The following is a 61,074-nucleotide window of genomic DNA, read 5'->3' on the forward strand; positions in this document are numbered from 1 at the left end:
GAAAAACCAAAAAAAAAAAAAAAAAAAAAAAAAAAAAAAAAAAAAAAAAAAAAGAGTTGGAAGTCTCACACTACCCAATTATAAGATTTATTACATTAAATCAGGCAGTAGAGGCAAAGAAAAAAAACCATCAAAACCCCACAGTAATACCTATTTCAGGCAAGAGCCATGGAAGAATGCTGAATTACTGAACAAATCTGTAACTAGAAACGTGTATCTGTGGTAACTCAAAGTATCTCTCCCAAAGTCGACTAGTTGTGATAGTGCTTTTATCACAGAGTACATGGTTTGAAACGCCTTTCTCCAGAAGCAAAAATGCCATAACCTCTCCCCAATGAACCCAGAACCTCTGATGTTATAAAAGCTCAGATTCACTTCTAATAATGCAAAACAGTAAGAGTGCAGTAATAAGAACCTAGCAGACACTGATTACTACTTGTTACAATGCAAGGGCAGGCACACTACTATTATGGTATTCTCCAAAATTCCTAACTGCAGACTAGTCACCAGAAAACAGACAGACTGAAACTGAGGAAACCGAACAGTTTCTACCATTCAGTTCTGAAGGTGTCAAGATCATGAAAACCAAAAAGACCTAAACTTTAAAAAAAAAAAAAAAGTGTGTGTATGTGTGTGTATGTATGTATGTATAGAAAGATAGATATACACACACACACACATGCCACCTAGTGGTTTCTGAGATAAACATGACCAGCTACATACACCACACACACACACACAAAAGAGAGAGAGAGAGAGAGAGAGAGAGAGAGAGAGAGAGAGAGAGAGAGAGAGAGAGAGAGAGAGAGAGAAGGAATTGAAGGTATCTACTTTCTCATGAGAAAGACTTAACTGGGAGAAAACATGCCAATAACTTCTAATATTACACATAATTTACAATAAAGGTATGTAGAGGCATTAAACTATAATACTCCAGTAAAATCAGTTCAGAAAATTAAGGAAGACTTAATTTTCAGAGGCTAGAGCAATGTCTATGAATGAAAAAAGCCATAATGAAACCCATAATGAAAAAGTTTTTATGTTAACTTTAAAAAGGTTAAAAGAAAAAGGAGATTGGCTTACAGGCTGTATGAGAAGATGATGTTCACCACCTTTAAAATCCTGATTCTATACCACAGCAAGCACCATATTACATCCATTAAGTCATTATCTTCATTATGGATTTTTCTTTTAAATAAGATTTATATGACTATTTAAAAAACTAAAAAAAAAAAAAAGACATTAAAGGTAAGATTCCAATTTCCTTTACAGTTGAGTAAAATCCATGTCCATTTCTCATCCATTCCTCAGCTGGACAAGATTGATTCCACTTCCTAGTGATCATCAACAGAGCAACAGTGAACCTGGATGTGCAAGTATCTCTGCTACAGGATATAAAATCCGCTGATTTCCTTACCAAGGAGTGGTATAACTGGGTGACAGTTTAGTTTTTTTAGTTTTTTTAGTTTTTTTAGTTTTTCGAGAAACCTCCAAGCTGATTTTTGTACTAGTCTGATGCTCCCAACAACATATCAGAGTGCTACTTTCCCCATACCAATGCCAATACTCGCTGTCACTTGGATTCCTGATCAAGGCCATTCTGACTGGTGAGATGGAACTGTAAAGTAATTTTAATTTCCCCGAAGCCTAGGATGTTGAACACTAAGTGTTTACAAGCCATTTGTATTTGAGAACTTACCTTTAAGAGAAAAAAAGGTTTTATGTGCACGTATGTATGTGTGCACACATTTACATGTGTGCTCATAATGATCAGAAGATGGTGTCAGATCCTCTGGAGCTAAAATCACGGAAGACGGTAAGCATCCAAATATGTGTGCTGGGAACTGAACTTGGGTCTTTCACGAGAGCACCACTCATCCTAGCCTGAGCCATCTATCCAACCCCGCAAAGCTCACTTTTTAATTGGGTTGTTTCTTCCTGTTTAGTTCTTTGTATATTCCACAGACACTAACATTCTGTTGGATGTAGTCGACAACTTTTCTCCCATTTCGTGTGCTGTGTCTTCACTCCAGGACAGTTTCTTTTGTTGTACAGAAGCCTTCTAAGTATATGAGATCCCTTGTCAACTGCTGACCTTACTTCCTATGTTATGGGAGTCCTATTAAGAAATCCTGTACCTCTACCTACAAGTTGAAGTGTCCTCCCTGCTTTATCCTCTTAAGAGTTTCAGAGTAAACAAAATTGTCAAACTTGCAGGTAAATGGGTTAAACTGGAAAAAAATCAGACTGAAGCCAACCAGGATCAAAAAGGTAGATGCTGCATGTTCTCTCTCTTATTTGGATTCCAGCTTTGAATCATCTTTATGTTTAACTTGGGGTATATGTGAAAGCCAAGTAATTATCAACAGACCATTGGGAGTAGAAATTGAGTACGATACTAAAATACAGAGAGAATCCAAGCAGAGTGAGAATGCTGAGGGTGGAAAGGTTCAAACATGGAGGGGGTGGGGGAAGACTTAGCTAAAATGTGCTATGAAAAAGCTCTATGGAAACCTATGATCTTGCATACCAAGTTCATAAAGTAGAGGGGATAGAACGCTGATAGCATAAAAGAATGGGAGTTGGGGATACTGAGTTAAAGGTTTAAGTGAGGATGGGAGCAGGGGATAGGAGAAACCGGAGGGTAAGGAATGGGCTCATCAAAGTTAAGGGTGTATAAAGAAGCCTTATGGAAACACACTAGTTAATAAGCTCATTAAAAAATAGAAAAAAAAGGAGAAGTTTGGGCAGAGGTACCCTGCAAGGATAACAATACTGCTCTCAGAAGATATGCACTGATGAAGAAAATCTAAATGCCAGGCACAGAATACCTCCCTTACAAGTTATTGGTGACAGAAGACTTGAAGCACCCAGAATAACTTGTTACTGCCATTGTTCTTGGTTGCCCACCATAACTAAATATCAAGCCATATTTCTGATAACACTGCCCACTTTGGTTTCCATCCATTGAGAAATCAATCCCAGACTGACCAGGAAACCTTCTCCCTGCTAGCTAGCTTTCACAGTGCTGGAAGGTGCTCACACAGGCTACTGCAGGAGAATAGACATGAATGGACCTCCTACAGTCCTCACCTGCCAGGAGGGTTGTACCCACTGATACTACAGTGGCAATTAGGGGATAAACAACTGTTCTGATTGGATTGGAGGTCTGACACAGTGACCAAAAAAGAGAAAAAAAAAAAAAAAAAAAAAGAAGACTGAGGAGAGAGATCATAGGTCTTAAGGGGAGGATAGTTTACTGGTGGTGTGTCAAGTGGCCAAGCCTTAGTATTTATATCTTAGTATTTATATCTATGCCCATAGATTTATGCTGCTCTCAATCTTGGTCAGAGAATTTTCTTTTTATATTGGGCAACAGTAAGTCATCTATACCAACCTCCCCATCCAAGGTTCAGGGAAATCATGGAAGAGTGAACAAAAGGACGAGCTGCAAGATGCTAAGTAGAGTGTGGAATGCTACTGTCATCTAGACTTGACATGCTGATACACACATCACATCACAACAGCTACGGCTGCCTACACAAGACCAGCATAAGATCAAGCCAGTCAAAACTCCAGCCAGAATAGGGAGGGGCTCCCAAGTCTCCACTCCTTAGAGTTATTCAGTTACTGGCTGGTGAGGGACGGTCACTTTTCTCTGGGTATATGGCCGATGAGAGGTTGCCCATGCCCCAGAGGGTGGTCCCACATCATTTAAATATGGTCAGGACTAATTGGACTTGAGATTATTAATAAAAAAGATAATGAAGACATAAATTTGGGATGAAGATAGGTTGATGGGTCCTGGAAGATGGGCGGGAAGTTGAAGGGTGGTATTGGAGAGTGGTCAGATCAAAATTTCATGTACACTGTATATGTGCATGAAATTTTCATAAAAGCTTTTAAAGTTAAGGAGGATATTCTTGAATAATGAAAACAAAACGGGAGTTAAGGTAAGCCACTCCACTTTATACAAACTGAGACAGAGACTGAGAGGCAATGCAGAAGTTTGGGTAGAATGTTAAAAAAACAAAAACAAAGAAGCCAAAGGTCTGGGTTCTCCTCCACAGCTTAAAGTATGCTATTCCAGAAAAATCTGCTTTTTAAACTCCTATGCCCAGATCTATAAACTGACACAATACAACTAAAGATTCCCTTCAAATCCCACTATGCTACTGGCAATTGACTTAAGAAAAATATTCCTAAATCCTTAATAAAAAGTGATCTGGGTGATGTCAATAAATCAGGAAACAAATAACCATTCTCAGCATGTTTCTTGGCATATAATTAGACTTCATAAACATGAACTACGAGCACAAAGCAGATTTGGGGAGACAGCAAGCAAGGGAAAGGAGTAAGAATGAAAAGGAAGAACACACACAGCCTGGTATGGAATACTTTCTAAAACAAATTCTGACACAGTTATATGTTCAATACCATCCTGACTCTGCAATCATCCTCTGACGGGAAATCCTACTACAAAACGTTTTGACAGAAAATGAAAACAGTATTTCTTCACACTCATTTTTATTAAACAAATAAGGCTGGTAGTGGAACAGTTTTTATTTAATGCATAAACATATAAGTCCCTTTATTAGAGAAATTACACTTATTGGTAAATATGGTCAATGGTCACATCTATGTATTAATTCTTTAAAAATCAGAAGCAGTAATTAGGATACACTCTATGTCCTCTTCACTACATTGTAAAGTGTCTTGTGTAGTCATATTCTATTGTTGGAATGACAGCTTGTACAAATTTCAAAAAAATTAGAAGATACCTGAAGATCTTTAGCTAAGGAAAATAAGATTTGTAGATAGTATTGTTCTAAATCCATAGTAATTATCTATCTCTTTTATTAATTTGTGAGAAAAATGTATGATTAAAATCTTATATTGCATCTATTAAAGTCATGAAAATTTATATCTACTTAACACAGGTTTTCTACAACTGACTGCTTAGCCACCTACTCCAACATCTGAGTTTAAAATTTCTTAACAAGAAGTTCATACATGTCGAATTACTTCAGTATTTATAAGGACAATGTTGTCTGTGTTTAAAACTCATGTATATTAAAACTCATTCACTTACTTTGCACCTTTACTGCTTGCAAATTTTCTAGAATTTATACAAACTTAAAATGAAACAAGTATACAAACACTGCAGCAAATGAAAAACAAACCAAAGACAAATACTTCATAAGGGACTATGTAGGACACACAACCAACAACCACAGAATGAGCTATATTTGTATTATTTTCATTTAATAAAATGTTGAAGTGATTTTCTTCTGTTGGACTTAGAAACATTATGAGTTTACTAACTTTCAATAGGAAACAAAATTACTCTATCATGGATCACCTGTAGTATTCTAAGCTGCCACCTAGCCTTCAACATAGAGATAAATGTGAAAGATAATGTACAGCAAGATTCCAGAAATAAATCTTGTTGGACTGAAAGCTCCTGGTATTAGTTGCAGTATCAAATCAACCCGAAGTTCTCCTACAGAACACGGTAATAATACAGAGGTTACCACACCTTTAATTCATGAACAACCTTTGTCTCTCACTGAATGGAAAAATCATAAAATTCAATACAAACCTATGTTCAAATCAATTCAGGCTACCTGGCATGTTGATGACTGATTATGAGTGCTCTAATGACCCCTATATGGACACACACATCTCGGGATATGAGTTGTTTAGACATTAATATTAATTTACTCCTCCTATCCACCCCAGAGAACTGTGTAGGAAAGCTAGAATAAGATGCTTTTCCATAGGAGAAAATTTTTAATGTTGTATTACTTTTAACTAGCCTGTTTAATGTGAATTCTTTACTTCAGGGAGGCCTCAGGTTGACACAACCTTAACCTTACCGTCACCTGATGGGATCACAGTTGTGTGTTAACCTTAACTACCTGACGGAAACACACATTCATGCTAAACATTATGTCTTTAACAAGGCAGAGCTAACTGGCATATAGATACAGTGTCTAGCTATTGAGCATGGCCTACTTTTCATAGTATGACACAACCCAGATAAATTAGACTTTCACTAGGACTTTCATGAATGAGGAGCTAAAACAAATGATAGGTTCTGTCATGAAGGTTACACTAAATTTCCACAACGAACAAACAAAACTCCACAGGAGCCACTTGCCACCAATCACATACACAGGTAAGGATACATATGAACGCCAAGCTCTCCCCCACCTTCTGCAACTGTCTCAATAATTTTCTTCATCACTTCAGCATGCCTGAAAGCAAACAATAAACCTTATTAGCATGGGGGAATTCTATCAAAATAGGTTTTATTTATAAACAAGCCAAAAAAAATCCTATGGTAATTGCTCATGGATTAATTTTTAATATAAAATAACTGTACTATAAAACACTCTTCCTCCATTGCTGAGCCACAAAGACTCTTTCATTGGAGTAAGTATCCATTTCTAAAAGGTATAATCATCACAATAAACACAATGGCATCAGTCGGCTTTCTAATAATGGAGGCCGAAAATCACATGGGAAAACTCTGCCAATGGTAAATGTGAAGCTATGGTTGTTTGCTCTGGAAACATAAATATCAGGTTATACAAATCAACAAAAGAAAAAAGCTAAGAGAGCTCCAGTCTTGTGATTGTAAATGTTTGTTGTTATTACTACTGTGTAAGTGTGTGTGAGTTTGAATGTGGGCATGTGCATGTGAGGTCATAGGACTCTAGTCTCTCCTTCCCTAATGGGTTTCAGGCTTGTGTAGCAAGAGCTTTTACCCACACTAAGTCATCTTACCAGCCTCTTATATGTTTAAATATTTATTTAGCTTAGGAAAAAACTGTAACTGGAAGGTTCAATAAAAGCTAAAATTCAAAGCCAAGCTTGTACCTTCTCTTTGTACTAATGGATGTTATCTAATTCTACTTAAAGAAAAAATTTTGGATTTACAAGACAGTATCATCTCAAGATTTTTGTCCAATGCACACATGACAGACAAAAAAACCTCTCCTATGCTGCAAATTGAGTGACATCAAATTAATCTGATATATAAACTAAGAAACATCAAAAGACAAAACAAACAGCTTTTCATATATTTCCTAGCTTATTCAATGCTATTTCAGGTCTTACAAAGAACCCTTCAGAAACAGAGGAAGTTCTTCGGAAAACAAGAATATATGACTTGCACAGTCTAAGGCAGCCCTTGGAGAAGCCTAAAAATGATTTCTTGCATAGGGCCTCAGATTTTTAAATTTTATCTCATCCTCCTTTAATTTAATTATTTGTTTTATTAAAATGTTTAATGTAATTATCAAGTACTTATCTGTTCTCAACAGAGTAAAACTCATGCCAGACAGACATATTCCCTTCAATTAGCACCTATTAAAACATCAAACTGTGAGAACAAACAGACTGACTCTTAAAAATGAAAGCCTTTAGATAATTTAAAATTAAATGTAGGCCACTTGGTGCTTATTATAGGCTGTGTTCTCACTACACAGAAAGGGAAGGCAGAGTAAATCTACCTAACACATTAGCCCAAGACCTGTGCACGGGCATATAAATGGAGAACCAGAAGAAAAACAAACACAAAACAACAACAATGAATTCCCATGATCAATGAATCCTAATGAATTACTTTTCATAGAAATAGTAAAATTCTTGATATAAATAAGGGGGAAAAGTGAAGCAGGCCTTCCATGAGGAAAAACGTTCAGCAAATAAAGAGGCTGTGTAAAGTAGTGGACACCATCAACAGTTTCTGGCTTTGGTGGTTTCTGAGGCAGGGTCATGCTATGCAGCCCAAGATGGGCTAGAATTTGCAATCCTCCTCCCCAGCCTCCTAAATACGAGTGCTGGAATTACAAGTGTAAACCACCATGCTCGCCTAAATAAATTTTCTCTTGAAAAGTTATCTAATTTTTCAATGGATTATTAGCATTCTCATGAATTTTTCAGTGAATCAAGAATATTACTTGTTATAAATTATCAATCCAAAGAAACAAGCATGTTGTTTTTTTGTAAGGGAAATTCAAAACAAATCATGTATCTAGGCTCAGCTTCACTTTACTCGGCCTCATGAAAACACACTGACAGAGAGAATGCTAAAGCACAACATTCACTTGACGTGGGAAGGCTAAAGAAAAGATTTGCTAAGCGAAGAATAAAGGGGTGTAGAGACTCATCTCCTCCCACTAACCAACAAGAGGAGATAAGGAGGTCACCCAGAAAAAGCAGTAAGTTAACCTCACAGCCCACACCATGAAAAGATGCACTCACAACATGTACAGCATGTCTAAAAGATGAGTGCTGAGTCCACAGCAGAACTGCCCAAGCTACTGTCTAAAAGGAGATCAATAGATCTATAACTAAACACAGAAACTAAAATTAAGTTCTGAATACTACATTTTAAATAAGTCAGTAATGTTTATCTTCCTTTCTCGTGGATATTACACTAATCATAAAAAGAATATTTCTAAAGATGAAAGAGACTTTGCTTATAAAGTAAGTTTTCTGGTACTGATGTTTACACACCCCCAAAAATCTCATGAAGTTTACACATACAAACAACACGTGTTCTCTCTCTTTCCCCACACACATGCACACACCCAGACCTGCATGGGTGAACTGAACACATAGGAGGTGGTGGGAGATGAGGATGGTTTTCAATGGTCACTGTTTTCTTCACATGATCTTGACTGATGTCTTCATACATGTGCTCAACTGTTAAAGGCTGCCGTTGCTGAAAGCAGAAAAAAATGCTATGAAACCACTATTTAAGCTTTTCGCCTACACCTGTTTATCACCTTATATCACTTGTAATTTACAATTTCAGATTATTTAGAATGACCAGATCATTTGAGAAAGGATTCAGAATACTCAGGCTCTATAACAGGAGCCATCACATAATGTTACAAAGATGCCACAAGCAGGTAAGTTATAGACATCGGTTTTATAATCTTAAGAATTTATCCCTTAGCTTAGGCCCATTTCTTTTTTCTTTTCTTTCTTTTTTTCCTTCCCTTTGACAGTCATAAAACAACAAGTTAAATGAGTTGGTCTTATTTCAATTATACTTTAATTTAATATTAGCAGAATAAAAGTGGTCAGGGAAATTTACATATTCCACAAATGTAATCCTGGCAAAATACATGGAACTCTACAGAGTTCAACTTCTTACACTTTAAAGGGATAAGCTCAGAAGAAAAGAGTCAGGAGTCAATATGCAACATATTGTTTGTGTTCAATACTTAGCAGAGTCATACTGAATAGTTTATTCTAAATGTGAATCAAGTTCACTATCATAAAACTGTAAAACAATGACTTCAAAAATTTGAAAGACCATATATACTCATGGATCTAATAAAGAAACTGGATTAGATTCACCAGTTTAAAGCATTTACTTTACATTTCTTTTCTATTTTTACCTCATCATAGCCAAACAACCATAGCCGTGGTGTCTGGTAATATTTGTCATAAGTGATGTACAGATCATAAGTTCTTGTTTGCAAAATAGCATCTTCACCTCCAGCATCAGCTTTAGTTTTACAAGCTTCCACTATTTTCCTCGTGTCTAGGGTAGCCTGTTACACAACAATGGGAAAAAATTCAGAGTCATTAAAAATTATTTTGAAAGACCATTATTAATATTAAAAACACTAACTCCAAGTTCACTCATAAAATCATCTTAAAAATTTACAAACCTCATCTGTTTCCAACAATCCACTCTCTTCATATTCTTATATGAAAAAGAAAAAGGAAGAAAAAACGTTAACTGAGTTAAACTTAATGTTTCAAGACTTAATCTTTTCAGTGTGATGTATTATCAGCAAAGTAGTACAGTTTTTCTTCTTCTTGAAACTGAATAGACAGATTTACTACAGCCTGTAAGTAATTCTAATAAATCCCCTTAGATAGATAGATAGATAGATAGATAGATAGATAGATAGATAGATAGATAGATAGATAGATAGACAGACGATAGGTAGCACTGTGACACCATGACAATGGCCATGATAACTGAGATGCTTACAAGTGACAGCCATATAGCCTACAGCATGAATATGCTGGACAAAGGGATGATTCATATATCATGGATGAAAGACACTGGACAGCATAAAATGTCATCATTTTACTCAGAAAGCATGCAATTTAAAACTTACACCTGTCATTTTTCTGGAATTATCTTTCCATTTAATATTTTCAAGCCTCAGTTGATGGCAGGAAACTGAAACCACTGAAGTTAAGTTATAAGGTAATGACTACAGCTAGCTGCCTACAGTGTTCTTCCAAGTTATGCATGATTTCAGTTCCACTGTGCCCAGGGGTTCCACCTCGGTGAACTCACAGGCCACTAATGAACCATTGTGACTTTTTGCTGCACCCTTGGAACACTTTCTTTCCTTGACTTCCACATGACCTTTTTCTGCCTGTCTCCCAACTCGGCTGCTGCTTCTTCAGTGTTCCCTACTCTGCTTCTCTCACCAGATCTACTTAAAGAAAAAGAAGCAACATTCTGAATACTTTAGTAACCTAAGGAAGAAAGAATTCAAGCCTGGGACTTCATCTTTTCTCTAACACACTGCCTCTAACGACAAGGTCATCAGATTCAAAGATTTCCCGGAATTGATTCCCTGTGTTCGGACATGGATACCTAACTTTATTTTGCAACTCCACTGGATGACTAATGGGCACTGTAAATCATATATCTAAAACTGACCTGACTCCTTTAATGCAAATTACTCTCAGTTAATGGCATTTCTCCAAACATTCAGTCAAAATTGATTTAGTCACATTTGACTACCCTGCCTTCACATTTCATATCTAATCCAGCATCAAGTCTCTTTGATCCTACCCTCAAAATATTCCCAGAATTTTGTTCTCACTGCTACCAATATTAAGATCCTAGATTAACTTACCATTATTTATTTTTTTATTTTATTTTAGTTTGGCAATGTTATCAAAAAGAGCTTCCTGCTGTCTTTTCCCTTTCACTACATGCCTATTCTTGGTTGTCAATTTGACTACATCTGGAGTTAACGAAAACCCAAATGGCTGGGCACACTTGTGAGGGATTTTTTTTTCTTAATTAAATCATTTGAAGTGAAAAGACTCACTTCTTCTAACCCAGATCTTTGAGGTGAGAGGATGCACCTCTAATCTGGGCCTCGCCCTCTGCTGGCAGACTATATAAAGACAGGAAGAAGGAAGCTCCTTCCCTGCCTTCTTGCTCTCACCTTGACAGCAAGTCCATTCCTTCACTGGCATTACAGTCTACTTGTTCAGGATTCTGGTGTATACTGAAAACCAGCTGAGACGTCCAGCCTCATGGAATGAACAACTACTGGATTCTCAGATCTTCCACTCATAGGCAACCACTGTTGGACTAGCTGAACTACAGCCTGTAAGTCATTCTAATAAATCCCCTTTAGATAGATAGATAGATAGATAGATAGATAGACAGACAGACAGACAGATGATAGGTAAGTAGGTAGATAGATAGGCAGGCAGGCAGACAGACAGACAGATTCTATAAGTTCTGTTACTCTAGAAAACCTTGACCAATACCACCCCCAATTCTCCAGTCACAGTGATTCTGTTAAAATGTTATCTCGCCATTTTATTTAGAAAATGGCTTTAGTTGCTTCTTCCACACTGCATCATCTAGCTCCCTTTCTTTGCGAACTCCACTCTACCTTCTTCTACTACTTCCTCTAGCTATGGAATACTTTATATAAGCCACACATTTCCACCTCAGGACCTTTATACTCTTCTCCAACATAAACAGCCTGTCCACTCCCTTCATTACAGGTATATTCTCAAAGTATTTCCCTTAACCAACTTAGTAAAATATTGAAATAGTCCTCCCCAAGATATCCTACTCTCTTGTCTCATCTTTCTCTTTTAACACTGAAAAACATCTAACACATTATATATTTTATCTATTTTCTGTATTCTTATCTAGTGAAAATAAGAATTCCAAAAGATAGTATCTGTTTTATCTCTAGCACTAAACTGTATCTCAACACATATTTATTTAAAAAAAAAATAACTGGGAGGGAGCCTGACAATGATAAAGTAATATTTAACGGCTGTGCAGAAGAATAAAAACCTTAGCAGAAGGCATAAAGTTTGCTAAAGGGGAAGAAAAATCGGTGTCATAAAAATCAAGGGAGAAAAATACAAGGATGTGTTCAACAAAATCAAATAATATGGAGACACTAAATACAGTAAGTCTGTATTTAACAAGGAGGTCATACACGGTGATAGCAACTCCTCCATCAATTTTTAAATAGCTAAGATTTCATTTCTATGAAAGATCTCGTAAGAATGAAACAGAGGGGGCTAGAGAGGTAGCTTAATGGTTCAAAGCACTGGCTGCTCTTGTAGAGGACCAGGGCTTGGTTCCCTACACCTACATGGTGCCTCACAATTATCTACAACTCTAGTTCCACAAGATCCAACACCCTTTTCTGATTTCTGTGGGCACTTCATAAACATAATGTACATTCATACATGCAAGCAAAAACATTCAAACACATAAAATAAATGTAAAAAAAGAAATAGAAATTTTGAATATTCATGTGTTTAGAAAGAATTCTATTACTGTTGTGCTATGAATCTGAAACATCATCCACTACAGGTTTGTGTTTTGAGTGTTTCCCTTCTGATAGCACTGTTTTGGGAGGTTGTGAAACCTTGAGGTGGCAGGGTCTGATCTGTAGAACAAGTCAGTAAGGGTGGGCTTTTGAAGGCTATTGTCTAGCCTTGGTTTTAGCTGCTCTGTTTCCTAGTCTGCTACTATGTCAACAGACATTTACCATATGCTCCTCACATCATCAACAGGGTCAACTCCACCATGTCCTTCCCCTTAATGACGAACTAAAAGTTCTTAAAACTGAACCAAAATAGGTCTTTCCTCCCTTGATTGTCATGTATCATGGTGATATGAAAGGAACTAATAGAATGTTTTGTTAGAATGATTCGGTTTGATCCTTTGTAGTAATGACTAACCAAAATACCTCCTTCCTGCTCTTGCAAATTCATGGTATCTTTTCTCATTAACTGTTGTTACATGCATATATATGTGTGTGTATATACACACACACACACACACACACACACACACACACACATTGCTTCATCCATATAATGTTACTTATAAAGTATGTTTTCAAGGCTATTTGTAATGGATAATCAAATGGAGTGCTCTTCCCTAAAAAAGACTATTTCTCCCATTATCAGCATTCCTTAGTTGTCTTTGTGTAGGGTTGAGCCTCATGATCTCCCCCCTCCCGTTCACTTCAGTAGGTCTATTGTCCTTGTTCAGCTCACATTTGGGCAGTCACGATGGTGAGACTTTAACGGATGGAGCTTCTGATATTACTAGAAGACACAATCTCACAGCAAACTCCCTAATCCTTTGGTTCTTACAATCTTCCCACCCTCTTTGGCAATGTTTCCTGAATATTAGATGTGGGAGCTGTTTTGTAGATGATGGTACTTACGTGGTAACCTGGAGGTTATTTCACAATGGAAAGAACAAAAGGTGATTCTACATAGCTCCAAAGTCCTCACTGAGATTCACTCTCTTACCCAGGCATGATACACCCTGTAATCCCAGCAGCACTCACGAGGCTGAGGCAGCAGAATCATAAATCTTAGGCCAGCCTGAACTATATAAGGAGATTCTGCTTAAAAACAAAACTACGGGAGCTGGAGAGATGGCTCAGAGGTTAAGAACATCGACTGCTCTTCCAGAGGTCCTGAGTTCAATTCCCAGCACCCACATGGTGGCTCATGACCCTCTGTAATGAGATCTGGCGCCCTCTTCTGTATACATAATAAATAAATAAATTTAAAAAAAAAAAAAAAAAAAAAACTACTATCTTTCCAAGTCTAAAAGCGCAGGACTGCAGTCCTAACACTTAGAAGACTAAGGTGAGAAGAATTTCTGGAGCTCAGATGTTTTAAACCCTACCAAGTCAATATAATGAAACGCTATCTACTGTATCCTCCAGAATTAGATTTATGACCAACGGTCCTAGTAGAAATAATGCTCTCAAAATCATATTCTAAGTAAAATAGAAGAACCCAAAATCAAAGTGCCCTGATCTGATAAAATTTAAAATAAAACAAAATGTTCACTAAGCTCTTAACTGTTAAACCAACAGAAGAGAAGTCTTAATCCATGTGAATTAACACTATGCCAGAATCAACAGTCTAACGGAAAGAAGGCCAATCTAAAATAGTAATACCTTCCATGTCTGCAGCTTCCCCTTCATCTTCCTCTTCTTCCTCATCACACAGTGCTGAGCAATCTTGAAGTTTTATACTGTCCTTTGAGATTAATTACATTTAAGTTATGCAAGTGTATAGGAATTAGTTCAAACATTAAACACACTTAACATAAAATTTTTATCAGCAATATTTATTTATTTCCTTCACAAACCTTGTGAAGACTAGAAAGCACATGAAATGCACAGTCTTGTTCTTGGCACTAGTGATACAAAAGAAAGAAAAGAGACTCAGTCTCCTCCCTCTGACTATCTGACTATGTTTTTTCTGTGAATAGTTTTACAACTGGGGGTCACTTAGTGATGAGAACACATTCTGGGAATGCACTGCTAGGGGATTTCACCATGTAGGACCACAGAGTGTAACTAAGGTGGCCTTGACATTACTAGAAGATACCATCGTACAGAACCTCCAGCATTAGTGTAGTCATCTCATAAACATTCACAATGAACACAAAGCACAAAGGTAAGTAATGTAAAATTAAGTGTCATCTAATCAGACAGTTTATGGCCCCTAGAAATTCACATACCAATGACAATGACAAACTCATAAATAAATCACTGGAAGTAACATACTAAGTAGTGTGGTTGAGAAGCATCAGAGGACATTATAATAAGCAGTAAAATCACCTTAGGTAACCATTTAAGTTATTTGAGCCAATTGAACTCTCACTACAATAGTACATACATTTGTAAACATTTATTTTGTGTCCACACGGGTATGGAAGTCAGAGGACAAATTTTAGGAGTTGGTCCTCCCTCCCACCATGTGAGTTCTGGGGATTAAATTCAGGTCATCACATCTAGCAGTAAGCATTTTTACCCACTGAGTCATTTCACAAGTCCAAAACAGTACGTTTATGGGTAACTAGTCCATCAGCATTACAAAACTAGTTCAAAGTTATATTAACCTGCCTGCTTACAATTTAGGGAACAACTATACATTTATAAACTAAATACATTTGTAAATTAAAATGAAGTATAAACCACTATTATATTCTAACTTACTAACAATATATGAATTAATCAAAAGTTATCAAACCTTACAATTATAACATTATTTTCAATCAATTTATTAATAATATTGTCTAAGAAAGAATAATGCTAATAAGAGCCTACTTAGGGTTTATTTACCACTAGATAAATAAAATCAAATAGCATACATCTAGTCAAAAATTAGTACACTGCTTCCTCCTTTAGAACAAGAAAGTTAAGCACCAAAATAACCATTACTGTATTTGTTTAAAAATTGTCTTTAGGCAGGCCTGCTGGCTTCAAACAGGTAATTCCAGCTACTTGGGAAGCTATAGCAGGCAGAATTCAAGTTCAAAGTTTCGCTGGGCTACATGGAAAGCTGTAGGCCAACATGGTTGACACACTGAAACCCTGTCTCAACTCAGAGAGTAAAAACAGAATGTTAAGATGTTATTACCAGTAATTTTACAAAAACCAGAATAAAATTGCTTAGAATAAACTTCAAAATGTAATACTAATACAACATCTGCACCTTCTAATCAGAAAACGTACCCCTCACAAATGCTCCACTTACCGATCTACTATTTCATGTACTTAAACTAGTAGCTTATTGCAATTTGTAATAGTTACAAGCCTGATGACCTGAGTTCCATCCCTGGGACTCACATGATAGAAGAAGAGAACCAACTACCCAAAGTTATCCATCATACTTCTACATGTTTGCTGTTACACACACACACACACACACACACACACACACATACACACAAATAATAATAATAATAAAAAGTAAATAAATAAACAAATATAATTTAAAATTCATATGTATGAAAAACTAGGTCATTGACTTTAGAAATGTTAAGCAATACCTTGCTTTCCAGTGTAATCTCCTTAACTGTTTCAGTAATTCCTGTAATGCCTGTTTAAAATTCAGCAGGAAAAAAATTAACTAAAATTAAGCTACAAACATTCCATTTACTTGAATAAAACAATATAAAACATTTTATTAAAATTCTCACAACTCTGAAATAGTGATACATTAACAGAATCTTTACAAATGAATTTTTACAAGAAATCCCAAAGATACCTCAAAAACAAGCCAAAAGAATTCTAATTTAATGGTTTACCTGTATTACCATAACTTGTCCTATTCAATAACCCATTTACAATTGTTCATTTGAATGTTTTTCACAATACACACTAAAATCGAGAGATGATATGACTTATATTTACATTTTAATTAGACCTTCACCAAAATCAGGTTTTAGTTATATTGACATACTATTTATTTGCTTCAAATATCTTGGACATCTCAATGTAGTAAGACCACTCCACACTCTTATGGACCTTTTTACTTTACCAAGTATTTCCATGTCTTATTAATCCTTACAAAATCCACCTATAAAACAGAGTAACAATTCCTCCCTATGAAGAAATGAAGTTGACAGACAGGTCAAATGAGCTGCTTGAGGCTCACAGCACTTAGGAGGAAGTTGGGATTCAAATCCATACAAAGAGACCTTGGTTACTTATTCTCACTGCATTCACTAGGCACATCCTCAGAACCTGTTGTCATAGGAGGGTACAATGCAGATAAACAGCAACCACACCACACCATGGCCCTGCATAACATTCTTGTCCCAAGAACCTATCAGAGTTCTTAAATGGACAGTTTAAGCAGATGGGAAACTCAGTAAAATGAGAGTACCAAAGTTACTACAGACCAGAAGATCCTAAATTCAAAACGTATTTCGCTTCTAATAAGTACAGCATATTTTCTTACTTTAAGCTGGCATGCCTTTAACATTCCTCAACCAAAGGATGACAAGTTCACCTTCACAAATGGAAGATAGCATTACTCCAAAGACCAGCACTACAAATCTTTATTTTGTAACACTTTGGCTACAATCCTACAATAGATATGGTCAATCAAGATGATAAAACCCAAATCTTAGCCAATCAAACCAATAATACAAGAGTATTTACTGAACCCAGAACATAAAAAGAAACCTCATCCACCTGCCAAAATACAGTAATGCAACAGTATACCATTAAACCCAACCCCAGGCACCAGCTGGAGAAGTTTCTTTCTGCAATAGGAAGCAGTCCTACAGATTCATGATGGTCAAAGTGCAAAGACTACGTGACTATTAAGTGCTCAGTCCTGAACAGGACGTCTTTATCAACACATTCAGGGTTCAAGGAACATCAAGGAAGATGTGGGGAAAAGAAAGGAAAAGCTGGTGGACAGGAAGGAATGCTGAGAGATGCTGCTCTCTGGACATGAAATGGACAACGCACTCATGAACTCACAGAATCTGTGGTTTTCTGCACCAGGCCTACGTAACATTAAGCCAGCCAATCTTAAAGCATGGAGGGTGCTCATGGGGTTCCACCCACAGTCAGTACTACTGTATGATGACTGCTTAGGGAGGTCGAGTAAAGCTGTGTGTCTGTTATGGAGGGAGGTGCCAGTGGTGAGTTCCCCAAGCTCTGGTGGATGGTCCCACATCCATGCATATGTGGTCTACACTAACTCAACTCAGTGAGTCATTTAAAAAGAAATGGGGGTGGGAGGAAAGATGGCTTAGAGGTTAAGAGCACTGGTTGCTCTCCCAGAGGACCCAGGTTCTGCTCCCAGCACCCACATGGTAACTAACAACTGTTTGAAACTCTTGTTCTAGGGAATCCAATATCCTTTCTTCTGGTCTCCCCAGATACTCCACTGCCTGCACATAGTACAGACATACATGCAGACAAGACACACACACACACAAAATGAATAAATAAAAATGACAAGGACATGTGAATTTTCAAAAAGGACATGAAGATGAAAGGGAAACATGTTGGGAGAAACTGAGGGAGTGGGGGCAGGGAATAGATATGAACGAGATATAGTATACACATGTATGAAATTGTCAAAAAGATAATTTTTAAAATATCCTTAATTTTAAAAGTATGGCACAACTGACAAAGGAAAAGAAAGCTCATAATTCTAAACACAGTCACACTCTAGCATTGTGATGTTTTATTCTGTCAACCTATTGTAACAACCAGATGTCTGGTTGTTAATGTTGTAATAGCCAGATGTCTGGTCAAAACCTAGTCCAGAGGTTGTGGTAGAGGTACTTTTTAAGAGATGAAGAATAAATATTAAAACCAGTTTTAAATAAAGCAGATCATCCTTCAAAAAGTAGGTTGATTGTATCCAATCAACTCAAGGAAGGCCTGGAGACTGCCTGTAACATCAACCCTTCTATTCTGGTGGAAGCTCCACCTCAACTCCTCCTCCATCTCTTTCCCTAACCCCTCCCCCAAAGCCCACCAAACACAGCTCCTCGCCCAGAGAAGCTCAAGAACACTCCCACAGGGTATTTAAACTGCGTCCCAGAAGGGGGCGGGGCAGAGAATCACCCAGGAACGATTTATCCATTAAGCCAGGGCTTTTTCTAATTTGGTCTGATCTGGATTGCTGCATGGGGGGAGAGGCCTATCAATCAGGGTGCAAAAACCCTGTCACCTTCCTTGTTTCTCAAACCTGCTGGAGCATACAAAATTCATTTGTCATCTAAGCCAATTCCTTAAAATAAATCTACTTATACTACAGTGTAGCGGTGGTCCTGGAAGGATAGGCACTAGCGATTTAAAATTTCCCCAAGACATCCCATCCAGGGAAAGAACAGTCTTAAAGTCCTGGCTATGGAGAAAGAGTTCACTCAGGCCTGACAATTTATATCACAGCTAAATCTATATTATATTAAATTTCCTGGGCTTTGTTTCATTCTTTTCTATAAAATTGTAGCATCACTGAAGAGAAGGTAAAAAGACATGTTCTCTCCCAGGTCTAGTAAAAACTGTAAATGAGCCCATTCCTATATCCCATGGTTTTCCTCTAATACGCCAGAAAACTCCAGTGTCTCCTGGCATCCCTATTCTTACAGCAATGTCAGTATACACCCTCTATCAGTTCTATCCCTCTAAAGAACTGACAAATTCAGGGGCCAATAATAGAAAAAAGCAATAATGAAACCCCAACGAGGTGCAACAAGGAAAACTGGCTTCAGTTGGGAGCACTGCCTTATCCTAAGATACAGCTTAAAGTTATAATTGTACAAGTATCTCTAATGAACATCAGAATTTATACATTAAATCAACTGAAGGACAATACTGTTATTTTCCATAAAAAACAAACAAACAAACAAAAAACAAAGCTACTTGTTCTGTATCCTTAAGCAAACATTTTTAGATGTCAGATTTTTGTAGACTTTTGCCAATCTAAGCATACTAATACCTACTCAGCTCTGTGCACTATGATCCTATAAGTACATTCTTGAAGTTTAGGATAGTGCTTCTGAAATAAAATACAACTAGAAATTTCTCCAGCTTTTTAGAGGAAACCACACTAAAAATAATCATTCCAGTCAGTCAACAACTACCAATGTGTGTATCTTCCAGCCATGAGAAAAACTAATGAAGAGCACTGAAAATTCTTTGAAAGATGAGGGGAGGGGCTAACAGCATCAATCAGTCAGGGGATAATGACTGAAGGAACTGATTTAAGATGATGCTGAACCTACCACTTCTGCTAGGCTTTAACACAAGAGATTCGGGGCAAACTCATATGCACAGGCAGTGCTTTTTATTGTACTTACTTTCTCCTCTATATCGCAATAATGAAAATAAATGAATATTTCAAACTGCAACTGAAGCAGCAGATACTACTTTTTCAGTGTGAAGTCTTTGGGGACAAACTTACATCTTATGTATCCTTTTTAAAATTTTAAATCAAGCCTATTATAAAAAATGATGAAAAACTTTAAAATAATTTATATTAAATACCTGTCATTCTGTATACTTCTCACCTGTGTTGTGGTATGTATCTACCCATCCCCCATCACCATCATCTTCTTCAATGATAGCTTCCAATTCATCTGAATATTCCATCTGTTTACATCGTTTGTAGCATGGAACTATTAAAAAAAAGTCAAATACACTAATAATAAATACATCAGAAAAGAGAACTTCTATCATAAAAAAAAAATTACCAAGTAAACCCTTCCCTTCCAATGACACATCATGATCTCACCCAATTAATCCTTCCCCAGTCTGCTTTATCAGAAGACAAATAAAAAGGGGTCTGATTTAAGCATCTCTGTCTTCCTTTATCAAGATGATTTGTGAGGAACAGCTGGCGAAAGCCAGATGACAGTGCTCAGTTCCAAACTAATGAATAATATTTCACACTAACAGTTCTGGTCTCAAAATATGCAAACACCACCTGTCATACCAAGAGGTGGTAGAGGTGACCTCTGGAATACAAAGCTAAATTAATTGTCAATATGGATTTCATAATTCATATTTAAGTTCTGGTTATTCACAAAGGATAAACAGATTGAAATTCAACAAACTGCTAAATTTTACTTCCTAATACAACACAGGTGCCAAAATTTTCATATAGGTGTATCAATTAACAAGTACTATTATTTCATGAACCTATAATTGATATTATAAGGTATAAACATGATGCTCAAGACACTTTTAATTTCCTGATTAAATAAACAGGATATAAATTATCAATCTTAAAAATAAATACACTGTTAAAAGGAAATAACTGCTGGGATTTTTTTGTTTGTTTGCTTTCTAGCACTGTATATCAAACACGGGGCTTTGAGCTGAGCAATGAGCAAGCCCTCCACCACAGAGCTGGATCCCCAACACTTGGCATTTTTGTTTCTCAACAGGTGAAAACATGGTCTCCTTACATAGCTCAGGCTGACCCTGCACTCACTACGCAGCCCAGCTAGCTCTCTTCCACCATATGTGGACCCTATGTGCAGGACAATGCCCACAGGCACCACGCCTGAAAAACCTGCTATTATTACATACGAGCTCCCTTCCCAGGTTGAGTTAAATTAGAACAGAAGCCAATGAATTATTACACGACTATTTTAAGACTATCACAATCTTCTGATGTTTTGAAAATCAACTTCAGATGACATCTATTTTAAGAGTTTTGTGCCTGTGGGTAAACCTGCGATGGCGCAATGAATGATAAAAACTTTAATTTTGATCTTTTCTATGTCAAAGGTGGGATCAATTTAATTTACATAAAACACAAACATTAAAATCAAACAGCTAAATAAATTTTGATTATGAAATCAACTTTAAAAAGCTAAGAGGAATCTAAGTTTCCATGGGGACCTCTTCTTCACTATTTCGACAATTAGATCCTTTTGGTAAAAAGAACTAAAAACGAAGGGATAAAATCAACTGGAAAATATTCCTGAGACAGAAAACCCAAAGCTTCATGGAATTTTCGTATTTCCATCTATAAGAAGCTTCAAGCATAACTTCAGGCATAAATTAGGATAAATAACTGTAAATGGGATTTTGTTGTTTCAATATACTGTGCAAATTTTATTAATATATACAATGATATAATGCTTACCATTTTTGGTTACCAAAAATTGTTTCCCTGTTGGTAGATATGCCTTCACTTTCAATTCTTCCCCTGTAGCCCTTTAAAAACAGTGAAAAGCACCAAAATACAAAATATTTTAAAAGTCAATATATAAGAGAAGATATCACATGTAAATCTCAAGACTACAAAATCTGCATATCTGTGGAAATTGTTTTAGGACTTTTTAGGGAAGTCTGCCATTAAGTAAAGGCATAGAAAAGCATATATTAGCATGAGTGAAATATATTAGGAAATGCAGACTGAGGGGATTTGTATTTAATATTAGGCAAAAAAAAATGGTAGAATAATAGAACTAGGAAACTATTGTACTTGCCTCTAAACAAAAAGAAAATGCAGCTCTTGCATAATCTATTCCATCATACAATCTATCAGACAGTTAATATCAAAGTACTGTTCATTTTGACATTAGAGCAAGGAATGGAAAAAGCTGTATGATACTACATACAAAGTAGACAATTAGCAAGATCCCTCATGCCCTAGAAGGGGGAAGGGATGAAGAGGGTAACAGGTGGTGGCTGAATATGGTCTATGTAAAAGGAAATTTCTTTATGAAAACTACTGCTTTGTACAATGACCATACTCTAAACTTTTAAATCCCTCCTCCTACCAGTGTTTAAAATTGGAACTAAAAGATAAAAGATGCTTGAATCAAAGATAGTAATACTGAGAATAATAATGCTTAAAAGCAAACAACAACAACAACAACAAAAATCCAGTTGCAAAGTGTAATAGCAGGACTTCCAGCTCTAATATGAGCCACTAATTATCAAGAAATTCTTCTAACACTAAAAGGCAAGGAAGACTTTTCCTACTTTATAGATAAGAAAACTAAAGTTTAGCGGGGAGAACAAGGGAATCCATGACTGATATGTAGAACTGAATGGTATTGTAAAATACAATAAAGGGGGGGGGGAGAAAACTAAAGTTTGAAGGGAGTCAGAGTGCTCACAGTCAGGAAAACACAGGCTGGAGGAGCTAGGATCAAGTCAAGTGACTCTGGAACTTGTCTTCAACTACTCTGTCTTTGAGTCAGGACCAACTGCTAGCAATTCTGAGCTCTTCTGCCATCTCTCACTAAGAATTTATTCAGTCTTCTGTGCACCATCTACTAGACCTGGCGAGGACAGAGCTGGCATATGGTGCCTTCACAAGTATCAACACATAAACTTGAATTTCTGCTGCCTTTTCAAGCTTTTTAAATTTGAACTCTATAGATTTGAGAACAAGGTAAAGCCAGGAATATCATGTGACAGCCTTATAATCTTCTTTCACTAAGTTCAACTATCAGACTCAACATCAATGCCTCAAATCCTGAGGAAAGAAGTTGGCACTTGTAAACACAAACATATTAGCATGGAAATATTTGCCTCCAGTACTAATTTAAAATTAATTTTTCCTTGGCCTTAGCAATTCAGACAAAAGTGAGGGCACTGGCATGGGGTGTGACTGAGTTCTCAGTTACAGTACAATTATATCAATAATCATAATCCATAAAAAATAAAGCTGGCGAGCTAGCTCAGCAGCTATAGGCACTTGCCACTAAACCTGAGTGAGCACCTGAGTTTGATCTCTGGCACCCACAGGGAGGAAGGAAAGAACTGACTCCCACACATTGTCCCATGACCTTCACAACATGCTCTGGCAAGCTCTGCTCAAACACACACTCACATGCACAGTAATTTTTTTAATCTATAAACATAGCAATCTTAGCTACTGATACCCGTTAAAAGATAGTGTCTATATATACCACTCTTCCACATTGTACTCTATGTACGACACCTAAACTACATGAATAATTTAAGGCACCATGAAAGAACTCTCAATTAAAAAAAAAAATGTAGGTCTACCATAGTAAAGTCTAAAAAAGTTCCTCTAACCAAATAAGTGTTAGCTTTTTTCTATACTGATTTGACTTGAAAAACATGGAGAACCTAATTGCAGCAAAATATTTAGAACACATACATGAACATGTTAAATCAGAAATCTCTTATGGCAAGAACTTGATTTTTTAAATTTAGAGCAGAAATACACACACATGCACACACGAATAAATGAAGCTGACAATCTGGCATTTCTTGATACATAAAAATTAATAACCTATGAGATACATAGCAACTGATAAAAGCCAATGATGAAAGGAACTAAAACAGGTCACAAATGAAGAATTTTCTAACTACGGTTTAAAAATATTTTAGGTAATTAAATTCTTTAACCAAACAGGAAACTGGCAACTACAACTTTGTCATTCTAGAACCCAATAATCAGAACTATATCTTTCTAGTACAATTAAAAAACATCACTAACAAGAAAGATACATATTAACGCATATGCATGAAGACAATTGATTAATTACAGATAACCGTGACCTAAATAAAAAGTTCAGCCACTACTGAGATAACATTTGAGAGCCCCCTCCCCTACCATTAGTACTTAAAAGTAATAAAATTGCATTTATTTGAAAGCATATCTGTATTAATTACTTTAGTACTTAAAAGTAATGTTAATGAAAAAAATTAGTTATAATTCATTATGGGCCTATTCCCAGGCAGGACTTGACTGGTACCACAAGGCTTTGGTTTTAATTGATTTCTAAAGGAGGAACATAACATTCACCCATGATTGTTATAGTTTAGGCATTATATCTTAAAGAACGTAAACTCCACAAAATATCTTCATTTGTCATTAAAATGTCCAAAAGCTGTTCACAATTATAAACGCCTAAACATATTTTTAAAAGAATCACAAGATCAGACCTAGAGAGAACAAAGGAAACACAAGCAAAGGACGTAAATGGATTTGAGTATGCCCATACATGGTTCTAGCAGAACGAAGTAAAATACGTGACACCTATTGCCCCCTTTAAGCTCCTTAGAGTACCACTGTAGTACTGTTTAGTAGAAGAACCTAGTGAAGACGGTTATGTTCGTCACTCTACTTTTAATGTGCTAACCTAGTTTACAAACTGCTGTAATCTAAAGCTAAACACCTTTCAGTAGTCAACTTTTCACTCAACATCACTTACCATTGCCATGTCGGACAGTGGTGGACTAAGTGATCTCCAGCTGCCACAAACTAGTCAGGGTTCACAAAGAATATGGAAAAAGCAGAAAAGAAACATTGAACATCACTGAGTACAGAGTAGCCAAATACCAAACTCATCACCCTGGGGAACTCTGATACTTAATAATCAATTAAAATGCACATAGCACAAAACCTGTTTTATCAACCTGAAGAGTCATTTCAATTAGTAAACTTAAAGTTTTAGTGTCTATAAAAACTCAAGTTAACTTTGGAAGAAAGAAGAACGTTGTTATCTTTTTGTTTTGCTTTTCAAGACCTGCTTCCTCTGTGTAGTCCTGGCTGTTCCCGAACTCACTTTGTAGACCAGGCTGGCCTATCATCTGCCTCTGCCTCCCAGTGCTGTGCCACCACACTGAGCAAACACTGTTATCCTTAATTCAATTACATCATCAAATCATGCTTCAAACCTGATATGAAATCACTAAAGGGAAGGCAATGAAGTTCAAGTGTCAAGATCTATCGGGCAGTTCAATAAATACTCTTGTTAAGGACTGGAAACTCAAGGAAAACATTTAAATAAATACATACATATGTCAACCTATTTCATTAAATCATAGTGGAGGTTTCTTCTTCCTCTTTTAATTACTTAATTTTTTTAGAATTATTTTCTAAATGTTTTGCCTGGATGTATGTCTTTGTACTGCATGCATTTCTGGTGTCCACAGAGGTCAGAAAAGGCATCATAGCCCCTGGAACTAGAGTTAGAGATGGTTGTGAGCCACCATGTGGTTGCTGGAAATGGAACTCAGGTTTTCTGCAATACAAGTGAACTTATTAACTGAGGTATCTCTTCAGCACTCTATTATATTTTTAAGAAACATTTTGTGGTTGTTTTTGGTGGTTCTGGGGGGGCGGGTGGTCAAACATGGTACACAAAACTAAGCAAGCATTCTGTGGAACCAGCTATACGGCCCAGCACTAGACCAATATTGAAAGTTTTATTACACTCTTAAAAGAATTAAGGAGAGCCAGGCGGTGGTGGCACACACCTTTAACCCCAGCACTCGGGAGGCAGAGGCAGGCGGATCTTTGTGAGTTCGAGGCCAGCCTGGGCTACCAAGTGAGTTCCAGGAAAGGCGCCAAGCTACACAGAGAAACCCTGTCTCAAAAAAACAAAAAACAAACAAAAAAGAATTAAGGAGAAAAAGCAATTATAGTAACAAACAATGGGGGAAAAGTTAAGTTCTGGACTAACTATGAAAACATCTACAAAATCAGGCTTGGGTTCCAGGCTGGACCCCCAGCACCTCATCCCACCAAGTTGGATGGCACAGGCCTGTTATCCCAGCATTCTGAGGTCGAAGTAGGAGGAGCAAAGAGTTCAAGGTCCTCTTCAGCTACCTAGTGAATTCCAGATTAGCCTGGGATATATGAGACCTATCCAAAAACTGCTGAGAGGGAGATATATAGAGGAGAAAGAGAGAAAAGATCTACTTTCTGAGCAGGGTGAACATTATTATAAGCTTTCATTTTTCTTCACAAATAAAAATTAGACCCAGGGAAAAAGAATTTAATATTTGAAGAATTTTCAGTTCTCATAAATATAAGGCAATCTCACTGAAGGATACAAATCTGACTTTTAAAAGCAGAAAACAAGAGTCTGCTAAGCAGAGCTACAGTATAACAACTGCAACGATTTTTACATGCTTTCCCAATTGCTATTTCACAACAGCTCTAATTTAGAAATCTGTATCATTTATGGGCTTGTTATACAGTAAAAAATTAGGATACATTTCATATTCTCAATATCCTTTGAAAAAGTATATCTATCCAAAAGTCTACTTTCATTTGAGAGTAAAATTCAAGCATTAAGCATTCTGAGAATAGTCTACTTTAAGATAATATATCACCAAGGTTAAGATGTGGCAACTTTATTCCCAACATAAACTTTTTTCTTCTTTCATTTAACACATTTTTTTAAATTACTTAAACTAGTTATGTAATGACAGAAGCCAAAATAAAAACAATAGCTTCTCTCTGCCTTTAGTTTTGAGCATTTGAGGGTTACCACAACCAATTATTACTTTTAGCCCTGTGGTTGCCAGGAATTTATCACCACCAAAGTAACAAAGTTAAAAAAATGCAAGCATATATATATATATAAAATGGAAATTCTCTGAGTATGTTGCCTTCAAGTCATTAGACGTTAATTTTATTTCATGGTCTTTTGGTAGTAACTATTTAAAAATAACAAAAACATTATGAAATAAAACCAAAAACTGAAACCCACAGAACTGCACCAAATAATTAGCACATGTGGATATCCATGCTCATTAGCAATAGCCATTATTACTTGCTTCAAAGAGTCAAGTGAAATAACATGTTAGAGTCAAATTTCAGACTACCAATTGCTTATAGTACCTTTCTCATAGTAAATATTCTCCTGATATTTTTCAATACATAATACAGATTAATACTGTATCCAACAAGATATAATCAATATTTGGATTTTAGCAAACAATATTATTCCTCAATTGACCTTCAATTCATGTTAACACTCTTTAAGTTAATTACAGCAGCATTTGTTTTTCCACAAAAGATACAGTATTAGGCATGGGCTGCCCTCTTTTTAAACGTAAATTCTTCCACATTTCTCAATGAAAACAAAAAGATAGCTGGAAACTGATGGGTAAGAGCCCAGAAATTAGAAGAAACAAATTAACAGCTCAATTCAGTATGTAGTATTTATCCCAAGCAAATCATACCTTCCCATTGTCTTCCCTCAGGCTCATTTAACTCAATCCTGTAATTATGCTCTATCTGAGCCTAGAATTACATGCTTTGTATCAAATTAAGCTAGTTTTGCCTTAGATTCTTGTAAGGAAAAATTCATACTTCATGCGGCTATTAAGTTATCCACGTTAGGATGAATTTGTGTTTGAAAACAGTTTAATTCTAGAGAAATGCACCCAACAATGAGTTCTTTTAACACAGCAGAGATAAAGCCGAAGGGTGCAAACACAGCATGTGCTATCTCTGCTCTTGATTTCAGATGATTCAAAAGCTCTGGCTAGACAATGCCTGTTTGGGAAGAAAATTAATGAGAGCCTTAAGAACAAAACTGACTTTGAATTGGCATTCAACATATCACACTCATGACATCCAAGGCAAAATAAGTCCTTTCAAAGAATGTCTATTCCAAACCCCTCATTTTACAGATGGGTAAATATGAGGCCTAGACTTAATAGCTAACTAATCTGTCTAAATTAAGAGAAATTAGACAGATAGTTCTAGAAAGCAGGTTCCCTAGGCTCTCTCTGCACCATCCCTTGTCTTTATTAAGAATAAAGGCAGTTTCATAGATAGATAGATAGATAGATAGATAGATAGATAGATAGATAGATATCAGTACTGCAAGCCACTCTTAGGCCTCAGAATGAACTGGACTGAAGAGGTGGCATGATAAGTGAAAAGCGAAATATCAATTAATTCTCTGGTTTGAAGCCTTTCAAGTTATAGCCACAACCTCATCATACAACACAGTGTATTTTATAATTGTTTTTATCAAAACAAGGAATGTGATCCTATTCCTAATGAATAATATTTTCAGTGAAAGTTAAAGATCAAGCTTAAATAAATCAGTTGCCTTTTATTAATAACAAGTAAGTGTAATGTAACTGTAACTATTCATAAAACTGAACTGTCTGGGATAAGTTTCTCTAGGGATAAACTACCTAAATGACTGAGAACTCATAATACAGACTTGGTGAACAAGTGAAATGCTTCCTCAAAACATTATTCTATGCAAAAAAGTTTAAAAAGTATAGTGAGCAGGTAAAATCCCCATACTTCTAGAATTACTTCCCCTTCAACCTAACTTGTTTAGCAAACAAAGTAAAAGCATGGTAAAATAAAATCAGTGTCAACTATGTAACAGTTACACTGAAAGTTAGGGGGGAAAGCACTAGCAAGGTTTCCAACACATCATAAAATATACATTTGCTCTAAACAGAGCCAAGACAGCAAATTCCACAGCCCGCTGCAGGGCACATCCTCATATAGCAGTAAAGGACAAGGGAACACAATACTTTTCCACTCCCCTTCACAACCTTCATTTCCAAAGTTCAACTACAGAGAAATATGAGAAGCAGCAAAATGAAAAGATGTTATATTTTATCTGCTAAGGGAAGTAGAAACTCTCTTAACCTAATTATTAGAGTTACCTAATCTAATTTTTCTCAAAAATTGCTTTCTAACAGAAGAAAAGGCACTAGTCAAAAAGGACTGTAAAGCTATAAAGGCTTCAGGGTGTCTTCAATGCTCACCTCTTCTGGGGTGAGTACACCTGTCTCCTTAAATTTTGATTCCTGAAGAGAACAAAAAGAATAAAAGTATTAGACCACCTTCACATTCAACTAAAAAAGTGTCCTGAAGGCAAATAGTTACCACTCCTGGACAAGAGTATGCTATGAAACAAACAAAACACTAAAACCTAAATATGCTAGGTAAAATGGCTGTGGTCCTTGATTACAAAGATACACAGGTATAATGTAGATGAGTTACAGGAAATGACTTGCAGGACAATTTGATCAGTACCACAGTAAAACATGAGTGTTAAAAAGCGTGCTAATACTTAGATTACAGTGACCCTGCACAGTGAATGAGCATTTTGCAGCACTTTCACACAGCCAATGTTTTATTTAAACTGAGTAATATTAGAAACCAACAGCAGGAATCATTTAATATTTAACATTTCCCATTATTCTCATCTCCACCATAATTTTTTCTTTCTTTTTCTTTTGATTTTTTGCATGTAACTCAAAATCCTTCTGCCTCAGCTTCCAGAACACTGGAATTCTAGTCAATGTGTTCACAACCACCATGCCCAGCTTCACTAAAATTTTAAAACAGTATTTTCTCCTCTAAAGCAAGAATGCTATTAATTAATTTTTGTTCTACATTTTCACTTGTAAGATTTTGTGCTAGTCTACAAAAGTAAAGGTTCCATTTGTGAATATTAGTTAGCCCACAAATTATTTATCACTATATGCCAATACTCTTGGAGACAATGGGCTGCATGGCTGAAAAACAGATCAATCTTGTCTTCACACCATGAAGGAAAAAATAGTTATGTAGGGGAGAGGTGGTGTTAAAATAAAATAACTCTTCAGCAGTGGTTCAACTTAGCAAGCACCTCCAGAACCCGCTGGGATTTGATTGGCTTGATCTTGCAGAGGTAATCAATGCGTCTGAGTGCATCAGTCTTCTAACTCCAAAAGGTACTCTGAAAGCAGACCTCCCAACTTCTGGCAGTTGATGGCTGCTAGGGGAAGATAAGTCCTATTTTCTTCAAGGTGTGGCCCCTGGTAGGTTGTCTATGCTCCAATGGATGGCCATATACCCACACACATACAGGCAGCAGTAACTCGGCTCAGTGGGTTAAAAACTGAAACATGAAGTTGGTAGAGGTATATGCTGGGGGTGATCTGGGAGGAATTGGAAAAGGGTGAGGGGCAGATATGATCAAAATATATTGTACACATGTATGAAATTCCCAAGGAATAAGTACAAAATATATTATAAATAAAGGTTAGACAAAGGACCAAACTATAAGGCTGTTCAGGGAAAAAGCGTTACTGCCTGAAAGGGGGGGAAATACAAGATTCTAGTAGCAAGATTCCTCTTGCTGAAGTCCTGAGGAGGCTGTAAGGTTGGCTTATGGCGAAGTTCTCAAGCGAACAAGAGACTGGGACTTCCAGTAGCCAAAGAGACCCTTCAAGAGCACTCTAAGGATTTTGGTTTTACTACACAGATGCCATCTAAACAAACATGCCTTCCCAAATTTTCACTTCCTAAGAAAAGGCCATCATATCTTTCTGGACAGTCCTTTGTTTTATCCTTTGCCTTCCTTCATCTAGAAGGAATCTGTAAGGATTCTCTCTGCAAACCAGGAGTGACAAGCAGAGGGCCATTAATTATGTGTTCTTTTATACTAAAAACATATGCCACACATTGCCTGCCTTCAAGCATGGTGGCAAATGCCTTTTATCTCAGCACTTGGGAGGCAGAGGCAGGTGGATTTCTAAGAATTCAAGGTTAGCCTGGGTTACATGGAGAGTTCCAGACCCAGCTAAGTCTACAGAGTGAGACCCTGTCTCAATAATTAAACATAAAAATATATACCATACATACTGATCTCCTAATATTCCTTTCAGACTGGTGAAGAGAACAAAGAATTCCTCAAAACAGTTCTACATCACAAGTGCAATAAAATCCACGGGGGTCTACAAGATAGTCATTTTATATTTAATTGGGAAGTGTTTTGTTCATCTCTCCCTTAAACTAAAAGTTGACTAAATGGTAGACTATTAGAATACTGTCTACCTAGGCAATACGATATTCTGAAAACATTATAACGTGCAATAGAAGCATTTGATTTCAATGTCGAAATTATTTTCAATTTCTAAATAGATGAGTAATCTTAACTAAAATGACTTTCAGAATAAACATGTAAACAAGAGTTAAGGTTCTCATTTACAAGTGTTGCAGACTTTTTTTTACTTGATCCAAAAAGGTATCATTTTCAAAGGTGTCTTAGAAATAAGGACTGAAAAGAGAAGATAAAGAGATCAGTTTGCTCCGCCTGTCTGCATATTTCTTGCTTGCAGTAAGATTATTAAAATTCTTACAGAAAGCTAAATACAGAACGAAAACAAAAACTAAGCAAATATCTGCCACTCGTTTATAATTACTGCTTGCTTTTCGCCAAGGCAAAATCAAGATCAAACAAAAAAGATGTATCCTAGAAGTTGTAAGGAAACCTGGAACGCAGCTCTGGAAATTTACTTTTGAAAGATGACGTCTCACAACTTTCATCTGAAAAAGTTATGCTGTTTCCAGTCTATACACACACACACACATCTAGGTGAACTGCTGCCGTAGGATGATTCAAATCCAAGATTAATAGTCAGTTGCGGCTACTCTCAAAGCTTGGGAAACCAGAAGTTTCGCCTAGTTCTGCTCTGAGTTACTAACGTGTTACAATTTACTACGTTCCTCTGACACCAAAAGAAATCCAGATCACGGGGTAATCAAAACTTCCTATGAAACTTGGAAGAAAAAGTGGCACGCCGTTAGCCACCAAGCTGACATCGCAACCCAGATACCTGTTTAAAAAGACTATGGATGTCAGGATTCAGTGTTCCTATCTCTGCTCCACACCACCTCTTCTCGCACTCCAACGCAAACGAGGAATGACCGGTGGAGACGGCAGGCACCAGTGGAAGCCGCAGGCACCAGTGGAAGCCGGGGAGCCATCAAACCTTGGGACCGGCCCAGAAGCCCAGGGCAAAGGGGCAGCAGCCCACGGCGGCGAGTTCCGCCCCTCCCTCCACCGTCTCTCCCCACCGGTCCACGCTGGGGACCCGGGCTGGGACGCTCAGTGCAGAACCCGCCCCGCTTACCTTGAGGACCGGGGTCAGGTACTCGGCCACTTCCAGAGCCTTTCCCTTCACCGTGTTGATCACATTCTGCATCCTGGGGCTGGAGCAGCGATGGGGCAGGGAGGGGGAAAGACAGTCGCGATCCGGGTCGGGGGACTCAAAAACCTGCCCCGGACGTGGCCGACTGGCATCGAGCCCCGCAGGCGGCACCCGCAGCGCCGGGGCGGGGGAGGGGCGGCGCCAGGCGGCGGCCGGGCCCAGCTGTCACCGGGCCGGCGGGAGACCCGAGGCCCAGCCCCGCGGAACCAGGAGCCGGTGCGCGCGCAGCCCCCCGAAGCTGCCTTTCGTGTCCCCCCCACCTCAGCTCCCCCGGACACCCCTTCCGGCTTCCCCCTTCCTCTTTTTCACTCCCTCCCCACAGCGCCGCCGCCGCCGGCGCCACCTGGGCCTCACGTGACTCGAGTCTCCCGCGACACGTGACAACAAGAAGGGCCGCGGGGGGGGGGGGGGGGAGAAGGGGGCGGGGCCCACCGGCTGCTCCTCACTCCGGCCCGCCCCCCGGAAGCGCCCGAGTGAGCGCGCGTGCGCAATGGGCGCCAAGGCCGCTCGCCCCTGCCGGCAGGGGCTCCGCTTGGGCGCCTGCCCTGGAGGCCGGCGGGAGTAGGGTGGTTTTGTTTTTGTTTTTGTTTTTGCTTTTGTTTGTTTTCTCGCCTTGGTTCCCGGCTCATACATAGTTCAGCCCCCCCCAATGGGCCCCGGAAGCCGCCTGCTGCTGCGACGGAGCGAGGCAGTCACCGTCTCAGCTCTATGATGTCCGTTCTTCCGCTAGAACCTTCCCTGAGCCACTGAGGTAACCGCGCCCCGCGGGCCGAGGGCGGCATTTGCTGGAGCGGGCGAGGGGCCGGGGCGCCGCCTGCGAGTCCTATTGCGCATGTGTGGGAGGGTTGCCCTGGCAGCGAGGGAAGCCTGGCCGTGGTGGTGGGTGTGCTGCTGACCCATTGGCTTTCTTCTGTTCGCTTGCGCCCAGCTGCCGGTCCCTAGCTGGGGCTTTGGTCGTCGGTCCTCCATGGCTCCCATGTGTCCCTCCTACTGGTGTCCTTCGGGCAAGTATTGACCCTGCCTGGAGTTTTCGTGTCCAGCTGTCCCCCAAAGCCTGGCCACTTAGGCTCACGGACCTGAGCTTCGCCCTCCGTCCCTGTCCTGGTTCAGAACAAGTCCGTAGCCGTGTTTCAGCTCTTTGCACTGTGATCGTTACTGTAAAAGAATCATCCCCAGGACGCTCTTTTTCTCCGCTGAAGGAAGAGCTGCTGGTTTACCGTGAGGAAACCCCACCCCACCCCACCCCACCCCAAAAGCGATTCCAAAATTCTTTCCTTCTGGAGCACAGTTATTACAAATAAACTACTTTCCTGCAGCCCCAAACTGTCAGTTACTCACTTCCTAACTTATTTCCAATCCGGACACCCCCTATCTGTCTCGAGAACACCCCCTCTGATAAGATTTTGTCATTATCGACCGTTTCCTTTGAGTTTCCTCGGTTCCCCTCAGCTTCCTTGGTTCTGATTTAGTCGTGGCCAGACATCCACAGGTTTCCTTTTCTGTTAGGCACCGTCTATAGTGTTTGCATTGTGTTTAATCCCTAGGTCTGCCAACAGGGTTGCTCATGAAAGTGTTCTTTTTGAGAAAATTAAAAACCAGTGGAATGGAAAGAAAATGCTTCAGGCGTCCGGGGTTAGGCCCACCAGTGCTGTACACACTCCTGCTAGGTGTTATATTCATTGCTTTAAGTTCAAGTCGCATCTTGCTGGTAAAATATTCTGCCAATGAAGGTGAGTTAAGATGTGGATGTGCATGGGGTACTTTTAATCACTTGTCCGTGGTGTCCTTAGGAATAAATTGTACATAATACCTTTTAAAGTACAATGCTTTGTGAACGATAAAGTGTGTTTCATGTTTATACTTTGGCCTCATGTTCCTTAGCACTTTAACAAAGTGTCCTTGTGAATGAAATTTGGATCTTTCAAGCGCAAAATAAAACACAGTGTATCATAACATCTGATTATTATTTCACCCAACAAGTATTTCTGGATCTCTAGCAAAATGTACAATTATAGCTTATTTGGAAATACAATATATTTGTTTAATTTCTTGGTATCTGTGAGTCAGTATAATTATTTTGTCAATGGGATAGTAAAAATTAAAAGCTTGGTACATATACATTCAAGGAATCTATTACTTAATGTAAGGGTTTATGCAAATATTTAATTCCACAAAACTGTATTGGTTGTTTCTTAACTATTGACAGCTGTAAAATCATGACATCATGACTTTTAGTGGTCTACTTGGAGAGCCTACATGTGAATGTAAATTTTAACTTCAGTTAATATTTATCTTTCAGGCCCTAGGCTAAGTTTTAATATAGCTTTCTTTTCACTTTCTTTCCTCGTAACTCTGACAAAAATACTTGAGCAAAGCAGGTTAAGGAAGGGAAGGTTTATTTTGGCTTCCTGTTGGAGAGTACAGTTCATCATGCCAGGGAGATCATGGCAGCAGAAGCTTGTAGCAGTTACATGGCATCCACAGGCATCAAGCGAAATGAGATAAAATATGCTTTGGGCTAAAGAGATTCTGGCTCAGCAGTAAAGAGCACTGGCTGTTCTTTTAAGCGGATGTAGGTTCCATTCCCAGTATCTACATGGCAACTCAGAACTGACTACCTGCAGACCCGGGAGTTGAAATGGGCTCCCCCAACCCAAATATCACTACTCTCCCAACTAGACTTCTCCCACTATATTCTTCTGCCTATAATCCTTCAAATAAACTCTTATTCTCCCAGACTCTAGAACGTTAGCCCCAGCAATTTAGCATGACATATGAAACCTTCTACTGGCCTCTATGGTGTCAAGATGAACATGCATGCAGACAAAACACCTATTCACATAATATAAAGGAAAAATATTTAAAAATTTAAAAAAAAAAAGGTCACACTCAACTCACTTTCACCTGATTTGGTCTGAGACCTCAGCCCATGAAATGCTGTTGCCCACAGTTAAAGTCAGTCTTGCCACCTCAATTAATCTAATCTACATAATCTCTCATGGGCATGCTCAGAAGCTAATGTAATCTAGATAATTCTCCAGGAGTGTGACCAGAGGCCCAGTCCCCACCCATTTCCTTAAGTCACATTTTGGGTGATTGGTGTGTATGTCATGATAAAGATTATGAAAAACATCTTTGAGAGTAGCAGTGTGATTTAAGCTAACTTTAGTACTAAGAAAATGGAGGAGATAGATGAACTAGGCTTTGAGTGGTGAGCATAGTTGAATAAGCAAATACTTGTGAATATTTATTAAATGTCAGGTATAAGAAAGTCACCAAAACCGGTCTTTTTGTCATAAGACATTTCCATTCTAAGAATATGACATAAGCACAATAAATAATTGTAATACAGTTTGTCAAATGGTTTGATAGATTGTGCCTAGAATCAGAGAAGTAGTCAGTTTGGCATATGTTGACTGTTAAGGGAATCTTCAGAAAAGAGGAAGAAAGTATCCTGGAGAAAGATGGTTAAGTTGGCAGCCACTCAACCCCAGTGTTTGCCAAATTTTAATATGACTAAGAGAAGCAACCAAATGTTTGCAAAGTAGTAGTTAATAAAGTTTCTATTTGTCCTTGTCACTTTGATAAAGCAAGCTGTTGATAAGCGTTTAGAAAAGACAGGTAATAACTAAGACCAAGGTGTGCCTCATTCTTAATTCAGTTGACCTAATACCTAGGCTGTATTATATAATTCATTAATGGGTGTGGGTGACCCACAGTTACTTCCTCTCAGTCCTAAAATTAGCAGTCCTTTGCCAGATAGCTTTTTTCTACCCCAGTTTACCATTTATGCCAGGAGCAGGGGAACCAGACATTGTTCCTGTGTACACTATGATATGAACCAGTTTGGAAAATTCTGAGGTAAAGAAGTGCCCTAGGCAAGGTATACCTTGATTTTTGTAAGACAAACAAGTCAGGTTTGATGAATCATAAGCTGAGTACTAATTCATCTGATAAATTCATAACTTTTGATGAGTCAGATGCTGAATGGTAGTTACCTGTTTCGAAGTCAGTCTCTGCCTCTCTCCCATGGAGCTTCCTTTGTCCTTGTTCTTAGCCTCCCACCATATTTACTCAGATTGAGAAAAGCTGTGCTAGCCAGAGGACATTTAATATAATGAGTCTTAAGTTTGATTTTTAAATTTAGAAATTATTAATTACATGTAAAAACATGCAAAATAAACTTGCTAGTTTGAATTTTCCTGTTACATTTCAGAGAACAAGTATGACTATCTCCCTACTACTGTGAATGTGTGCTCAGAGCTGATGAAGCTGATTCTCTGTATACTTGTGTCACTCTGTGTTATAAAGAAAGGTAATTATCAAGATATTGTGTATTTGTTAAGTCACGCTATCAAAAAAGCATTGGAACTGGCGTAAAGTTTATACCATTTAGTCTAGTCCAAGCACAAGTGTGTTTTATAGGTAGGGAAGCAGGATCAAAGAAAATGTTATGCAGAGTTGTATTAGGAGAGGAACTAGATTTTCTATTTTGTTTCCCAGTGTCCTGTCAATTGTTCTGCCTTATCACTTGTCCCTGGTTTGGTTTTATTCAGTGGATTTTTATTAATTTTCCATCTAAGTTTCCCAGTTACGGGTTTTGACACTATCTTTTTACTCTTCTTATGTGAGGTTAAAAAAAAAAAAAAGCTCTTAGAGCCTTAAAGTCCTTATACAGGAAGTCTTCTTACCAAATTGCTTTAGTCTGTGATGAGTTTCTAGGTAGTTGAGTACATTTCATAATTTCATGAAACTCGTGCATTGCTTGAAGGGCTTAAATTTAAACTGTCTTTCTTTCCTTCTTCCTTCCTTTCTTTCTTTTTTTCTTCCTTTGCATTTTATCTCTGTTGCAGTATGCCTTCCTAAGTCTTTGGAAGGCAGAGCTGGAATAATCACTAAAACCAGGATTAGTAAAAGTAGCCATCTTATAATCCAGGCATATAAATTTTTACTTATTACTTCCCTTCTCTGATCCCCCTTGAGGGGAGAATGAAAGTGTAAAAACTTCATTATTCTTTTCTGCTTACTCTTACCTATTCTCTTGGTTGTACATGCAGAGAAGTAAAAACACAAGTCTGTCTGGAGTCACCTTGAGTGATCCTTCTACTCTGAGTTAGTAGGAATTATGATTCTGTTTTGCTAAGGGTCTGGTGGGTTGCTCATTGATACACAGGTGGGAAAAGAAAGAGATACTAATAAATGCCATATTATGTTTTACTTCTGTAGGCCTGTAATCATTTAGCAATTTAATAAAGCCCATTTTATAGAATTGTACTAATAATAAAGTTTAGTGTAGTTTCAATGAAAACACAAGCATTCCCAGTATAGATGATTTGTTTATTGCTTTGCATGATTCGTATACTTCTTTCTTCAGATGATCATCAAAGTAGACATTTGAGATGTACTTCCTGGAAGGAATTCTCAAGTTTCATGAAGTGGTCCATTCCTGCCTTTCTCTACTTCCTGGATAACTTGATTGTCTTCTATGTCCTCTCCTATCTTCAGCCTGTAAGTACAAGTGTAACAGAGGAAGTGCCATTGAGAAGACACAAAGAGATGAGTCCCCAAACTGACCTTCTTTTTTCTCATTTTCCACTGGCCTTCCTGACAGTTTCTAGAATCATCTGGACTGTGTCAGATCTTCACATTGTTAATGATTCCTATGCTGGCTACTGGGGGGAGTTGCTCCCAAGAACAGGGACTCAGAAACCACCCTGATTTGTGTGAATGATCAGTCTACCTTTAGTTTGAGCTATTTGATGACCGTTCAAGACCTCCATTCAGACCTCTTGTATTAATTCAAAAAACACTGCAGTTGATGGATCTCTCTTTGCTCTATCTGTTTTAATGTAGTTTATCCATTTGCTATATGTATGTATTATATCCATATTTACTATATGACATTTTTCTTACACTTAGGTATGTGTTTGTGTATGTATATATGTACACATGTGCCATAGCACAAAAGTGGAAGTCAGAGAACAGCTTGTGGATGTTGGTTCTCTCCTTCCACTATATTGTTCCAAGATCAAACTCAGGTCATTGGACTTGGCTCTAAGCACCTTTACCCACTGAGCCATTTTTTTGGCCCCTTTTTATGTTAATCTTATCTACAGATTCCTTAAGAGTGTGGAACTATAGAAATCAACTGATAATACTAGGAATTCACCTCTGATACAATTTTGGAAGACATTGATAATCACAATTAAAAGTCTGTCTTCTGCTTAGGTTGTGACTCATGCCTTTAATTCTTGCACTCTGGAGGCAGAGGTAGACAGAGCTCTGAAACTTTGAGGCCAATCTGATCTACATAGTGAGTTCCAGGACAGCTAAGGCTATACAGAGACCCTCACTCAAAAAAAAAAAAAAATATCTGTTTTCTACTTTTACTGTAGTCAGTTTGAGCTCCACTGCTCCCTTCCCAATATTTTTTAGGTTGAGGGCTTTTATTGCCTATGTTGTGGTTTAAGTTTTTAAAAAGTAGTAAAATTAAACACTTTAATTATAAATAGTGTTTTTATTGGCACTGGTCCTTTATGTGAAACCTCCCAGATCTGCTTTAGGATCGGGTAAAAAGGAGGGAGCAGTAGAACACAGTAGGAATCAAGAGCCTGGCACTTTCTCACCTGTGATGATCTATAGATCTGCAAGGCCCTGTCTGCTCTCGGTTTCAATTATTCTACCTGTGAAATAAAGAAAAAATGCTAACCCAGCTCAAAGGCAGGCGCCTAACCCAACTGACCTTCTGCATGTGTTCCTGTCAGCTTTGTGATTCGTAATATAGTAAGTAAGGCTGCCGTTCATGGAACATGCCTTCTCCTAAATTCTTCCCACTTTTTCAGATATGATAATTCCTATCACAACAGCATGGTGATTCACATTCAATAATAAATATTACTTCTATTTTATTGGAAACCAACAGACTAGCTGTACATTTATACCCTTTCTTACTTACTTGTATTAAGCAAAATTGTAACTTCCTTCTTCTTCCCTATTTATTGCTTGGGTCTTGATCAGCTGCAACCACAAATATTATGAAACAGATTATAAGATTTATTTATGTATATCTTGCCTCGTTCTACTTAAGGAATTAAATAAAGGTGCATAGAAGTTTTAGGACAAAGAATTATGGTTAGATTTATTCTCTAGTATTAACATGGGAAGTATGTTCAGAATCTGTCAAATCAGCCAGACTGATGAGTTATGTGCATTTATGCCGCTCTTAATGCCATCTCTCAGGGCTGCTGTTCCCCTACTCTTACCAGCCACATTCGTTAGCATCCCTTCCTCTGCTCCTAACCTGAGGCTCACAAGCATCTGTCTTATAGTGAGGTACACTGAGAAAATCCACCCAGTCTCCCACACAGACAAATAATCCATGACTGGAAAGATAGAAATGTTGATTACCCTGATTCAATCATTATACATTATGTATATGTAGTAAATTATTACTTTTTATGACCAGTAAACATACATGATTGTGTGTCTAATTCTTATTAGAAAATTCAATAGTAAAACATTAGATTCTTAGAATTACTACTCGTTTAACTCAATCTCACTTTTATCTTTAACTATGTTGTAGCTGTGTTTGCTGTTATTGGTGATCGTATAAGACTTGATAGTCTCAGTTGTTTTTTTTTGTTTTTTTGTTTTTATTTCTTGGTGCAGGGTTCTGCTATGTCTCAGGCAACACAGGAGCTCAAGATCCTCCTGTGTTAGCCTTCCTAGTGCTAAAACCACAGCCAGACAGCAGCACACCTGGTTCCTCTGTGTATCCACCCTAAAGTGATAGCAAGAAATAAACAAAGATGAACTGTATCATTTGATTGTTGTGAAAAAAATATTAGTATTGCCAGATCCAGTATAGGAAACAATGGTAGAACTTCATGTATTCTGAGCGATACATATATGTGTGTGTGTGTGTGTGTGTGTGTGTGTGTGTGTGTGTGTGTGTGTGTGTTGTGTTCAATTTAAACCAAACTATAACTGCAGTCACAAAAACAAACCACTATAAAGTATAGGTAATACATTTCTAAATGTTTAGAGTAATTCAGATCAATTCAGAGGACTATCTAATGTGAATTATGTTTCAGGTCATGTCATTTCAAGTAGAAAACTGATTCAGTTTCTAAAGTAACAAAAATGCTTAAAGATGTGCCTATGTTTTCTTACCATATGTCTTAGTTAAGATTTTTATTGCTCTGAAAAGACACCATGACCATGGCAACTCTTATAAAGGAAACATTTAATTGGGGTGGCTCACCTATAGTTTCAGAGGTTCAGTCCATTATCATCATTACAGGAAGCATGGTTGTGTGCAGGCAGACATTGTACTGGAGTAGTAGCTGAGAGTCCTACATCTTGCAGGCAACAGGAAGTCGACTGAGACACTGAGCAGTATCCTGAGCATAGGCAACCTCCAAGCCTGACCCCACAATGACACACTTCCTTCAACAAGGCCATACCCACTCCAACAAAGCTGTACCTCCTAATAGTGCCACTTCCTATGAAATTATGGGCACCAATTACATTCAAACTACCACACCCTACAAATAGGCCTAACATGTTCCCTTCTTTTTGCCCATAAAGCCAATATTGAATAGCTATAAGGGGGTCGTGGTAAAGTGCTTGTCTCATGTGCACAGCTCTTACTTGCTTCCCAAAACCACACACAAAAATAATTTTTAAGAAGTCTATAAAGTGCTGTGATAGCTGTAAGAAAAAAAAAAAGTGTGTGCTTCATAAGCATGGTAACTTATTTCTAAACCTAAACCTTTAGAATTTGTATTTCTAAATACAAGGTCATTTGTACAGGCATAAACTGCATATAAGGCAAAAATTAAACATATATTGTCAAATCCTGACGATAACTTGATCATATCTGCTTAAATTTAACAAGCAATAAAAATGGAATTTAATCCCCCAGTGAAACAGCTGCCCTAATAACCCCTCCGCTTTGTGACTAAAAGGCTTCTTGTGTCAGGTGAACTAGCAAGCTGGGAGGTTCTGAGGTCAGTGCTTTGCTCGAATCGTAATTCTATCTTCTTTTTCTTTCTAGGCCATGGCTGTTATCTTCTCGAATTTTAGCATTATCACAACAGCTCTTCTATTCAGGATAGTGCTGAAGTAAGTAATTCACTGTGGAAGCATATATCATCCTTTAAAATGGGCCAGTCTGGCTTTAGAGAATTTACCCAGAATGCTGAGCCCTCAGAACCTCTAGGCCAAGATTTGATTTCTCATTAGCCTTGTGTATTAGACACCTTGTTTATCCAATGTAGAGAGCAACTCTAGCGGCTGTTTAAATCCTCTCCCATCAGGTATACAAGATGTCTTGAACTTTTCAAAAGTAAGACATTTATTGGTGTTTTAATTTTTAGTGTTTTTGAAAGATGTTTGTTCTGTGACAAGGTCTTACTTTGTAACCCAGAATAGACTTGAATTCATAATTTCCCTGCTTCAACTTCCCAAGTGCTAGGATTACTAGCCACACCCAATCTACCAGGAGCTACACCCTTAAAGAGTCCTAATTCATTCTCCCTCTCTAGCAGCTCTCACTTACTAACAGTTCCTTATGTATGGATGGGATTTTGTGCCCACCTGCCCACTCCGTGCTGGAATTTTTTTCTGGCTTGAACTTGTATAGATCTTGTGTAAACTGTCACAATTGCTGTGAGTTTGTATGTGCAGTTGCCCTGCTGTGTCCAGAAGACACTGTTTCCTTGAAATTATTCACCACCTCTGGATCTTACGTTCTTTCTGCCACCTCTTCCCCATCAGCCTTGGGAGGAGGGAGTGTGATACAAGTATCACATTAGAGCTGAGCATTCCACAGACAATCCCTTCTTCTCTACTTTGACCACTTGTGGGTCTTTCTGTTAATCACCATATAGTGCAAAAAAAAAAAAAAAAAAAACCACTCCTCTAATGAGGGTTAAGAGATACAATAATCTCTGGGTGTAATAATATATCATTAGGAGTCAGTTTAGTAATATGTCCACTGAACAGTATATATTCCACTGAATAATAGTAGTAGGTTCTCCTCTAAGGCCTATGAGCAGTCTAGCCACAGGTTCTTGGCACTGATAACAGTACCAGGTATGGGTTTTAACTTGTGGAATGGGCCTTAAATCCAAGCAGAAGAGGTTGGTCACCCCTGTGACATTTGTGCCACTGTTGTATCAGTGAGCATGTGTTGCCAAGCTGGTAGTTAACCGTATTTCTCAGGGTTCACAGCTGGGTAAGGTTGATGATTACTTTTCTTTCTCTGATAGCATGCATGACACCTCCAAGTACTACGGAAGCTAGCTAGTATAAAGCTTGCCTAGCGGTCAGGAACTAGCACAGAGCCTTGGGGAGGGGATGAAGGGGGCTCAAGGAAAAAGAGAATGAACACAGAGTTAAAGATGAATAATGGAACAGAAAGGGCTGAGTAGGTGGAGACTTGGAGGACCCGTTCGTTAGAGGAGTGACTATGGGTGGGATAATGAACACCAAAGACCTTTCAAGAGAGTCACTCATAGAAACTACTGTAGAAGCTTCCTGAAATACAGACCTCTAGACAAGTGTGTATGAGTCTAGATAGGGTTACTCTACATTGTGACAGTACCCCCACTGTCCATGCTATCGAAAAGGCAAGTGACAGAAATAGGTTATCTCTTTTGAGTTGTTGGCCAGTGATTACCCCGCCCCCCAATTTGGTTTTTGTCCACTTGACACAAGCTAGAGTTATCTGGGGAGAGAAACCTCTGTTTGAGAAAATGCCTCCATCAGATTGCCTGGAGGCAAGTATTTGGGGGCATTTTCTTAATTAATGATTAATGTGGGGATGGGAGGCCCAGCTCACTGCCAGGAATGCTACTCCTTGGCAGGTGGTCCTGGATGGTAGAAGAAAGCAGGCTAAGCAAGCTATGGAGAACAAACCAGTAAGCAGCCTCCCTCCCTGATCTCTCTAGTTCCTGGTTCTAGTTTCCTGCCCTGCCTGAGTTCCTGCCTGGACTTCCCCTGGGTGAGGAACTATGATTATGTAAGCCAAAAAAAACCCTTTCCTCCCCAAGCTGCTTTTGGTTTCAGTGTTTATCATAGCATAGAAGCAAATGAGAACATCCTGCAGACATTACAGGCCATTGCCAGTGCTCTCAATTACCCTCCAGAAGTTGCAGTAAGACTACTGCTGAATACACTCATAGAACTTTGTATCTTTTCTGCAAAACCGTCTGTAAACCTAATTATTTGTGTGTGTGTGTGTGTGTGTGTGTGTGTGTGTGTGTGTGTGTGTGTGTGTGAGAGAGAGAGAGAGAGAGAGAGAGAGAGAGAGAGAGAGAGAGAGAGAGAGAGAGAGAGATGGGTATGACAGATGTCCATATGTAGTGCTATGGAACTCATGTAGAAATCAGAGGACAACTCTCAGGAAACATTTGTCTCCTGCTGTGAGGTCCCATAATCACTCAGGTTGTCAGGGGACTGAGCTATCCCACTGCACAGATTTATTCTGTTGAAGTGTGGCCACTAGTTCACAGTAGAAACTGATGGCAGACATTATGGCTCAAAGCCACCCTCACTGGTTTATTCTTACCTTAGCATAGTTGTATAGTTGTGTTTGTTTGTCTCTGGGAAGTAGCACTACTTGGAGATTGAGATTTTAGGGAAAAGAATAAAACTGATCAGTAATATTTTATCTACTAACTATAAGATTCCTCCATTTTCATTAAAGAAAAAGTTGTAGGAAAAGATCATTAAAAAAAAAAAACTCTTAAATCAGCAGGGTGTGGTAGCACATGCCTTTAATCCCAGCATTTAGAAGGCAGATGCAGGTGGATCTCTGAATTCAAGGCCAACCTGGTCTACAGAACAAGCTCTAGGACAGCCAGAGCTACACAGAGAAACTCCCCACACATATACACCAAAAAAAAAACCCTAAGGGTGGATGTCCTAGAAGTTATAAAGTTAAGTACAGTTAGAACTAGCAGAAAAATAAGATATTACTCAGTAATACAATCATTTGCTCCAAAACAAATCTTTATGAGCTTGAGAAAGCATTTAGGTTAATCTTTTCATTGTTTTCTTCTATGTATTGGTGTACTATCACCAAATACAGTAAGAAACACAATAGAACTGTCCTTACCTGACACAATTTAACCTAATTGCTCATTTAATAGGGAAGCTAATAATAGCAAATTATGTATAGTTATCCCTAAGAATCCATAGGATTAGTTCTAGAATGCCAAAAGTTATGTTCGAGTTCCTTAAATGGTGTAGTGTTCCCATGTAACCTGCCACATTTTCCCAAGTGCTTTAGATTACTTATGCTGCCTAAAATAATGTAATGTTATACAAATAGTTTTAAATTACTTATCCTGTCTGATACAGTGTAAAAATATTTCTATTTTATGTTGCTTAGAAATAATGTAGTCTGCACATGGTCAATCTTATTCAAATCCATAGTTATGACTCTGGATATGGAACTTGGCTCAGTGGAAATACAGTAGTTCCCCTTATAGATGAGGAATATGTCAGTACCCAAACTGGATTCTTGAGTAGTGCTGAACACTGAATATTGCTGGGGTTTTTTTCTCTACACACACACACACACACACACACACACACACACACACACACACACACACACACACGATTCTATTCATTTCAACTAAATACTTAACCACACTTATCACCATAACTTTTATAGTGTGAGATGTAACAGTAAAATTAGAACAGTTTTCATTTTTTTTGAACTTCATGGACAGATTTTTTTTTTCTCAAGAGATCGTGGCAACCTTGACATATTTTTTTTTCCTTTCCCTGTTAAGCTGAATTTTTTTCACTTAGAGGAAATACTTTTATAGCATTTTTGAAAGTTAAACTTATTATCACACACTTCCTTTGCACTTTGGGGCTATTAAGTAAAATAAGGGTAACTTTGGTGCAAGCATTGTGATACCTCGACAGTCCATCAGAGCAGACAAGTGCTGAGTGACTGGCCGGAAGTCACACACAGCATAGAAACAAGGGGCATTGGGTAATGCTCAGAGAACAGCAGTTCTCAACCTGTGAGTCGCGACCCCCTCGAGGTTGAACGATCCTTTCAAGGGAGTGTTGTATTACGATTCATAAGAGTAACAAAATTACAGTTATGAAGTAGCAACAAGTATTTTATGGTTGGGGGTCATCACAACATGAGGAACTGTATTAAAGGGTCACAGCATTAGGAAGGTTGAGAACCACTGACGTAGAGCATAAGGCAAACAGAGCAAGAGATTCTGTCATGTTCCTCACACAGTGGACAGTTTAAAACTTTGGGTTGGCAAATGGCTTTCTGGGTTAAAGTAATGACTGTAAAGATAGGTGAACTGAGTTCAGTCCTCAGGACCCACATGGTGGAAGGAGAGAACCATTTCTGCAAGTTGTACCCTGACCTTTACATGTGCTTTTGGACATGCACACACATTCATGTGTGCACAGACACACAAATAAATGTAGTAAAAGAAAGATTTTAAACAAAACCAGTGGTCTTTTTTTATCATTTATCATTTATAATTTATGTAAGATTAAGCTACATAAGACACCAAAGAGGTCACTTTGTAAAAACACACACCTAAAACATGAATAATTTTTATGGGAGGAGACGTTCTGAGCCATCCAGCTGTACTGTCCTGCAAGGCCTGCTCAGTGAGCTGCCGCTGTTGCACCAACTGAGCAGTGAACTAGCCATGTGGAGTCAAGTCATCTATGCACAGATGCTCAGCTGAGTAGTTCAGGAAACATCATATTCTTTTTCTGGAAATATCCCATGATTAGCCAAATTCTTAGTCATTTTTATTTTCCCTACAACATTAGCTTTGAATCAATAATTACTTGCAGTGGCTACTTTGTCTTTATTTAAATTCTTTTCCTTTAGATTCTTTTTTTTTTTTTTTTCTGTTTTTTCGAGACAGGGTTTCTCTGTGTAGCTTTGCGCCTTTCCTGGAACTCACTTGGTAGCCCAGGCTGGCCTCGAACTCACAGAGATCCGCCTGCCTCTGCCTCCCGAGTGCTGGGATTAAAGGCGTGTGCCACCACCGCCCGGCTTTTCTTTAGATTCTTTTCTTCACAATATTAGCAGAAAATCTGTAGATGTTATTATTGAAAACTTCTGAAAGCTGTAAAATTTCTTCATTTGTCATGTACAGTAATTCATTACAAAATTATTTTTATAAATTAGATATTCTCTGTGTTTGTATTTTTTTTCTTTTCAGCCATTACTTTCTACTGCTTAATGTATACACCTGCACCTTCAGCAGTTTTCTTGCTGCTCATGTCATAGGGCTATTGCTAACTCCGTCACTGAGATCTAAATCTAGTTATGTGAAGATTATACATGAGAAGGCGTGATATACAGACGTGCTGCTTCCTGAGCTAGTGTGGGCATTTAGCAGTGTGAGAAAGTGAAGTAGAATTGCAGGCAGACTCATTTTCCACGTATGTCCTGAGAATTTAGAATAGGTCTTAAAAGTTGTAGCTGTCTAGGAGGAAGAAGGTACACAAAGCTGTAAAACAAATCTCTTTCTATTTTTTTCATAAACTTATGAGCAGGGAAATCATTTACCTCTCACTTATCTCTTTCCCTAAGAGTAGGCATTGCCTGCTCTGTCCTAGGTGCTCTGTATGCTTTAGTGATAACACTCTTACCACTTCCAGTTCTCACGTTTATACTTCTGCTTTTGCTTGGTTTTTCCCGTCTTCTCCTGACCACCTGATCTCTAGACTTCAGTGTTTTGGATTTCTCTTCAGGGGCCCTACAGACTGCCCCACCCCCAGAGAGTTACAGCTTCTTCTTTGTTGCCTGTGCATAGATGCTTCTCTGCCTTAGCCTCTGCAAGTGCCCCTCTTCAGTATACCCGCCTGGTCATGTGTCTCAAATTCTACAATCATTTAGCACCATGACCCTCTCCTGATTGTGAAGTAAGCTCCCTCAGGAGGGGCATCAAATCTTTATCAGCCCAGGTTGCCTGCTTATTACATGTCTTTGAACTGAGTAAATTGACAAGTAGATTAACAGCACATAGCTTTACAACTTTACTCTCAGATAAAGCAAGTAAGGAAAGCTTGGTTGGGCTTTTTAAGCAAAATACTACCCAAGTATAATCTCTTTTCCTTATCATCCAGTACTTTGCTGTGTGGTGGCTTATTATTAGGCCTTTGACTCAGGAGCTAATGTCCTTAAAAATTTCATGTGTTGCCAGGCAGTGGTGTCGCACGCCTTTAATCCCAGCACTCTGGAGGCAGAGCCAAGGGGATCTCTGTGAGTTCGAGGCCAGCCTGGTCTACAGAGCGAGATCCAGGAAAGGCACAAAAGCTACTCAGAGAAACCCTGTCTTGGGGGAAAAAAAAAAAATAAAAAATTTCATGTGTTATGAAGTCCTTTGAGAAGGGTCTAGTATCCCTTGGGGAAATTTATCTTTATTACTAAAGCTCATCCATACTGCTTTTTCTGATTCTTGGAAGCTGAGCTAAGATCCTCTGTCAGAATTTACAGTTTATCACAATAAAAAAATCACTGTGCCATAGGTCCAAGATAGCCATGGAAGACAGGAGGCTGGGCTACACCTGCACATCCAAAGCTGATCTGTAGGAAGAAAAGCTAAGCATGTCCCTATGGCATTTGGAAAGTGAATGGAGAGGTCAGGTTTACACTTGAATTGTAGGGAATACTAGCAACTGGGTGTAGTTTACCAAACCAAGTATTCAAGCTTCTGAATTTTCAGTAGAACAGTTAACAGGGGGACAGACAGGGTGGGAGGGAAAAAAGGATGTGGTAAAACCGTGTTTCCTCCCTCTTTGGATAGGCGGCATCTGAACTGGATACAGTGGGCTTCCCTCCTGATTCTGTTTTTGTCTATCGTCGCCCTGACTGCCAGTACCAAAACGTCACAGCATGACTTGGCAGGACATGGATTTCATCACGATGCCTTCTTCACCCCGTCCAATTCCTGCCTTCATTTTAGAAGAGAATGCTCCCAGAGAGACAATTGTACAGCCAAGGAGTGGACTTTCACTGAAGTCAACTGGAACACCACAGCCAGAGTTTTTAGTCACATCCGTTTGGGCTTGGGCCACATTCTGATTATAGTTCAGTGTTTTATTTCTTCAATGGCCAATATCTATAATGAGAAGATCCTGAAAGAGGGGGCACAGCACACCGAGAGCATCTTCATACAGAACAGCAAGCTTTACTTCTTTGGCATTGTTTTTAATGGGATGACCCTGGTCCTTCAGAGCAGTAACCGTGATCAGATTCAGAACTGTGGGTTTTTTTATGGCCACAATACATTTTCAGTAGCTCTTATTTTCGTAACTGCCTTCCAGGGCCTTTCAGTGGCTTTTATCTTGAAATTCTTAGATAACATGTTCCATGTCTTGATGGCCCAGGTGACAACTGTCATCATCACAACAGTGTCCGTCCTGGTGTTTGATTTCAGGCCCTCCCTGGATTTTTTCCTAGAAGCCCCAACAGTTCTTCTCTCCATATTTATTTATAATGCTAGCAAGCCTCAAAATCTAGAATGTGCACCTAGGCAAGAAAGGATCCGAGATCTAAGTGGCAGTCTTTGGGAACGTTCCAGTGGGGTAAGTTGGTATAAATACACTTTCTTCCTATTCTTAAAATTTAAAACATATTCAAGAAAGAATCAGCATCAGTTTATCAGAAAAATGTGATAGATCTGTATGACTTAATACATATGCACTGAACTTCTGGAGCTGGCAAGGGTGTGTAAACCGTGGTGCCTCAAGGCCTTCGTGTGTTAACTGTATAATTGTATCACATAGAACCACAGACTGCAGAGGTACTTGTTCCTTGTCTCGTCTCCCCTAGATGTATGGTTAGAGTGAGCTAACCGGTTTATAGACAGTAGGTAAAAGAATAATAATGGAGCTGCGTGGTCTGACTCCTGGTTCCTTGCTTTTCCCACTGCACAGTGGCTGGGGAAAAGAAAGTAATCTTTCACATTGATCAGTCGTGTGAACTGGGAAAGCCAGTACCTTAATCCTCCCTGTAGTTATCTGTTTATGTCACCAAGAAATGGTTTTTAGCAAGAACTTTGTCGTACAAGAATATATTCAAGTAAATCATGTAGTTATTCTGAATTTATAATTTTTATTAACACAAAGATGAACTATTTCACATCATGAGCGCATTTTACTCTTAGTAAAATCTGTCGTTTAGTAGGTTGATAGAAAACCTCCAGGTGTTATATCTCTGGGGTTTGATACAATAGATTTTATATTTTAAAAAAATAGACCATGTGTCCCAAACCCCTGAGTCAGTAAGAGTGTACACTTGGGGAAGTTCGCTATTCTTTCTGGAGGGCTGATAATGACGTTTGCCCTAATTTTAAGGAAAATAAAATCTTATTAGGTACTAAGAATTCTTTGTGTCATTCACCGTCCTTTAATCACTTCCCTGCACGGCCAGCAGGTGGTGCACTTGGCCTGAGTTAAATGCACTTCACTTTAAAGCTTTACTTAGATTTTTATTATTGTGTGTGTTATGAGTGCTTTGGTTGCATGTGTGTTTTGTGTGCCTTTTGCTCTCAGAGTTAAGAAGAGGATGTCAGATCCCTCAGGAGCTGGAGTTGCAGATGATTGTTAGCCACAGATAGTTGTGGCCTATTGTGTGGGTGCTGGGAACCAAACCCAGGTCCTCTGCAAGAGCAATAAGTGCTCTTAAGCACTGAGCTGTCTCTCCTGCCCCCCCCCTTTACTTTTTGATTATCTCATGTGCTTCTAACTGTAGCATTCCAACTCTTTAATTTGACCAGATGATATTCACAGTTACCTTTGATTTCTATATTTAGTAAGACGTTCCTTTAGTAATTATTGAAAATGAAACATTTCTAATTCAACTAATTATTCATTTCCTACGTTTCATTTTAGGATGGAGAGGAGCTGGAAAGACTTACCAAACCGAAGAGTGATGACTCAGATGACGACACTTTCTAATCAGACCTGTTGGTTGACAGCTCCCACAAACAATATTTGAACCCTTTCAGCATTTGTGGCAATTGTCTTTTCTGATAAACGGATAATGTCTGAAAGCATAATGCTCTTTACATGTATCTAACCACTGCATAAACCATCCAAGACTGAGAGCAGCCACAGGGTGGCAGATTTCTGAGACATGAACATAGGGCTATGAATAACCGGTTATTTGATGAGTCAGCGGGTCACATTTTCAGATTGTTTTCCTCATCCTCCAGCTTCCAGAAATCATGTTAACTAGACCCTACAGATACGCTAACGGAGACAGTGTGCCCGAGATTGGATACCAGTCATTGTATCTTACTGTGCGCTGCGGTCTCCTCTCATGTCTCTCTCTGTCTCCCTCTCCCACCCTCCCTCCCCCATCTTGTTGTTATAAATATTGTCTCGGTTGTCCCTCAGATTTTGATGCCTTAGCAATAGTCATTTTGCTTTTATTAAAGCAATAAGACTTAAAGTTTGGGCTGAAAAACCTAAGTATCGGGCTGTGCCATAGAATTTGGATAACATCCTTTGTGATGTTTTTCAAGCTATTCTTCTGAAATAAAATATCAAATTTTGATTTTTTTGAACTTGTGGGAAATTTTATTCTTAGTAATTTTTTTAGCTTTATTTATGTGAACGTTGACTGCCAAGTTACCATAGTTACCACTTGCATTTTAAATCACCTAAGCCATTGTGAATTTGTTTTTGTTTTTCTTACCCCATCTTCCTCAGTCTGTATATTTACAAAATCTTGGCATCATTACTGTCTAGTAATTGATTCAGAGTAGTTGAATTACTCTGTTGAGAATTAAGTTGTTTTACTTTTGAGTTATTGATTAAACCTTGTAACTGTTAGCTATCTTTGTATAATATCCTATCCTAAAAGTCAAGTCCCTGGCTTTAGGAATCCTTTATAAGAATCCTTTTGCAAAAACAATAATGACTCTTAATGAAACAGAGGAGTGTTACTGTAATGGAGGGCCAGTAGTCAGTAAGTCACCCCCTAACAGTAGTTCATACTTAAAAGTGCATGATTTGTCTCAAGATATGTTTGCATGCAGCCAGGTAATTAAAAAGTAAGAAAACAGAGTGATTTGTCCCAGGCCTGACAGCTGGATGCCGATGGAAACGAGTTTCAAGCCTATATGTTTACACAGCCCTACACTGTAAATGTGAATGGTAAGCTACCATGCAGTTTGCACATTCCTTCAAACTCCCATGTATTTATACATATAAGAAGTTACTATTATTCAAATCCACCTGTCTACCCAGAATAATATAATTGGCAATACTTGCTAGAAACTTTTTAATTAAAATAATTACTAAACATATATCCTGTGTCTGTCATCTGTCATGTGAGGTGAGATGTGAAGTGCTTTTAAATTTAAAAAAAAAAGTGGAGTAAAGCAAAAACTCAAGTAACTTAAAACACTGTCTTTCACTAGACCTTGGTGTCTAAAGAATGGTCATCATAGGCCTTCTCAGCAGTTACATGAAATGGGAAGATGATATCCAAGGTGACTGATTTTAAAGGTAAGGAAAGTAAGATAGAGCAGGACCTCACTTTTAGGAGCAAAAGCATACAAATCATCTTCATGAGCAAGTGACACTGGAGGTGTCACCTACAGGACATAGTAATAGCAGGCATCAGTATCAGTGGTGTGTGGTAGTTAGATTTTTCATAGTTACAGTTACTTTACTACACTCTTACTTTTTGGGAAACAGTCATGGCTCACCATCAGGCTTACTTGTGTTAACTTAGCACTTCCTGAGGGGAACTAAAATGTCAGGTAGATGCACTGGAGCACTTGAGGGGCATCGCTGGTTTAAGAAGGACATTGCGAAGGTGAGAGAGAGGTGCAGAAACCATTTCCCAGGTACTGTTGGAGTCAGGAGAGTGTAGGACCTGGAAAGAACAATTGGCACACAGAAAAGAAAATAGACTCCAGGAACTAAATAGCAGTGAGATTGTAGGAAGACCCTTATTCATGCATGTAGGGTAAACCTCGCAACAAACGGTAATTCTCAACAGTGGTCAAGAGTAGATCTGACTATAAAAGGGCAGGTGACTTAGACCAAGATCCCGAGTCCTTGCACAGCTGCTTCTTGCTCCATAGGTTTTCAAGATTTATGTACAGAGGGGCCCTGAGAGGGCATAATTGCTCAGCCTCACAGCCAAGGCCTTTTTTTTTTTTTTTTAATTTGCCTCTGAATCCCTGGATGGAAGCCCTGTTGCTTGTGGAGTGAACTAAATATGGTAGCTTTGTAACTGCTAATGTCCCTTTCTGTGTAAGCCAAATGGCTGGATGCTCCCAGATCCTCCTTGGTACATTCCCCCTTTACCTATGATAATTTTATCTATGAACATTCCAAGCAAAGAAGGCTAAATACGGTGGGTAAGAGGGTGATTTTCCCTCTCTAGAGCCTAGATCAGAGTTCTTGAAATTGAATAGATTATATTTCCACTTTTAATGAGAACATTTGGTAAATATCTCAGCATAAATTTTTACTCTTATTAAAATGCATCCAAACAATGAAGTATGGACTTATTTTTTCTAGATAGTGCCTCATGTAGCCTAGACTACCCTTGAATTCATTTTGTAGACTATACTAGACTTAAACTTAGAGCATTGTGATGGTTTGAAAGAGTTGGCCCCCAAAGGGAGTGGCATTATTAGGAGGTATGGCTTGGTTGGAGTAACTGTAGCCTTGTTGGAGGAAGTGTGTCACTGTGGAGGCAGACTTTGAGGTCTCATATATGCTCAAGCCATGCCCAATGTCTCAGACCACTTCCTGTTGCCTTTGGATCAAGATGTAAGGACTCTCAGTTCTAGCACCAGGTCTGCCTGCATGCTGCCTTACTTCCCACCATGATGATAATGGACTAAACCTCTGAACTGTAAGCAAGCCACCCTATTAAATGCTTCTCCTTTATAAGAGTTGCTGTAGTCAATGGTGTCCCGTCAGAGCAATAGAAACCCTAACCAAGACAGCAGTCTACTTGCCTCAGCCTCCCAAGTGATGAAATGATAGCTGTGCGGCACCATGCCTGGCCTCAGTTATGTTTATATAAAAACCAAATCACGTTTACAGAATAAAATACTGTGCTCTAAGATCAATAAATTTTAAATTAAAATATGAACTGTGCTAGCTAGTTTACTTGATACAAGCTCTAGCCATCTAAGAGGAGGAACCCTCAAGTGAGAAAATGTTTCCGTAAGATTGGTCTGTAAGCAGACTTGTAGACCATTTTCTGACTTAGGGATTGGTGAAGAGGGGGTAGCCTATGGGGTTGGTGCTGTCCCTGGGCTAGTGGTTCTGGAGTCTAAAAAAAAAAAAAAAAGACAGACTAGCTGGGCAGTGGTGGCATGTGCCTTTAATCCCCTGCACTAGGAAGACAGAGGCAGGTGGAGATCTGTGCCTTTGAGGCCAGCCTAGGCTACAGAGTGAGTTCCAAGACAGCCAGGGCTGTTACACAGAAAAACCTTGTCTTGAAAAACCAAAACAAACGAACAAACAAAAAATGGCTAAACACGCCATGGAGAGTAAGCAGTAAGCGGGCACACACATACACCATTCACACACACACACACACACACACACACACACACACACACACACACACACACACCATACACACAACCTCTGCATCAGCCTCCAGGTTCCTGCCCTGTTTGAGTTCCTATATTGACTTCCTTCAGGGATGAACAGTAATGTGGAAGTGTAAACCAAATAAACCCTTTCTTCTCCAACTTGTTTTTGGTCATGATGTTTTATAGCAATAGAAACCCTAACTAAGACAGAAATTGGTACCAGGATAATGGGGTATTGCTATGACAGACCTAATCATGTTGTTTTAGGGGGGTTGTGGAAGGACTTTGGAATGTTGGTCCAGAAAAGTCATTGAGTGTCGCAAGCTCACTGGCTGATGGCTGTTCTGTAGGGGCTTAAAGGATACGTGTTAAGAGCAGAGCAGACAATGGAGGCCAGGCTTGTGAAGTTTCGGAGGGAAGTAAAGACTCTACTGAACCATTTGTGTGAAGAATCTGTGGTGTCTGGTCAGCTGGAGCTGAGGAGTTGACTATGAATAGCAAGAGACAGGACCACTAAAGTGAAACCTTGGTTTTCCTGGGACAACTGATAATGATCATCTTGGACTGAAGAATTATCTGTGATGAAGAAGAAACCAGATTGTTTGAGGTGAAATTTCTGGGAAGTGTTTCCTGAGAATCAGCACACAGAAACTGTGTTCCAGAGGAGGCCAAGGTTGTACCTCATGCTAGCATTCCCATTTCTTTATCATTATTGTATATTTGGAACATTCAGTTTCTTCTGGTTATTCTTAAAACAACAAACAGGTTATTATGAAATGTAGTTACTCCATTGTAGTATAAAATATTGATGTTAATTATTTCTATCTTACTGTGTTTCAGGACCCAGTTTCCAATCACCCTTTATCAACACTCCCACCCCACTGCCACAAACATCTATTAATCACTATTCTATTGTCAGATCAACTTTTAAAGCTTCTGTATGTGAAAGAACATGTATTTGTGTGTGTGTGTGTGTGTGTGTGTGTGTGTGTGTGTGTGTCATTTATGCTACTCAATACTATGTCTTCCAGATCCATCAACTATAAACAGATGACTCCTGTCCTGACCGCCCAGTCCCAAATAACCAACTCAGAGGCTGAATATGATATATAAAGGCTCAGCCAATAGCTTAGGCTTATTACTAACTAGCTCTTACACTTAAATTAACCCATAATTCTTATTTATGTTTAACCAAGTGGCTTGGTACCTTTTCTCAGTACAGTATTCTCATCTTGCTTCTCTGTGTTTGCCAGTGACTCTCTAACTCCACCCTTCCTCTTCCCAGAATTCTCCCAATCTGGCAGTCTCGCACAATCTCTTCCTGCCCAGCTATCAGCCACAATCAGCTTTTTATCAGTAAATGAAAGTAATATATATTCATAGTGTAAAAATATTGTTCCACAGCAATCAACTCTCCTGCAAATGATAGGATTTTATTTCTTTCTATGTCTAAATTATATCCATCATGTATATATGCAGCATTCCTTCAAATATTCATCTGCAAATAGGCAGCCGGTTTGGTCTCATATTTCAGCTATTGTTAGTATTGCCACAGTGAGTGCTAGAGAACAGTGCCTGATTTCTGTGTATGCATATCCAAAAGTGGGGTACCTGGTCCATTTTTAGTTTTCCCAAGAACTTGCTTACTGTTCTCCATAATGGCTGTCCTCATTTTCATTCATACCTATAATGTGAACACTCTCCGTTTCCATTAGATCTTCACTAGTAGGGTTTATGTTTTCCTTTGCTAGTGGCCATTCTGCTTTCTGTGAACTGGTATCTCACTGTTTGACAGCTCTTTCTCGCATGGCTAAGAGTGTTGAGCAGCATTTAATGTATTTACTGCCATCTAGATTTCTTCTGTTGAAAAATGTTTGTTCGGGTCATTTCCTCAATTTTAATTTTAATATGTATGTGATGTGGTGTACATGTTTTTCTATGCATGCTTGTATGTGTGTGAATGCACAAGTGTAGGGGGGTATACATGCAAATATGTGCACATGTATATAGAGGCCTGAGGCTGATGCCAGGTATATCCTGATCACTTTTCACCTTATTCATTGAGGAAGGGCATCTCCATTGAACACAGGGCTCCTCAAGATGCCTTATATGGCTAGTCACATGCTCCAAGGATTCTGTCTTTGCCTTAGATTCTAGGAATTCAAATCCCTACCCTCATGCTTGCTGATTTCATAGCAAGCAGTAGAACTACTAAGCTATCTTCCATAATCTATTTCCCCATTTTTAAGTTGAATTATTTCTTTTTAGTGTTGTTGTTTGAGGCTTGGGTTTTGTTTATTTGTTGTTTTGCTGTTGTTGTTGATTCTTATATATTCTGAATATTAATCTTTGGATAAGTGAATAACTAGCTGGCAAATATTCTTCCCATTCACTCTCTTAATTGTCTTCTTTGCTGTGCAATATTTGTTATAATCACATGTGTATGAGATTGGCTTGGTTTCTTCTGATTTCTTTTGTTTCTGTTTGTGTGTATGTGTGTGTGTGTGTGTGTGTGCTTTTTTGCTCTTATAAAAAGAAAAAACTCTATGCCTATATTAGAGTTTCAAAGTGTTTCCCTTTCTAGTAGTTTCACAGTTTTAAATAAAACAATATTTCATCATTATAAAACTTAGGTATGGAATAAATTAGGTATAGAGGGAGTATATCTCAGAATAATAAAGGAGGCACACATACGCATATATGTACACATACATACATCTGACATCACATTAAGTAGGGGAAACCAGAAAGAATTTCCTCGCATATCAGAAATAACATTCAGATGTCTGCTTATTAATGCATTACTATATTGGAAAACTTAAGACTCTAAATCTTACAGAAATTGTAAAGAGAAAAGAATGAAAAGCATACACCATGGAAAGGAATAAGTAAAATTACCTCATTTTGTAGATAATATGATTCAATACATAGAAAAGCCAACATATTGAATAAATTGATAAATGGGAATATGGTAGAGGAAGGATTGACTGGGTTCAGGGTTGGGAAAGCAGGGTAGAGGAAGGAATCCAGGAAGGGATAAATAACATGAAAAACCTTTCAAAGAAATCATATGGAAATTTATAACTATAGAAGCATCCTAAAATATATACATTCACATTTATTTTTTCAAATGTAATCATCACATAATGAGACAACGATGTTCCTATACCACGGCTAACAAATAGTTCAGTAGCATGAAAATGTACACCTTTTGGATTTTTTTTAGAAAGCAAGGTCCTAAAGGCCTTATAGACATTACAGGCTATTCCATTGCCCCGGACTCCCACCACAGAACTTGACAATAGGACCCTATTGCTGAGGACACCATGCAATTGAGTCACAAAGCATGAAAGTATCAGGCTCATACAGACCTGGAAGCTTCCCCCAAGTTTTTATCCAATAGCTGTGCTACTGGATGGGTCTGGCAAGATGTACCAGACTGGTTTAAGAGTGGCATGAATGGCATGGGATTAATCAGCACCCTCTGATGGGAATTAAGACCTGCCAAATAAGTTAATACCCACACCTATAATTGTTGTCAGGGCATGAACCTCTGGCTAGACAGATCATTGACCTTAGGGGAAGACACACTACAACCATTCTAGTAACTTTTCATAGTATTAAGTTTATCATTATATCCATAGATTAATGTATTAGTCAACCTTCATCAGTGAAGCTTCTTTCTATAGTAGATGTCGATTAATAGACCCACAACTGGTCAAGGTGCAGAGAATAGGAGACCATGTAATGTTCAGCCTTAAGTGCGATGTCTATATCATAACCCTTCCTCCCTAGACTCAGGGATCATTGCAGAAGAAGAGACAGAAACATTGCAAGAGCCAGAGTGTTGGATAACTACATGGAAAGAGCATTTTCCAGACACAACAGAGAAGTTGAGCATATGATCTCACAGCAGTTATAATAGCATACATAAGACCTGCCCAAGCTCAAATCAGAAGAATCCAAATATGAAGAGGGGGTGCTCAAAATCCTAACCTTAGCTAAGGAGCTATTAGCAATTGATAGCTTCTAGGAGAGGGAGAGCTAGTTTTACTTAAGGATATTATCTAGGTAGGTCAACCATACTTCAGTAGAAGGCCATACATCCAAGAGTATACGAGTAGCATAAACTGTCCCTGATGGGTGGGTAGGTGTAATAGTTATTTTTTCGGTTGCTGTGATAGAATATCATGATCAAAGGCAATTTGTAGAAGAAAGAGTATTTTATCTTATGGTTCTAGATGGATGAGAGTCCATGTTGTAGAATATTCCTTTATACTGTGTGAAGATATGTCACTGTGATTGGTTTAATAAAGGGCTGAATGGCCAATAGCTAGGCAGGAAGAGGTTAGGCAGGACTTCTGGAGACAGAGAGGTCTCATGGAAGAAAAAGAGGGGTCGCCAGCTGAACACAGAAGAAGCAAGACACACAGGAAGAGAGGTTAAAGCCACAAGTTGCATTGCAACACGTAGCTGAATAGAAATCGGTTAATTTAAGTTATAAGAGCTGGTGTGACAAGCCAAAGCTATAGGCCAAACTTTCATAAAAATAAGTCTCCATGTCATTTTTTTTTTTTTTTTTTTTTTTTTTTTTTTTTTTTTTTTGTGAGCTAGTGAACCAAAGAAAAACCTGTCTGCAAGTCCATCCTGAAGGGGAATACAGTAGCAAGCATGGTGGCAGTTGCATAAAGCTGAAGGCTTGCATCTTCAACTACAAGTGTGAAGCAGACAGAAAAAACTGAAAGAAGGGTGAAGAATATAATTTCAAGCCCAATCCCAGTGACATATACCCTCCAGCAAGGCTACACCACCAAAACCTCCCCAAACAGTGCCACCAACTGGACACTATGTGTTCAAATATCCAAGCCTATTGGGGGAAATTCTCATTCCAACCATCACTGTAGGGAAAAGGAGGTCAGTCTTGGGGTCTTACTTGGCTTCTTTCTTGAGTCCTTTAAAGTTTTCATTGTACAAGTCTTTCATTCTCTTTGTTAGAGTTTATTCCATGATATTTAATTGAGGGAGGGGGGTGTTGTCAATGGGATTGTTTCTTGATTTCTTTCTCATCTGTTTGTCTTTGGCATTTAGGAGGGCTACTGATCTGATACATTAATTTTGTAACCTGCCTCTTTGCTGAGAGTGTTTATCAGCCTTAACTGTTCCCTGATGGAGCCTTTGTCTTTTCCCATTTATAGGTTCATGTCTCCTGAAAATAGGGATACTTTGACTTCTTCCTTTCCTATCTGTCCATCTCCCTTCTATTTCCTTCTCTTGTCTCATTGCTCTATCTAGGACTTCAAACGCAGTATGGAAAAGGAGGCAAGAAGACAATTCAGTTCAGCATGGCTATGTAGCCAGTGTTGGTTCAAACTTCTGGAGTCTGACCCTGAGTAGCATATTTTAGGCATATTTAAGCACAGTACTATTTAGTGAAAACTTATTCTGGTGATAATTTACTCAATCTTATGTGCATAATAAAGCATATGTAAATCTCTTTGAGGGACAAAGGAAACTAAATACAGATGGGACGTGATTACATGGCAACAGTTTGCAAAGTTCACAAAGATAGCTCCTATAGATTGACTGAGAAACACAAGTTTAAGATGAAGGTCTAAGGGAAGATGCCATGCTGGAAAAGTCCCTAGCCACACAGATAGCACAAAGGACACCAGGCTATTAAATATATCTGCCCCCTGCCTTCTGGGTGGATAACTGGTCATACCACTGGTTCTTAACCTTCTTGATGCTACAACCACTTTATAAAGTTCCTCATGTTGTGGTGACCCCCAACCATAAAGTTATTTCATTGCTACTTCCTAACTGTAATTTTGCTACTGCTATGAATCATAATGCAAAATCTGATATGCAGGATATCTGATATGTGACCCACTGAGGGGTTAACGATCCACAGGTTGAAAACTACTGGATTATACATTCCTTCCTTCAAAGGAACAACCCTGTATGTTTAACATTCCAGGTTCCCCTAGTGTTTTTCTGTGAGTACAAAGACCTCTGTGCCTCCTACATAGCTCAGGATAACCACTATGAAAACAAATATGAAGGCTTTTCAATTTTTTAAATTAAACTATCATAGGATCCATTTGTGCCATAGTGAAGGACTCTTACCCTATTATGGAGATACTTAAACACCCATGCTTATTGCTGCCGAAATGACACACAATGGAATTTTATTCAACTCTATAGAAAAATTAAACGAGATTTGCAGGAAAACGAAGCAAGCCAGAAAGTATTATATTAAGCTGTACATATGAGGGAGTGAGGATGACTATATTGCATGAAACTAGAAAGGAGGGGGAAATGAGATGTGGAGGGAACATGGTAAGGCACTATAGTATACATGAAATAAGAAAGAGGAAAGGGAGGAAGTGATGGGATGGGTGGGTAGAAGGGTATAAAGGGAGGCGGGGGGGGGGTGGGCGTGAAGAGTAGGGAGGAACATTAGCCATTTTGTTTAAAAATATATAATGAAACCCAATGTTGTTTATGACAATTAAAAAATGAAAATAAGCAATAAGAAAATAAGCAATAAGTGCAGAGGGTTAGAGAGATGGCTCAGTGGTTAAGAGCACTGACTGCTCTTCCAGAGGACCTGGGTTTGATTCCCAGCACCCACATGGCACTTCACAACTGTCTGTAACTCTAGTTCCAGGAGACCCGACACCCATGCCAATAAATTTTTTTTAAATGTGCAAATATATGGGTTTGTGTGTATATAAATAAACATGCCTTTCCCCTGAAGGTAGGCTATTTTAGCTTACTGCTCAGATGTCTTTTTTAACAGTTCTCTTGTGTGTTCTGGGTACACACCCAGAACAGAGCTTCACATAACAATTTACATATGTTATTGGTCATAAAGTCATGTAGGAAGAACATCCCTCACTTTGTCCCTGTTTTGCTACTATTGTCTGATGGTCTTTGAGCTACCTCAAGGAGGAAGAGAAACTCTCTAGGAAAGGCCTGTAGAGGCTGTAGAACTTTACATCGAAGGCACCATGGATGTTTACTTTTCCTCTGTATTGGCTGAAACTCCTACTTTAAGGACCAGTTCCACAAAAATAGGAGCAATACCATCTACTATTTGTGAGGCAGCACATCACTTGGGTTTTACTTTGCTCACCTGGTTCTGAGAAAGTCCCCTGCTTCAATAA

General features: G+C 38.5%; 2 protein-coding genes across 3 annotated transcripts; one reads left to right on the plus strand and one right to left on the minus strand.

Annotated features, from left to right (window-relative positions):
- Nucleotides 1-4,510: 4,510 nt before the first annotated feature.
- Nucleotides 4,511-32,538, minus strand: Atg3 (autophagy related 3). Of its 2 annotated transcripts, XM_037209739.1 has the most exons (13): nucleotides 32,232-32,538; nucleotides 29,094-29,135; nucleotides 24,770-24,819; nucleotides 21,715-21,785; nucleotides 20,129-20,236; nucleotides 16,136-16,185; nucleotides 14,447-14,494; nucleotides 14,253-14,334; nucleotides 9,699-9,733; nucleotides 9,423-9,578; nucleotides 8,610-8,737; nucleotides 6,192-6,260; nucleotides 4,511-4,781 (listed from the first exon to the last, which is right to left on the minus strand). In XM_037209739.1, the coding sequence occupies exons 1-13, from the start codon at nucleotides 32,301-32,303 to the stop codon at nucleotides 4,700-4,702; spliced, it is 993 nt and encodes a 330-aa protein (XP_037065634.1). In that variant the 5' UTR covers nucleotides 32,304-32,538; the 3' UTR covers nucleotides 4,511-4,699. The 2 variants fall into 2 exon arrangements, with proteins under 2 accessions (XP_037065634.1, XP_028727899.1); XM_028872066.2 differs by lacking the exon at nucleotides 14,447-14,494 and having other exon boundaries at nucleotides 32,232-32,537.
- A 234-nt stretch (nucleotides 32,539-32,772) lies between these two features.
- Nucleotides 32,773-51,643, plus strand: Slc35a5 (solute carrier family 35 member A5). The gene is made up of 7 exons (XM_028872067.2): nucleotides 32,773-33,060; nucleotides 33,854-34,039; nucleotides 36,526-36,624; nucleotides 37,684-37,817; nucleotides 41,368-41,435; nucleotides 48,134-48,914; nucleotides 50,223-51,643. The coding sequence occupies exons 2-7, from the start codon at nucleotides 33,874-33,876 to the stop codon at nucleotides 50,286-50,288; spliced, it is 1,314 nt and encodes a 437-aa protein (XP_028727900.1). The 5' UTR covers nucleotides 32,773-33,060; nucleotides 33,854-33,873; the 3' UTR covers nucleotides 50,289-51,643.
- The last annotated feature ends 9,431 nt before the right edge of the window (nucleotides 51,644-61,074 follow it).

The sequence above is a fragment of the Peromyscus leucopus genome, chromosome 12 (genome assembly GCF_004664715.2).
Source record: "Peromyscus leucopus breed LL Stock chromosome 12, UCI_PerLeu_2.1, whole genome shotgun sequence".
Classification (NCBI taxonomy): Eukaryota; Metazoa; Chordata; class Mammalia; order Rodentia; family Cricetidae; genus Peromyscus; species Peromyscus leucopus.

What these genes read in the sequence shown, in the direction of transcription:
- Atg3 (XM_037209739.1), bottom strand. Translation starts at nt 32,303, where the DNA reads ATGCAGAATGTGATCAACACGGTGAAGGGAAAGGCTCTGGAAGTGGCC. An exon ending in GTGTACTCACCCCAGAAGAG is followed by an intron (nt 24,820 to 29,093) that starts GTGAGCATTGAA and finishes AACCCTGACTAG; the next exon opens with TTTGTGGCAGCTGGAGATCA. An exon ending in GGAGAGCTTGGCGTTCATAT is followed by an intron (nt 4,782 to 6,191) that starts GTATCCTTACCT and finishes AAAGATCTTCAG; the next exon opens with GTATCTTCTAATTTTTTTGA.
- Slc35a5 (XM_028872067.2), top strand. Translation starts at nt 33,874, where the DNA reads ATGAAAGTGTTCTTTTTGAGAAAATTAAAAACCAGTGGAATGGAAAGA. An exon ending in AAAATATTCTGCCAATGAAG is followed by an intron (nt 34,040 to 36,525) that starts GTGAGTTAAGAT and finishes GTTACATTTCAG; the next exon opens with AGAACAAGTATGACTATCTC. An exon ending in CTATTCAGGATAGTGCTGAA is followed by an intron (nt 41,436 to 48,133) that starts GTAAGTAATTCA and finishes CTCTTTGGATAG; the next exon opens with GCGGCATCTGAACTGGATAC.